The sequence below is a fragment of the Micromys minutus genome, assembly GCF_963924665.1.
Source record: "Micromys minutus genome assembly, chromosome: 6".
Taxonomy (NCBI): domain Eukaryota; kingdom Metazoa; phylum Chordata; class Mammalia; order Rodentia; family Muridae; genus Micromys; species Micromys minutus.
Window position 1 is genome coordinate 69,401,190 of NC_137975.1, and position 72,089 is coordinate 69,473,278.

A 72,089-nucleotide genomic window follows, 5' to 3' on the forward strand; every position below is an offset into this window, starting at 1 on the left:
TACTGATTTCCTAACCCGAAGTCTCAATACCTGTTGGGATTCTGTAAACCCCACCCCACAGTTATCTGGCAAGAGCCAGGTATGGTCCACCCCAGTTACCTGACAATATAAAGGGGCCGCTTGCCCCTCCTCTCTTGGCTTCTTGTCCACTTGCTTTCTCTTGTGTCCCTCTCCCTCTGCCCCTCTTGCCCCTTGTCTTAGCCAGCAGAGGAGGTGGACTAGAAGAGAGGTTGAACCCTTAGTAAAAGTAGGGTGCAAAAAAGGTTTATGCCTGGATGTGGTGGTAGTACATATTTAAAGGACTCAGCATGACATTTCACTACTTGTAACCAAGTATAATTTTCATGTTAGGTGGCACATTTATCATTCATTCCTCATTGGGAACACTAAAAATCCTGGTTACTATTTACAATTAATAGCTGTTGATTACAGCTATCCCACCGTGCTTTAGAAAACTGCTGCTTTTCCTAACTACACCTCTGTACTTACCATCCACCCTCTCCCCGATTCTGGTGATCATTTCCCCATCTTAGAGACCAACTGGATGCCAGTAGTTGTGTCTCTGACCTATCCGTCCTTCCAGTCTCCACACACCACCATCCCTGTGCAGGAATAGTCTTTCTTTCTGACCATGCTGGGGACTGGACCTAGTGCTTTGAGAACACTAGGCAAGTACAATTAATTTCTGGTTGTTTGAGTTTCTAGAACTGGGCAGAAGGGAGATAAAGGGCCCAGTAGTCCAGGACTGAGTCCTGGCCTGGCCTCTCTAGCCAATCATGGCCACCTGGTCTCTGCAGTTTACTTCTTTATGGGGGGGTCCTCTCAGAACTAAGACTTAGCACTGAAGTGAGACCACTTGAGTCTCTGGATCCTCCAACTAGTTTTCTAGTTTTTTTTTTTTTTTTTTTTAATCCAACATGCTAGATAAAATATATAGATTCCAGTTATTTCACAGTTTAACCAGTGTTGACTGGTGTCACACAGAAACTCTTACTAAAGGGGGAATTAATTGTAACAGGGCTGGAGAGATGGCTCAGCTGCTAAGAGCACTCACTGCTCTTCCAGAGGTCCTGAGTTCAACACCCAGCTACCACATGGTGGCTCACAACCATCTGTAATGGGATCAGATGCCCTATTCTGGTGTGTCTGAAGACAGAGACAGTGTACTCATAAATAAACAAATCTTAAAAAAAAAAAAAGTTTTAACAGTTCCAAGAGCTCTGGAGAAAATGGTGCGCACGCCAGCTCTGTTTGCTTTTCCTTCAACTTTCTTATTGGCTGGTTCAAACATCTTGTCCTTAAGTGTGAAGATGCTTGCAAGTTCTCAAATACTTTAGATGTTGTTTTTCCTTGGGGCTTCTAAAAACGTATTATTGTTCTTCTAACAGATTACTAATATAGATTATATGGCTTGAGGCTTCTCTTAGATTGATTTTGGGGATATAGCTCAGTAGGTAAAGTGCTTGAAGAGCATGCATGAAGAAGTCCCCAGTTTGATTCTCAGCACCTCAAACAAAACAAACACCCAGCTGGGCAGTGGTGGTGCACGCCTTTAATTCCAACACTTAAGAGGCAGAGGCAAGTGGATCTCTGTGAGTTCAAGGTTAGCCTGGTCTACAAAGTGAGTTCTAGGACAGCCAGGACTGTAATACAGAGAAACCCCATCAAATAAACAAACAAAAACCAAAACAAAACATCAAACCAAACCAATCAACTCCTCTCAAAAGCAAAAATATTAACAAATCCCCCTTGTATCCTTTCTTATGTCTAGAAAGACACCCCCTGACCTCCCCACCCCACCTCCACACTCTCCATCTGTCACCATACTTGTGATAGCTGGTAAAGTAAGAATATCATTCTATAAACATCAATTAACACCACAAACAGTTTTACAAAAGGAAGTTTATTGGTCTTTAAATGGCTCAAATTGCAAATAAATGAACCGGGTAGCGGCATCAGCCCAAGACATGTGATGCGTCTGTCAGCTGGCTTCATAGCACCTAGTACCCAGGACAGGGAAGATCTCAAAGCTAATTGCAGTGTTAGTGGTTGGAACCCTGGTTCAACAAGACTGCAATGAGTGAGCGCAGCCATGCTGGGCCTGCTGGCTGGGGTTATACAGGGAACTCTAATTTTTCACATGGCCTAGTCTGTGAAAATATTAAATCAAACCCTTCGAGGACAAACACTTATGATAAGCTGAATGTAGTATCTAGACAGCAGAGTTCCTGAATGCCCATCTCTGGTAACATCATATGCACACTTGTTTCCTGGAATGCCTGAGTGTCTCCTTGACCTTATGAAATCAGGACTGTGCAACACGGTAAACTGTTTAATCAAGTGTCTTAGCCCCACAGATGAAAAGAAAAATCTAATAGTGGTTTACTTCCCATTGAAATTATTATGTTCCTAACAGCATGCTTGAATTCTTGCAGCGGAAACATCACAGCCTGACATCTGGTCAGTGTGTGCCATACATGTTTGACTGCTTCATGTTAGGAAATATTGATACAGTATTCATTATAAACATAAAGAGACTACAAAGACTTCCTAACACCCAAACTGTAACCTCAGGAGTACACATTTAGAACTGACAGGTGGCAAGCATACTTCCTCAAGTGTGCTAGTGCAGACCACATTAGCTCTCCTGACAGACTTCCCTATGCCCTGCTCCCAGGAGATTAAACACTTAAATGTGCATTACTTGCAGAAAGCAATTACTGGGGACCAGCACTCTACACAAAAGGAGCATTCATTCAAACTTAATTGGTACTCACGCCCATAATCTAAACTCATTGTATAAATATATGCTGGCCCTTCATTTTTAACTACCTTATAGTTTATTAAAACCAAGGAAGGAGCTCTGGAACTCTCAGAACCAGAGTATGGCACACATCTTTAATTTGGTCAGACTCCTACCAGATGGACATTTCTCAGGAATCTTTCTTGTAGCTCTACACTGCCTGGCAAAATAAGACCCTCTGTTATTAGTCACACGGGCAGTGAGTGGTCCCGAGTGCTAGTGAGAACACACCCAGAATAATGTAACTGGATTTTTTTCAGTTTCTAAATTAAGGCATATTCAAAAATGTCCACGTATAAGTTCACATCTTTTTTCTAAGTTAATCACCAGGTAATTAATATGCAGATTCACAGATGAATTACTCTCAGTTTTACTATATGCAACAACCATGCCAGTAACTTCTTCTTCTTCAGGATTTGCATAACAACAGTTTAAAAAGTGGTACAGTTAACTATCATGTTCACAATTGTCATTTTTCAAGGCAGTAGAAGACCAAGACATTTTAAAATAATATAAAATTTAAGCTTTATAATAAACACCAGAGGAAATGGCCATTCCTCCCACCCCCACCCCATCTCACCTCTTGATTAACAGTTTGAGACAGACCGCCCCCCAGAACCAAGCTCACACGCTACATTCAGGACTGTGATAAATGTAAGCAGTTATGAAGTAAGTTGAGCTCTGCTTCTTGTGAAGCCACACAATTTCCTTTTTAAGTGAATCTGACCTCCAGTGCAGTTCCAATTCATGCTTTTAGTGATACACAACAATTTCCAAATGTTAAAGTAATTTCAGTCAATTGAGCCTCCAATGGCAATGCTTATAAATTATATTTATTAGTATGGTCAGGTCAGGATAAGAAAGGAGTTTGGGCTTTGATTATAAAATGCAGCATCTTTCTCTGATTCTCTTGGCTAAACTTTTCCTCTTCTTTTTTCCATTCTTTTCTTTGCTGTCTTCCATCTTTCTGGCTCGTATTTCCCTCATTAAATCAAAAAATACCTAGAAATAAGAAGGCAGAGTAAATAAAACAGCAGCAGCATGGACCCTGTGCTCCTGTGTCACAGCAGCAGCATGGACCCCGTGCTTCTGTGTCACAGCAGCAGCATGGACCCCGTGCTTCTGTGTCACAGCAGCAGCATGGACCCCGTGCTTCTGTGTCACAGCAGCACACACTGGGGCTGAAGATCTGAGAGCTCTTCCCTCGCCAGCCCAGGGCCCAGCACAAGATGGCAAATGCTCAGTTACAGAGCAGCTCTAAAGAGTCACTCCGTTGCTCACTGTGAAAGGGACTCGCACACACTCTCTGCAGGACCACACAAGTGTGGCTGCGGGAAGCCAGGCTTTCCAGGATGAGTGTTACCTCACAGAGGTAAGGATCCGTGATAGAAAATCTGAATGGGCAATAATAGTGGGAATTCATGAGCTTTTCTTCTATTTTATAAAAAGATTTCCTGACACTGTTAAGCGGTAATAATGGAAAAGTAATGAGCAAATATTCTCAGGCTGAAGCTGCTCCGCAAGAATCTATCGGATGGGTTCTTGGGTAGTAGCTGAGTTTTGACTTGGAGCAATAAATGTAAAACATAGATGAGAAAGAGAGGAAAGTATAAAATGCTAATGCCTCAACAGACAGGGCTATGGATGAGTAAAAGGGAAGTTCTGGATCAGGTGCATACGGTGCTGAAATATCACAATGGCATGGACCACAATGTTGGGATTCAAAATCTCCCAGGGACTTTGGAAGCCTCTGCTTCTAGTTCAGATGGGACTAACTCTAGCAGGAAGCCTCCTTTCTGGTACTGTATCAGACACCATGAAACCACTCAAACTAGAAAACATGGTAGGAAACATTTAAAGTTGGCATCGGCTAATTTGATGAATTAAGTTCTGTTTCAGGTGCTGACTAAAGCAAACATCAACCAGACAGCCAGCGCTCCCCCTGTAGCAGAACCAGCTTCCCTCCTGCCATCTTGTTCTCCTGGCTCCACCCTCCTTTTTTATTTTAGGACAACCCAGTGCCTATGAAATTTGGCTTTCTAATTCCATACTAATGACCAGAGAAAATACCTATTCACATAATTAAAAATAAAGTCAGACAAAACAAACCCCAGGTTTACATTTGACCTAAAATATCTGTGGCCAAAAAATAAAACTTACCCTCACCAGTATTTCCATTTTAAAGTATTTAGTGGCCCTGAGTTCATGCCAAAGACTATTAAATTGTCAAGAGAACCAAGGAGCTATTATAAAAAATAATACAAAAAGAAAGTAATGTGTATGTGTGTAGCTTAGAATGGTTGAAAGCTCTAAGAAAGCCATACAATTCAGAAATGGCGAAATAAAATAATCGAAATCTGACAGCATAACCTACTTTTCCCATGGTCAAAGATAAAGTTTGCCCCGTGAAGACATGTTACAGTTTAGGAGGCATTAATGACAAGGAAGGAGGGGCAGAGGACTGATGTTATTCTAAAGCAGACACAAGTCAAAAGGTACAGTCATTAGGCAGATAGACAGAAGGCTTCAAACTGGCAGACAACTGGGTCAATCAATCAATCAATCAATCAATCAAAGCATTGCGCAGTCTCACCAGTAATCAGGGGTCACCATGTTCTTGCAAGTTTTAAGGGCTGTTTTAGTTGGGCTGGCAAGGATGTCTGACAACAGTTTCTTATAAAGACGATGGAACAGAAGAGCACTGGTGTGGTGGGCACTTTGTCACCTCAGTGGAAAAAGAATCTATGCATTTTTCTAATATACTTTCTAACCACAGAAAGTTCGGGGAAGTACTGTTTGTAGTACAAAAACTTGTGGGTGCTGAGGAAAGATGACTCAGTAGTTAAAAGTACTTCTTCCTTTGAATAGTTGGGTTCAGTACAAGGACTCATCATGACTTAAAACAAGTCTGTTACTGGACACATACAGCTTCAGTCTTTTGCACCTCTTAAGTACTGTTTCAAGGACTACCATTGTAAATATATTTATGTGTGCATGATTTTTCTAGAAAATAACATTTTATTTTAGTACTTTTGAGTTTTTTAGCTTTAATCTTCTGCAACTCCTCTCAGTCTTCCCTACCTCTCTACCCACCCAACTTTATTCTTTCTCTCTGAAAAAAAAAATGAGAGCAAACACACAAAGACAAAGTAATACCAAAAGCCCAAAAACAAAGCAAAAATCACACAGGATTCTACTGAGCCAGTCAGTCCTGCACTAAGCCCTGTGCTGGTGTAGTTAACTCAGCAGTGACAGCACACTGGAGAGACAGTTCTCTCTGTCCTACCCACCAATCACAAATAACCTCCTGGTTAGGGTGGGACTTGGTGCCACTTCCCCTTGTCTACACCAGGACAAAATATACTTTTAGAATCTCAGGTGCTGAGTTTCAGTTTTGAGAGATAATCACCACATTGCCCTTCTATAAATATGAGGCTTTTTGTACATTTCTTGCCAAGAATGTACTTTTTTCCCAATGAGATGGATAGAAAATATGGCATTATATTTTTAAACAGTACGTTTGTTTTTATAAGTAAGATTAAAGTCCTTTTTAAGTTTAAAGCCATGTACTTTTTTTTCTGGCAATGCATGTGGACTGCATTCTTGCTGGACTGCTCTGTCCTCACTACCCTGTGAGAGCTCTCGACACCGCTAACAGCAGCATGGCTCGTCTCTCCGCTCTTCCCTTTCCCTAGTTCCAGTCACTCTCAGTGTGTTGACAAGTTCCTTAGGACAATTAGGAAGAAAGACAAGCCTATGTTTTTAAAACTCCCTCACATTGAATATTAAAATATATTTTATAAGAACCTTAAAAATAGGGCTGGAGAGATGGCTCAGAGTTAGGAGCACTGACTGCTCTTCCAGAGGTCCTAAGTTCAAATCCCAGCAACCACATGGTGGCTCACAGCCATCTGTAATGGGATCTGATGCCCTCTTCTGGTGTGTCTGATGACAGCTACAGTGTACTCATACATAAAATAAATAAATCTTTAAAAAACAAACAAAAATAAACTTTAAAAATATTTAACATACAGAAAACCGGTACAGTATATGGAACAGAAATATTATAGGCCTCACTGTGTCCAAGTACTAAGTCTGACCACATTACTAAAAAATTTAATGACAACACCTTCATAATATCTATTACAAATGAACAGAAAGAACTCTGATTTTTTTTTAACCTCATGTTTTTTGCCTCAATATTTTCTTTTCTTTTTCTTTCTTTTTTTCTTTCCCTGTGTGTGGTGTGTGTGTTTCTTCTTAAGACATGTTCTCACTGAGACTGTGTAGTTTAGGCTGGCCTTGACCACACAGACAGCTGCCTGCCTCTGCCTCCAGTGTCGGGATTAAAGGTGAATGCTACTATGGCTGACCAGCCCTATGCTCCCTGAATCAGTATTATGGACCTCTAAGAATAAGCAGACTGGTCTACAAAAATGTGAGGCCGTCTAGAACAATGCGAACTTTCAAGAAATATGTATTACTACTCTAGAAAAAATGAAGTAAAAACCCTAGTGGTGATCCTTACAGCTGTGTGCTTGTTACGGTCAGGGACAACTGGATAAACAGTGGGTTTAAGGGCTCCTCTGGATAATCACGGCACAGGGTGACCAGAGACTACCTCACTGGGAATCTCCAAGCAGCAGAGCCATCTCAGCCCTGAAGATAATCTCCCCTAACCCTGGAAAGGGTTCTATCCAGAAGGCACCCTCCCTCAGGACTTACACGCCAGTAGGTAGGCATCAGTCAGAGCAAGCACATGCATGTTCTTTGACAGGATACAATCCCATTCAACATGACGGCACGAAGTGGGATGAGGATGCTGCTGATGAGTTTAAAAAGCTACGTTCTTCTCTAGTGTCTTAGAGAAGCCCAAGACAAGGTGAATTTCTACTGTCTTCCTCAAACATTTAGAGATGATACACTCAATCTCTGTCAGGGATGGTGAAATGGCTCTGTGGTAAAGGTGTTTGCCACCAAGCCTAAGGGCCTGGGATTAATTCCCGGTGGGAGGAGAGAACAAACTGCTTTGTGCTGTCCTATGACTTCCACAAGGGTGCTATGGTTCCCTCCTACCCTCAATAAATAAAAGCAAACTTTAAAAAAATCACTATACATTAAATTTTAGTTTGGATCCTAGAGTCTAAATAAAGTAGGGCACCAGGGCCTTCACATACAAGGTACAGTCCCAGTGCCAACACTTTACCTTGTCAACGTTGGCGCGCGTTTTAGCAGATGTCTCCACATAGTTAACGTTCCACTGGTCAGCTCTGTTTTTTGCCTCTTCTACAGAAACCTGCCTTTTATCTTCTAAATCTGACTTGTTACCAACCAGGAGAAACGGGACATTCTCATCTTCTTTTACTCTTAGAATCTGCTCCCTAGAGAAGTAAAAGCAAGAAAGAAAGTATTAACACAATGTCTATACATTAAAAGTCACAAAACAGGGACTGAAGCAATGGTTCAGCTGTTTAGAGCACATGCCACTCTTGTGGAGGATCCAGGCTCAGTTTCCGGCACTCACATGGTGGTTCACAAGCATTCCTAACTCCAGCTCCACGGGATCGGATGCCCTCTTCTGACTCTGTGGGTACCAGGCACACTTATGGCACACATAGCTACATGTAGGCCAAGCAAGACTCATACACATTAAATAAGTCTAAAAACAACCCCACAGAGTAACAACTAGCCATCTGCAATCAGAGTTTATTTACAAGCATGTTACTAGACAGCACCAAGTTCATCTGTTACCTGCCAACAACTAAGTTAGATACATATCCCCTGACTAAGAATGGAAAACTACAGCAAAGGAGAGAACCCAAGCACGGCAATAGCAGAAAAGCTGTAAGGACACACCCCAACACAGGAGACACGGCTTTCCTTGGTGGCAATGTAAGTGTGGGCACATTTCATGCACTAGTAACTTCCTATATCACTTACTACCAGATCTAAACCGATACCCTTAGATATGTTTTTATTGATTTTAGTGTTTTCTTTTCAGTGTGGGACAGAACCTATAGCCTCACAGATGCTACACAATCTTCTCATACGAGTCCCATTCTCAGTCTGACACTCCCAAGTTGTACAAAGCATCTTTTTTTTTTTTCCTGCTCCAGGCACTCATTCAGCACTTAGCTTCCTGACGCTCCAATAGGCTGTGTGTGTGTGGACGCTCACACTATCCTTATGTTGATGACGGCCTTGGAAAATTAGAGGAATATTATCGAGTTGTTTCTTTGAGATTATTTTTAGAATTAAACTGAGATTATGGAAGATGCTTTCAGAGACACACAGCACTATTCTTACTACATTCCAAAGGTCCCTCCCATACAGGACAGAGATTTCTGAAGGTAGTTCTTGTATACAAAGATGTTGTATGTTACCAGGCGTCTGCTATTGTAAAGTGCTATGACTCTGCTTCTCTGCCTCACGGCCTCGTACATAGAGGGTTGACAATGCAGTGCCCTCACCGTTCCTACAGCTGTGTGCTACAGGCCATCACACTGTGGCAGGTGCTCTTATCACTGCTGCAGCAAATGTCTACTACTTAGTTTATTATTTTCAGGTCATAAGATGGGGTTCCAGGCCTGTGCACTGTGACAGAGTTACACCACTGAGCTATGCCCTCACTCCCTTTCATTCTGAGAGGTTTCAGTACGTTGCCAGTGTGGCCTGGCCTTGAACTTGTGATCTTTCTGCCTCAGTATCACAGGGAACCTGAGTTACAGGTATCTGAAACCCTGTTTGGCTTTTCCCATTTCAAAATGAAGAAACATGGCTGGCTGAACGGCTCAGGTAGTAAAGGTTCCTGTGGTTAAGCCTGACGACGTGAGCTCATTCTCTGGGACCCCTGTGCTAGAAGACAATGGATCCCCACAACGTGTCCTCTGACTTCCACACTTGTCCTGTGGCATATGCAATACACTAAATAAACAACAAACGAATAAATGGAATTAAATGTAAAGTAAGAAACAAAAATAAATGCCTTAGATTATCTTGCTATCAGACATGCCACACCTTTGAAACTATTAAGAGATGCAGAAATTATAGGAACACAAACATTTTCAGTTGAGAGAAAATAAAGACATGAATAGATTCTTGGAGTAGCAGGTCAGCAAAATATTCCTGATTAGTTTGTACTGCTCCACTCTGGAATACTTGTTACCACTCACATTCTCTTTAAAACGTGTACCAACAACTCGCCATTCTTGTTACTTAATTTAGGATATGTTTGTGGAGAGAATTTTGGCCCATCACAGTTTGTTTCCAGGGCTGGTAACACCAAAATCTCTCCAACTCATTTTTTCTTGTGAGAGGCACAGTCACTGGCTCCAGGCTGCGCCTTTACTCCACAGCAAAGATGCCTTTGTGCCACCTCCCAATGTCGGGCTGACCATCCTGTGTGGGGTTCAGATTTAGACATTACTATAAAAATTTTAAAATATGTAAATCCTTAAAAATCTGGCCCAATTTTATTTTGGAAGTAAGGAAAGGGAGCTCCAAAAAGTTTAGAGTTCTACAAAAAGTTCACAGTTCTCAAGTCCAGTGTAGATTAGCCACATGTAGTGTTATGTGATCATAAATGATGCATGTGGGTTCTTAAGAAAAAATATGTAAATTCAGTAAAGTATGGTAAGTGTGGAGCTAGAGAGATGGCTCAGAGGTCACAGCACTTGCTGTTTTTCCAGAGAGCCAGGGCTCCATTCCCACACACTTGGTAGCTAACAACTAGAACTTCAGCTTTAGGGGATCCACTACCCTCTCTGGCTTCTGTGGTGCACAGACAGAGACATACAACCAGGCAAAACATCCATACACATCTAAAAAAGTGGTGTGGTAAGTGTGATGGTAGTGGTGTGCAAGCACATCTGAGAATATGGGGAAGCAATAAATAGTCTGCCTTGGTGACAGATGAGCAGGAAGGGGAGCGCTGGAAGTCTTTAGGAATAGCACCGGTGCTAACTAACCAGTCAGACTGTCTCCAGCTGACTTTCCTGGTGCTGCTGAGTCACTGGGGCTGCTCTTTATGGGAAGGAAACCGTACTGGAGATACATAGAATAGCAGCAAATCACCCAGACTTCCCAGTCAACCATAGCTATGGCAACAAAATTATTCCATTACCAACAGCAAGGCCTGTTTCATAATAATCCCTTTGGTATTTTTCTGGAGGAAGGAAAGGGCATGTATTAGCACTTAGGTAATTTTCTATGTTTGCAGTTTACAAGTTTCCAGGATCTGTTGTCCACTATGTAGTATCACATGTAAAATTCTTTTACAGAAACCAACAGATTTAACCTTATAAATCAGTTCATCTTGTGCATTTTTTCAACTACATGCTTTTGTGGAGGGAAGACTGTTCTCTTAGATTCTTTAAGAGTTCCTGAGTTTCAAGTATACAAGTGCTCAAACACTTAAATATCCTCTTTTCTTCCAGGGTCATCTTTTTTATGATGTTCTCCCAATGCCTTCCCTTTCTGGATCTTCTATAATGATCCGTTCCTACTTTACCTTCCATGTAAAGGGTTTGCACATGACTTACATATACAAGTAGGCTGTGCAAACCCTTAGTAGAGGGTGTATTATATGCTTCTTTTGTGCCTTGCACAAAGAACTCCTCTATCACAGATACAAAACTCTGTACGGAAACAACATCTTGGATGATGAACAAAGTACTTTAAAGATTACTCCAGACTGTTCATGCAGATAGCTCTCAGATAGAGAGTGATGTCATCTCCTCTAAGACAAATCTATGCCAAACTCTCTGTAGAACAAACTCAGATATGCTAATATATAGTAATTCATTTTTTAAGTTTAGTCTGTAATATTATTTGTATTTTTAAAAATTCTAGGCACCTATATTATAAGGAGAATGGCAATGTCTTTGACCATGACCCAAGTGCTGAGAAATTGTCTACTACAGAAAAGATGTGGAGCAACACTGTGGTCCCTATACTACACAGTAGTAGAAATGCTTTACTCTGAAACACTTTAATAAAACATAAAGGTCTCTGGGTAGTTGAAACTACAATGAGACCAGCACTTGGGCAACTATGAGACCTAAATGAATATGTATACATATATCCACAGGGGCCAGAGTCACACACTGATATTGAAGTGGAAAGACACTATTCAAGACAGTAATGGTTAACAAGAAGCTCCAGTTATCTGCCTGTTTCTGGAAAGAACTGTTGTGTACACATGAGATTAGGCTCAGGCATACCTGAAGTCAGCTGTAGCTGCAAAGGACTCCATCTCTGTGATGGAGAAGACGCACAGGAATCCCTCCCCACTTCGGAAGTAGTTGTCTCTAATTGCAGCGTAGTCCTCCTGCCCTGCTGTATCTAAGATGTCGATCTGCACTTCCTCCCCGTCCAGCACTACCTTCTTCCTGTAGCTGTCTGCTTTGGTAGGTTCATAGTCCTCCACAAACTACAAAACAGACAAAAAGCAACATCCAGTTTTTAAAATTATTGTTACTTTTAAAAAAATCCTATTTTGAAATAACTACTTTTTACCTGTTTTCACCAAACAGTAAAAACTGTATTAGTTTTCATTTTAGATTACTGGTCAGCTTCTTTATCTGCAAAAAGACTGGGTTGTAGTTTTTACTTTTAGGCTCTTTATAGCTTGAAATTAGTCCATTTTCAATCTAAAAATACCATACATATAAAAATTACACACATATTTTTATCAAATTGAGAGTCCCATTCTAGTTGACTTTAAATAAATGAGATTTTGGTTCCAAAACTGGAGATAACTTACAAGCCAATAGTTAGATAAATACCACTATACCTTTCTCCAAAGGGTGACAAGTCAGTACAAGGTAGAGACAACTCTCTAGAAACCTTAACCTTTCAGACCCCAGAAGATCCAACCTTACAACAGTGCCATCCTCATTCCATCATTGTGTGCACGGGTCTCTGCTGTACACACACACACAGTGTAGGTTAATCAATATTTTCATGATTTCCTTATGTTTACATAGTTACTGGACTCTGACAGCAGAGGCCCTGAACTACTACTTACTCAGTTCTAGACACACCAAGTCTAGAATAGCAAGTAGTTCATGGTAGACTAGTGGTTCTCAATCTTCCTTTAACACAGTTCCTCATGTTGTGCTGACCCCCAACCATACCATTATTTTTTGTTGCTATTTCATAACTGTGATTTTGCTACTGTTATGAACTGTAATATAAATACCTGTGTTTTCTGATGGTCACAGACAACCCACAGGTTGAGAATCACTGTGGTAGACAAGTCACAATAATTATTTAAAACATAATGTTTTAGTAACTGTAAGATTATCCAACATTCTACCATTACTTTTGTACTTAACCATCCACTGAAAGTTAAAAACTGATAGAAGCTGGAGAGATGGCTCAGCAGTTAAGAGCACTGACTGCTCTTCCAGAGGACTCAGGTTCAGTTCCCAGCACCCACATGGCAGCTCACAACTGCCTGTAGCTCCAATTCCAGGAGATCTGACAGCTTTATAGACATACTTTAGGCAAAATAAATTTAAATCATTGCAACATTGAGAACCCCACCATTTTGTGGGTATGAAACCAATGCCTGGTTCTGAGCAGATTTTGCTGAGGCCTAGGACCAGTATCACTTCTGTCTGTGAAACAGTATGGGAAATATCTTTGCAGATCTCTTTAAGGGCCTTTTTTGGAAAACAACAAAAAAACAAAGCAGTCTCAGGATGGGCCTGGATGTTGCAGGAATGACAAGAATTCTATATAAACGGAAGCATGGTGAAGCAATAATCACCTTTCTCTTACCACTAGTTTCAGGGTAGTGATTGCCCAGAACAAGAGCATCAGCTTCACCATGTGGGGTATGGGCAGCCAGAAAAAGATCCCATCACCGGTGAAATGCCTGAGGCTTGATCTTCATAGTGGACAGCAATGACAGAGGGTGTGTGAATGAGGCTCCCGAGGAGCTTATGAGGATGCCGGCTGAGGTTGAACTCCAGGATGCTATTCTGGGGTTTACACAGGCAGATACCAACTGGACCTCTCCAGTGCCACAATGCAGCTAAAACCACACACAAGCTGGGGCTGCACTCACTATGCAACAGGAACCAGTATGTTCAGATCACTGGTATGTTCAGACACCAATGGGGCTGGTTCTATAGAGGATTAGGCTGGCAGTCTAATCAGTCTGGAAGCAGAAGTGAACTAGACCCTTCCCCAGTTCAGTTCCTTTTCTCTGCCCTCAGCTTTCCTCTCATGCTGCAACTGTGACTCCTCAGACCTAGGTGTATGAACTAGCTGTTTTTGTGTCAACTTGAAACAAGCTGGAGTTATCACAGAAAAAGGAGCCTCAGTTGAGGAAATGCCTCCAGGAGATCCAGCTGTAAGGCATTTTCTCCACTAGTGATCAAGGTTGGAGGGCCCAGTCTACTGTGGATGGTGCCATTTCTGGACTGGTAGACCTGGGTTCTATAAGAAGGCAGGCTGAGCAAGCCAGTAAGTAACATCCCTTCATGGCCTCTGCAGCAGCTCCTGCTTCCTGACCTGCTTGAGTTGAAGTCCTGACTTCCTTTGGTGATGGACAGCAATGTGGAAGTGTAAGCTGAATAAACCCTTTCCTCCCCAACTTGCTTCTTGGTCATGATGTTTATGCAGAAATAGAAACCCTTACTAAGACAGTAGGAGCTGTAATATACAGGCTACAGCCAAGTTTTTATTTAATGTATACGACTTCTGTTTTACCTAGACAGTTTCTGGTGCCCCTGTGCAATATTACTTAGCCTTTTAATTCTGAAAAGTGAATCAACTCTCTGTTAGTACTGAGGAGGAATCTGGGTGTCAGAGCATCTGACTCCCAGAGCCATCGGGCTGTAGATCAGTGTCAGGATCCATTTGGTGGTTAGTTTTCAACCCAAACTCAATGCATTAAAAAAGAAAAAAAAAAAAAAAAAAAAAAAAAAAAAAAGCAAGATGAGAAACTTCATCATACAGAAGGCACATGCACAGTAGCGACCTCCACACTATCCCACTAGACTGGCTATTACCCTGTGGGAACAAGCTACTATCGGCTGCATGACTACAGGTGAGACCCTGTGATACGATTGCCTTTGGGTCAGCTGTATTCCACAGCTTGTTTAAACTTGTGGTCACACAGTCACCTAGTGGTAGGCTGATAGCTACGGGGTCCAGGGCCTGACCTTGTCTTTGGCAGGTGGCAGCCCATTCCCACCTTGCTCTTGGGCTCACTTGGACATGCTAGCAGCAGATCAAGAGGAGCCGATGCACATTGGGAGGGTAGGTCCACTCCAGCCCCACACCCGTGAGCATGCCTATTTCCATGTTTGAAACAGTTGTCTTCCTCAGTCTGCAAGGGTCTGACCTGCCATCCAAAGATGACCTCTATTTTTTCCTTTTTTTTAGTTCGTAATTACTAACAACCATTAGTACACTTGTTCTCAGTTGTCACTCGACAAGCACTGTAATTACAGCTACTGGAGGAAAGTCTCTCACCTGCTTAAATAACGTTAAAACATGAATGTTTTTAGTTTGGCTTCCTTAGGGGCAGGAAAGGGACTAACAATGGGCATGGTGGTTCAGGCCTACAATCTTACTATGTGGGAAGCTGAGGCAGACAAACTGCCCTGAGTTTTTCAAGCCAGTTTAGACTTGTGAGTGAGATCCCTTCTCAAATCCCAACCCAAAAAAGGGAGGGAAGGGCCAATACAAAGGTTAGTCTGAGAGAAGACTAGATAAGGAATAAACAGTATAGAATATGCAAATGAACAAAGAGATCAGTATTGGAGGATACTCTGTCCAAGCTCAACCTTTATTCAAGTGAAGTTGGGCACTTACCTCATCATACATGAACTGCAGAGTCAGAGCAGACTTGCCCACACCACCACTGCCCACCATGATGACTTTGTGTAAGGCCAAAGAATTCTGACCCTTGGGCTTGTTTGCAGCCATCCTGTTTCCCAGAGTCTTCAGAGGATTAAGAAGAATCTAAGACAAATAAAACAGGGAGGGCTCAGTATTCAAGACACTAGCTCTCATTCTGCAGTGACTTTAAATAGTCACCAGAGCACACACTCTTAGAAGGAGAATCATCCATCAAAGAATGCCACAGCAATGAGACAAGCTGGTGATTCAAGGGCATTTTGCTTCTAACAGATTCTATAATGAGTTCTGACCAAATGTAAGAATTCCCAGGGCAACCACATGCTGATAATAGGGGGATTTATTACACTGGAATATTGAGAACAGGCTAAAGGATCATTTGTTTTTATGTTAATTCATATGCTCAATGCTTGAAGAAACGTTCCTCCTAATTTCAGTAGGAGACTGCCATTTGCATTAAGGACATCTTTAGAAATATTTGCTGTAAGTGAAGCAACCTCATCCGACAACCTTTAACACACTTACAAATAGGATTCCAGCAGTGCATAATTCAACAACCATGCTATGGGGACATTGGTGGGTTTTGAACTAATCAATATAACTTGACTGGTTTAATGTAGTGTGTGCCCTGATGTTCCTTAGAACATTCATCTGTTTTAATATATTAAGGCTTTCAAAGTGGAGTCCAGACTCGTACAGATGCTGCAGTGGTAGTGGCTACACAGTTGCCTTTGGCCAGGGTGCCTGGTAGGCTTTAGGGGAAACATGCTGCAAAGTCACAGCAAAGACAGCTCATGGGGAGGCTTCAGCAAGGACTCTGGTTAGTCAATCAAGGGGTTATGACTCCGCCCTTAGTATCTCGTCCACATTTTCTAACAGCAGCTCTGCTTAGCAGCAGTTCATAGACCTGTCCCTGTCTGCCTGCCTCCCTGTGCCGTGTTCCAGCTCAGCTCAACCAAACCTTCACTGGTTTCATTCTGTAAAGGGTCTTCACTGACTTCCACCTTTGCCATCAGGTTTCCTGTTTACCCAGCTTTCTCTTCTCAGTTTTGGGGTCCCAGTCTTACCTAAAACACTCAATATAAATTGTGCTTTCATTTTCTCTGCGTACCCAAGTAGCAACTGATACTTTCCTTTAAAAACCCTCATCATATCTTAAAATTGTCTGAGTGTGTAGTTGTTTACTATAGGGGTTCTCACATATTACCATGTGTGAGAAATGTGCCAGAGGTCACTTGATTCCAGGGTCACCATGTCTATTAGGTCATTGTTATCACATAAGAGCGACTGTGCCATGTGTACAAATGAGTGCTAATATACAATGTCTGGATGCAGGCAAGCCCATGCCACACTAGACACGTAAAGGATCAAAACTGGGTTACCAGGTTGCTTTGGGCCCAGCAGGGAAACACAGCAGAAAATATGTAGTAAACCAAAGATATGAAGCTCAGTGGTCGTCAGGAAGTGAAGACAGAAAGGACAGGGATGGGGATTTCAATATTCCTGTCAAGGACATGCCCCAAATGACCTAACCTCCTTTTACTAGATCTCACCTCCTGAATATTCTGACATTGCCCAGTAGTACCACAAGTTAGCAATGAAGCTATCAATGTCTAAGATCCAAACTATAATAACCAATCCAGATACTGTTTTATATGGTATATATCTAAAGTCACTGTACTGGCTGGTTTTGTGTCAACTTGGCACAAACTGGAGTTATCACAGAGAAAGGAGCCTCCTTTGAGGAAATGACTCCAGGAGATGCAGCTGTAAGGCATTTTTTCCACTAGTGATCAAGGTTGGAGGGCCCAGTCTACTGTGGATGGTGCCATTTCTGGACCGTAGACCTGGGTTCTATAAGAAGGCAGGCTGAGCAAGTCAGGGGAAGCAAGCCAGTAAGTGACATCCCTCCATGGCCTCTGCATCAGCTCCTGCTTCCTGACCTGCTTGAGTTCAAGTCCCGATCCCCATTGGTGATGAACAGCAGTGTGGAAGTGTAAGCTGAATAAACCCTTTCCTCCCCAACTTGCTTCTTGGTCATGATGTTTGTGAAGGAATAGAAACCCTGACTGAGAATCATTTTCTATCAGATCATTAGATATACATTAAAAAAAAAAAAAAAAAAAAAAAAAAAAAAAAAAAAAAAAAAAAAGAAAAAAGAAAAAGAAAAGGAAAATAAAAATAAAATAAAAGAAAAAAAATTCCACTAGGCCTAAGTACAATGAAATAAAAAAGGATGGTGTGCTGCGGGGGTCATAATGGGACGATCTGTTTAACAGAGTCTAGACAGATGTTTCTGAGAGCTGAAGTTCATGAAAGCTGCAAACATGTTCTAAGGGCAGAACATTTCAGACATTGGGAATCCAGGGCACAGACATAAACATGAAGGTGGCATGCTCTAAGGACTGGAAAAACGGCTGGTGCAGACATCTGGTAAGAAACCAGGAAGTGGCATTGACAGAGACAGGCTCACAAGAGGCGCTGAGAGTCACAGGAAAGTGCTTGGATCTCACTATAAGTGCACCAAGAAAACTGTAGAAGTCCTAAGCAGGAGCGTCATTTCATTTGGGTTTTTAAGAAGATTACCAAGATTGTACGTGGAGAACTGATGGCACAGTCTAAGAGCTGAAAGAGTTGCAAACACTTGGTGGGACATGTGTTTAATCCAGTACTGGGAAATGAAGGCAGGAGGATGCTTGGCTACGCTAGAGCTCAAGGTTAGCCTCAACTACAGGGGACCCTCTATCATCCCCATTCACTCCTCCCCAAACTAAAAGACTTGAAAATACAGGGGCTGATCTTAGCTTTCTACACACAGGGCAGAAGAGAGTCATGGGCTGCAATGGCAGCAGCAGACACTAGCAGTGCTGCCTCAGCCTCCTAACTATTCTCTGAAGGCGGTGCTATTATGCCAGAGACAGCACTTCCTGAGCACTCACTGCACTGTCCACAGTACCTCAGCCTAGTTCATTTATGGGCAACCCTAGAGAGTGTGTACACCTTTAACTTCTAACAGGTGAGTTACAAGAGTTGCAAAGGTGACGTGCTCCAAACCTGGCCTTTGTAGCCCATTTACAAGAACAAGTGACAGGCATGTTGGTTTGACCAGGTGGAGGAAAACAAGACAAACTTCTAAGTTTTTGGCATAAACATCTGAATGTGTGTTGATACTATTACCAAAAATGGAGCAAGCCTAGGAAGGCATAGGTCTGGGAAAGAAATCTCAAGCACTACTTGGGTATGCCATCTAACTCAGGTTTTAAAATACGGAATTAGAGGTCAGTACAGAGTTCAAGGTGAGTGTAAAAACAGACATAAATTTAAATAACACTTTTCAGATAGTATTTAAAGTCACGAAACTGAACAAGCTCTCTCAGGGAAAAGATGGAAATAGAGATGAGAAGGCAAGAAAGATAGGAGTCCTGAGATAACTCAACAGGCTCAGAGATGCAATGAAACAACAGGCAAACAGAGACTAGAGATGTGGCAAGCTGGTACAGTCCTAGTGGGTACGGGAAGATGCAATATCAAGGAGGGGAGAATGGGTAAGTTGAGAAAAAGTACAGAAATTGATTTTTACTTTGAAGATGGAAAAATGGAGACCTAGTGTTACCAGGAACAAAGTATGTCATTTAGTTGCCTTTAGTATTGGCAAAGTACGGTAATCACCAAAACAGGAAAAACAGGACAATGCAGAAAAGGGCCAACTCTAGTATCTACGTCTTCTAATGGGACCCAGAACATGATAGGAACAGAGGCATCTCTTCCAATGTAATGTGAGGTAAGGCCAAGAAAGAAAGTACAAACTAGGACCACACTCGGATGGACTTAGTCATTTCCTCGGCTGATTGTTTCTATATTTCTTCAGTGGAATCCGATCATACAAGATTACACAAGATAGTGAGAATAATGCAAACAATTAGTTTGGCTAATTCATCAATAGGATAGGATAGGATAGGATAAAATAGGATATGCAGAAATAGATCTAAATATATATATATAGTGTGATCCTGTGCAACAAAGGTAGCAAGTTGCATTCAATGAATGATCTCAGGACTAGAGAAACAGTTAAGTTTATTACACTACATAGCCAAAGACTGAGACGAATCGGACAAAGATACAGAAGTACTTTTACAATCTTAGTATGGAAAAGTAAAAATATAAAACTGTGGTAGGTATATATTAACTCATTTTTACAGATGAAAGACACATTTCAGGCCATGGCAGAAGATGCTACAGACCCAGCACTTAGGACCTGAAGTAGGAGGACTACGACCTTAAGACCAACCTGGACTACATAACAAGACCCCGTCTTACCATCCTAGTAACAGTAATAGTTATAACAGTTTCCCCATGTAAGCGCTACTGTAGGCAAGATCAAGGTAGGAAACTGGAAAATGAAATATAATGGTTCTAAAAAGATTTAAGAAAAATGCAACTAAAACTAAATTGGAATATCGTTTTACTCATCAGATACATTTCCACCAGCCCCCCCCAAAGTTCAAAAAAATTTAGTTCCTTTGACCTATTTTTATATGGTCAACAAATTAAAAGTGTTATTTTTTGAAGGGTTGTCAACAATCCAAATCATGAATCTGCAACAGAGAATAAAGCCTGGAAATCTAAAATAGTATTGGCATTTTACAGAAAATACTTGTTTATCTGAAAGCAGGCTACTCTGTGTCTTTTTAGGTTCATCCTGGACCCAAACAGCAGGTTTGTGTAGGCTCAGGAACAGATATGGATTCAGTAAGAAAACCTGCCTCCATCTCAGACCTGGGGGCTTTACCTACAAGCCTGTCTGCCACAGTTGCTCTAGATGTAAGACACCCTGCTCCATTGTCTGGCCTCTGGCCTTGGTTGGGTTCCGTTAAGATACCCCAAAGCCACCTAGCCACCCACCTTGCCTTGTAAATAGTTTGGTAAGCTAAAACTCACACTAAAAGACAACAACAAGCTCAAATCCAGATGTTCAGTCTCCACTGTAAAAACACAATAAACAAAGACAACATGCCCTACTTCCATCACCACTTTCAAAGTAATGTCCCCTGTCTTAGATGAAAGATGAAATTTTAGACATGGAATTTAAAAGAACAATTATAAACATGTTCATCTATAAACAATAAAGAGATCAAGTGTGATGGTTTGTATATGCTCAGCCCAGGGAATGGTACTATTAGGAGATGTGGCCTTGTTGGTATAGTCCAAGTTCAAGTTCAGCCTAGAACAGAGCAAGTTCTAGGTAAAGAAAAACTTAAACCAAGGTTTGGTGGACCACACCTTTAATCCCAGTGCTTAGTAGACAGGCATACAGATCTCTGAATTCAATGTCAGTCTACAGAGCAAGTTCCAGGACAGCTAAGCTTAGGCAGTGAAGGAGTTGGGAAACAGAAAGGTAGTGATAATGTAATAGAACAAGAGGCCAGGTTCCAGCTCCTGCAAGCAGTTTTGGTCATGTGGCTTTGGCTTTAGAGTGAAAAAATAGATGGGACTATTGGGACAATTGATGCTGGTTAACTGGAGCTAAGAAATTAGTAGTGATTAAGAAGAAACCAACATCACTGAGGTGAAATCTTCTGGGAAGTGTTTTCTGAGAGCACGAAGAAGCTGTGTTCCAGAGACAGCCAAGGTTGTACCTCATGCTGCAGCTGTACTTGGTAATATGTAAAAGTCACCCGGGTGGTCTGGTTTTGAAGGCATGAAGGGGTCATGAAGAACAGCTGGAGCTTGGCACTGTGAGAGGCCGTGGAAGGCCACTGGTGAAAGTGCACCTCAGTTGCAGTTGATGGCCCAGGACTGAAGGGGTCATGCAAAGGAGTTGAGGCTTGGCACCATGAAGAGAGTCCAAGAGAGGCTATTAGTGAAGCCTAGTTGCAGCAAAAAACAAAACAAAACAAAACAAAAACAAAACAAACAAACAAACAAACAAACAAAAAAAAAAACCCAGTGTATTGGAGATGCCAGTACCATGGGATGATCACCAGGAACAGCAGCAGCAGTGGAGTGAATCAACCAGAGCCTAGAGTGCTATAGAAAACAGAGATGGAGAAGTGATGTCAGCCCTTTGGAGGAGCCCAGAAGACCATGTGTGGATCCCAGACATTGAAACAAAAAGCTATAACATTGAGGTTGCCTTGGAGAGCCCAAGATGTTTGAGATGCCAGAGCTGTGGCCTATCTGCTGAAGAAAGATGCTAATGGGGAGTGGAACCAGCCCAAGAGAAAGTAGTTTGTTGCAGTCAACACAGATAAAAAGGAGTTGGAGATCTGAAGACCGCTTTGACATCAGATATGGAGACGAAGAGAATGGAGTTTGTCCTCCTGGTTTCCTGTCTTGCCTTAGGGGTTCCAGTTATGTGACTGGATGAATCTCAGAAGAGACTATGAACTCTGGACTTTTAACATTGTTCAGACTGCTATAGACTATGGCGACTTTGGAAGTAGGACTAAATGTATTCTGCATTATTCTATATTTAGGTATGGCCCCCACAGACTCATAAGTCTGGACAAACCTAAGGGGGCTAAGGGAGTAGAATGTGATGGTTTGTACATGCCTGGGCCCGGAATGGCACTATTAGGAGGTGTAGTCTTGTTGGAGTAGGTGTGTCACTATGGGTGTGCTCAGTCTTCCACTAGCAGCCTTCAGATGTCGAACTTTCAGCTCTGCCTGCACCATATCTGCCTGGATGCTGCCCTGTTCCTGCCTGAGGATAACAGACTGAGCCTCTGAACCTGTAATCCAGCCCCAATTAAATGTTGTCCTTATAAAAGTTGCTTTGGTCAAGGTTTCTGTTCACAGCAGTAAAACCCTAACTAAGACAACAAGTAAATGGCCAAGTGAAATAATGGATATATATGTGCAGTTCAAAAAGAGAAACACTAAGGAAAACTCAAGATGAATTGAAAATTAACTATAATAAAAAATCAGTGGAATGCCTTGGCAACAGAATAGATCACATAGAAGACAGAATATTAATTTAGGGCTTTAGGAGATACAGAAACTAAATCATTCAATCAAAGAAAACGATAAATTAAAAAAACCTCCAACAGAATATGGGTGAATTCTGAGATGATACCCATCCAGGCAGAAGTGGCTTACAGAACACAGATGCAAAAATCTTCAATAAAATTCCAGCAAACATGATTCAAAATCTCATTAAAAGATAATTTATCATGATCTATTTACCTTCATTTCAGAGATGTATCCATGTAAATTCATAAATGTGACATAGCATTTAAAGGTACTCAAAGACAGACATCACATGATTATTAATATATATATATATTTAATTATTAATATATATATAATTATATATATATTTTATATATATATAAAAGTCCTCACTAAAAATCTAACAATCTCTTTCTGATCAAAGCCACAGATAGCCTACAGATGGAGGGAGCACACCTCAATATAATAAATCTATGACAAACCTATAGCGAACACATACTAAATGAAGAGGCACTTCTGCTCAGACCCCAAATAAGAAAATGGTGTCTACTTTCTTCACTCACATACAGTACTGTTTCTGTTAGGTAGGGCAGTAACTTAAAAGAAATAATAAAGGAGATAAAAATTAAAAGTGAAGAATTCAAAGTATCCCTGATTGTAGATTCTATGATTCTATACAGCAAAGACACCAGAGAACAACCCTTAAATGGTAGCAAACACCTTCACCAAAGTGGCACTACGTATGAATGTTATGGGAATGACCAACTGCTTTCTGATTAGACTTAGAGCGAGCTCCACAAGATGGAACTCATGCCTGGCACCAGTACCGGGGTAAGAACCTGTGGATACATAGATTAGGCTCTAAGAGAGACCCTATTACTATTATTTTACTAAATGGACATACTATTAAACTTACTTCTTATGAGTTGTTATACACATAAATTAGTCTCTCTATCTCAGCAGACAATCTGCTTTTAGCAGCAGAGATAAACACAGAGACCCACAAGTCGTCAACACAGAGAGAACAAGACTGTGTAGTGCTCAGATCAAGGCAGACAAAACCTCAGCATAGAGGAGAGATGTGATCTCAAGTCCAAGTTTACCCCAGAAGCTGTTGGCAGACAAAGAATCAGTTTCTCCCCAGGGCTGTGGCCCATGAGAGGCTATCCATGTTCTAGGATATGGCCTCACACCCATAAACATATTGGCAGAGCTCAGTGAACTCAGGGTTTTTTGTTGCTGTTTAAAGAACACGTGAAGTTGGGGAGGAATCCGAACAGGGAAGTGGGAGGTGGCTTGATGAGAACACATTATCGGAGCTGGAATGAGAGCACTTGCTGGAAGCTCAGCAGTCGAAAGTACTCGCTGCTCTCAGAGACCTGGGTTCAGCTACCCACACCAACGTGGTAGCTCACAGCCATCTGATACCCCATTTTCAGATCTGATATCCTCTATGGGAACCAGGCACACACATGGGCAAAATACTCGTATTCATTTAAATGAATAAATCTCTTTAAAAAATTGTATTTCTGCATGTATAAAAGACAATAGAAGATGGAAAACAATTGGTTCTGGGTATGAGCAGAAGTGTGCAGTGTTAGTCTAGGCTTTTTTTTTTTTACTGTGATATCAAAATTTAAAACTTCAATAAAAAATAATTGATTTAACCATGTTTCAATGAGCCCACTTAAAAAAAATTAGTAGGATGCCTGAGGTCCTCTCATTCCTCAACTCCAAAACAGACAAACAGCTACCGGAACCATATCCCGAGAGTAGTGAACTGGTCAACTGAACAAGATTTATATCCAGTATCAAACCAGACATATATTCATATACTTTAAACTTTATTTGTCTGTATGTAAATATATATGGTGTGTGTGCGTGTGTTGTTGCACTTGTGTGAGGTCAGGTGATAATTTTGTGGATTCCATTCTCTCGGTCTGTCAACCTTTACAAGGGTTCAGAGAATTATAGGTAAACAGATTTGCATGGTAAGGACCTTTTCCTACTCAAGTTCTTTACCGCAATATCCTTGCCCCTCAAACTGTACTTTAAAAGTATATTGGGAAAAGGCTGGTTAGTATACAGTGATTAGAAAATGAAATATTGCTACTACTATTATTAAGAAAAGGTCTCCTGGAACACAGCCCCAGATGGGATGTCTCTATGAAGGTCCCCCACCCCCACCTTTACGGCTCAGGGATTCAAGGGGGATGGAGGACAAGGGAACAAGGTCTTCCAAATGAACATGAGCAGCACTCACATGAACTCACACAGGAGGCAGCAAGCACAGGCCTGCACCAGGTCCTCTGCGCACATATCATGGCTGCCTCTTTAGTGTTTTATGAAACTGTGGGTCTCTAATTCCTGTGCCTTCTCCTCTGCTCATTTCCTTCCGTTTGTTTTGTCCAAATCCCATGATTGTTTTTGTTAATCTTACTATATTTTATTTTGTTGTATTTTATTATTAACCCCTAGAAGCCTGTTTGTTTGCTAATGATAGGGAAAGGGAATGGATCTAGATGGTGGGAAGGAGCTGGGTGGAGCGGAGGGGGCGGAGCTATATTCAGGATATATTTATTATGTGAGGGGGGGAATCTATTTTCAATAAGGGGGGAGGTCTCACTTTGTGGTGCAAACTGGCCTGGAACTTACAATTCTCCTCCCTCAGTCTTTTAAGTACTGAAATTACAAGCATGCCAAGTCATGCCTAGCTATACATGAAAAATTTTAAAATAAGCATCTCAGTATAGCTTCTGGTTTACAAACATTGAGAGTCTACCTTTTAAGGCAGAGTCAGTGTTCTCTTTATATAGTGGCTTGAGATTTTTTTTTTTTTTTTGAGTTAAGACTTCATATAATCATATTTTTCCTCATAACCAAAACCCACACCAATATACATTTATTTTGAATGTCAGGTACTGCCTTAAGGACATACTGATTAGACAATGCTTTCAAAATTACCTCCTGAAATAATTTCTAGAAACCAAGAATTAAAAACTGACTCTCCAGCCATGAAGCTCCTCTTCCTGCACCGAATCCTGCCCTTTTACAGATCACCTGCTGAACCACTACTCTGAGGAGCTATGGCCAAACGGTCAGTTCTTTTTAAGGAACAACGAGGAAGAACAAGAGGAGGGAAGTCAGGGAGGGGACATAAAATAGCAAACTTCAAATTCTGCTCCCTACACGTACTACTCTGTTTATCCAGTCCGGTCAGCATCTTAGCAGCACTGTAAGGTGCACATGTATCTAACGTGTCACCAAAGACTCATTTCTAGTCCTAGCATTGTTGGTACCTGAGGCACAGACGAGCTCTCCAGCAACCTGGCTCTTTCTCAACACATTTTCATGATTTTAAACATAGAGGGAAGGGCTGGAGAGATGGCTCAGAAGTTGAGAGCAGTTGTTGTTTTTGCAGAGGACCCAGGTTCCATCTGTAGCACCCACATGGAAGGTTACAGCCATTCCTAACTCCAGTTGCAGGAAATCTAATGCCTTCTTATGTCTTCTCAGAGGCACTAGGCGCATATGTATACAAGGCACTTATAGGCATAAATGCAAAAGCAAAACATACACAAAAAATCTAAAATCATGCTATTAAAAAAATTACAGCTGGGTGGTGGTGGTACACACTCTTAATCATAACACTGGGCAGGCAGAGGCAGGCAAATATCTCTGTGAGTTTGAGGCCAGTCCGGTCTACAGAGTGAGTTTCTGTATAGCCAGAGTATAGAAAAACCTCATCTCCAAAATTAAAAGGAAACAAACAAACAAACAAAACAACAGACCAAAAAAATTCATATAGTCAGCACAAGACAAAAGGGCATTAGATAAAATTTGTATTCTCAAGTAAGAAAGACACATGACCACTGCCCTTTTGGGTCTAAGTTACTTTATTTCATACAGTATGTTCTAGTCTAACTTTTAGGTTCACTGAAAGACCCTCTCTCAAAGTAATGAGATTTTAATAAGCTGCTTTATTTTTTACCTAGAAAAATACATACTGTAACCTGAAGAATCACAGAAGGTAGCATGGAGAAGCCAAACCCTGCAGTTTTGATATGAGGAAACAGAGGCACCAGAAGACTCAGGTCAATTACTGCAAGAGGTCCCAGAGAGTTGTGGTAGAGCAGTGGTTCTCAACTTTCCTCATGTTGTGCTGACCCCCAACCATAAAGTTACTTTGTTGCTAGTTCATAACTGTAATTTTCTTACTGTTATGAGTCATCAGGTAAATATCTGACTAAGAACTACTGTGGTAGAATTAGACCCAGAATGAACCCAGGAGTCAAGGAAGGCTGACATGGCTGGCTTACTATAAACTACAAGACCTAGTTTAATTTGAAGCAGTACTGACCAGACTGTGACTTAACAGTTTCTTACCAGCAGGGATTTAGAGCACACCTTGGCAGCAGTGGGAGCTTTAAGACAAAGGCTAGTTTCAGGAGGTACTGCATTCCATCCTCAGAGACTGGCCACAGCTCTTAAGGCACCTCTCTTCCCCGGTTTTGATCATCAATCAGTACCTGCCTCATAACTAACCCCATGTGAGTCAGGCTTGACTCTAAGGGCTTGAAAAGAAGATAATAAAAGATTAAAGCTCTTTCCATGCTATTTTATGAGAGTTCAACCCGAGAAACTACAAGCAAGAACAGATGAAGCCTGGTTTTGTTCAATTCATGTATAATAAATTCTTAAGCCTAAATATAGTTACTCTCATAAACCGAAGGAATATTCAGAACTAAGAAAGATCAAGTAATGCTGAATTTTGGACAGGACATAACTATAATGGAGTATGGGGCTAAATAAGACAAGAGAATAACAATTTTGACTTTGACCTTCAAAAATGTCTACAGACTAAGGACGATGAATACTGCCTGCACTGAACGAAAAGTAAAAAAGTGAATCTTAACCACAGGTTAAGATGATAATTCCTTAGCATTGCCTTTCACTACTCTTTTCTTTTTTCACTCCCCACCTCTAAAATGCTGTGTGTTAACCCCGATGATTACTGCAAAGGAAATATTTGAGGACAATTTGGGAACATTTGGGTCAACTGTCAAAATGGATTTGCAGACAGCTAAATACTGGTATCAAAAATAAGCTCTGTTAGGACTGACATGACTTGGACTATCTAATTTACAATACAGTACGTTCTGAATCTTATTCCTAGATGGGAAAAGAAAGCCTTACTTATCAAAACTTGGCCTACCCACTGCGGCTCCATGTATACTTCGGACTTTACTTGCACTGAAATACACTGTATTGAAAGGAAACTGTCCACAGTCACACATTTGGACATTATAATCCCTTCATTCCCCTATATAGCTTTCCATCATAGACCTGGTTTTCTGTAACAGATTAGTGAAGGATTTTCCAGAGTTACATAAAAAGGAAATTATGTAAAATATACTGCTTTCCTGTTTTAAATTGATTTCTTAGAAATTAAAAAAGCTAACGAAGAAAATTAATTGCTTGCCTGGCAAACATGGATATGCAGGAACAAACAAAATTGTAAAAACCACATATATTCATGGGACAATAGAGATTGCTATGTTTGCTGCTTGTACCAACAGTTCATTTCCTTCTACTGTAAGTAGTACTGTGCAGTGTGCATACACTGCAATGCCTTAACCATTCACTTTCTGATGACATCTCTATTGTTTATAGCTTTCAGTATCTGTTAATAAAGGGACAAAGGGCAATGAAACAAAGACAAGCTTTTCAAATGTGATGCTGACATCCGATTGTAAAAATTAACATATGACCATAGCACATAAACAAGTAACTCTAAGTGGGCCATTTTAATACAAAAACTAAACCCCCATATCTAGAAGAAAGCATAGGAGGAGGCATGTGCTCTGACTCAGGTAATGACTTCTTATTAACACCAAAAGCAAAATCGAGAAAGATCAAATGGATGAAGTCACTTTCATCAAATTGTAAACTCTGCTCTTGAAAATACAATTAAGAAAGTAAAAAAGATAAGCTATGGAATGGGAGATGGTTTTACAACTAGAAAAAATTACTGAGGAAAAGACAAGAAATGTGCAGATTGTGCCTTACTGGCAAAATCTTTCTAGTTTATTACTGTGAAAACTGGAATGAACTGCCTGTAAGCACTCATCAAAGAATTAAACAGCAAAAATGGGGCAGAAGACAGAACTGAATGATTTTCTCATTCTATTCCCACATCTTAGTGATTCCCAAGATGACCACTTTAATGCACATTTGCTATTAATCAATGATAAACATAGCAATTATTGTGGTCCACACAACTCAATCAAAATCTTCTTAGTTAAAATATTAAACAGCAAGTAAATGTTTGCTGTTTAAGCCTGGGGACCTGAGTTTGAATCTCCATCAACTATAGAAGTCAGGCAGGGATGTCACATGTAACCCTAGCATTTGGAGAAGGACAGATGGAAAAAAGACATATTCACTTTACTTGGGTAAAGTGAATGGACCTAATGGTAGGGAGGCTATTTAAACAGAATTGATTGGCACAGCTCCCCTCCTCCTGCTTGCTTTCCAGGTGGTTAATTCCTGAGTGGTTTCCCAGCATTCTAGAGCAGATTTCTACAGTGCTTCTTATGATTTCAGGATTTCCTGGCACAGAGCTGTTTGAGTTCATCTAACACACTTTCTGTAAAGGAAACTATGCACACACATGCATTTGGACAGGAAACAATCCTAGGAAACTGCCTTAAAGAATAGCTTATTAATAATAACACTGAGTTGTATCCCAGGAGGAACAAGAACCCTACTTGAATTCTTCATTAAGAGTCTGGGATGTAGCTCGGCACTAAAGTGATTGCCTAGCACATGTAAGGCTCTGGGTAAACTGACAATGCCATCTTCCCCATTCCCCACTCTGGCCCTGACAGACCCTAACTGGAGGGCTAGAGAGAAGTAGAACCAGCAAGTTAAGGCCCATGAGTCACACTGCTCCCAGGCTGTACCTGTGTATGGAGGACACATGAAGCGTGGACGCTGTCTGTGATAGCTTTCATAAGGCTGTTCCCCAAAATGCCCTCCCAATAAGTCAGAATTGTTAAAGATGATTCTCCAAAGTTAAGCCAATTTCATGCAATTTCCTTAATGAATTAATACAAGCATATCAATTTTATACACAGCCTGACTACAATGGAACTCTATTTTCTGATATGACAATCATTAGTTCAGTTTCTACAAAGCCTTTCTTCTTATACATGTAATTGAAAACTTAGAAGTTTAAGAATTAGAAGTTTAAGGTGGTCTGAAAGGCTCTCACAAGTTCAGGTCTGAATACTTGGTCCCCAGTTGGTGGACTGTTTAGGAAGGATTAGAAGGTGTGGGCTTGAAAGCGTGACCCTGGGGTCAGGCTCTGAAATTTCAAGACTCTTGCCATTCCCAAAGCACCCTCTGCCTCCTGTTTTCAGATCCAGATGTGAGGTCAGCTGTCCCTGCCTACATGCTTTTGCTCAGTCATCACGGACTCTAACCCTTTGAAATTTTAAGCCATTAAACATGTTTTCTCTTTTGTCGTCATTATGTTTTTTTTTCCCCCTTGTGACAGCAATAGAAAAGTAAATAAAACAGAAATTGGTACCAGGAAGTGGGTACTGCTGTGACAGACTTGACCATGTGCTTTCCTTAGACATATACTAAGACTTTTGAGACTTTGGCCTAGAAAAGTAGTTAAATGCTTAATGGGCCATCAGAGTAGAAGCTCGGAAGACAGTAGTGCCAAGAGCAAAATGGACTGTAGAGGCTCAGCTTAGGTTTCAGAAGGGAATAATATTAACTGAACTAGAAACCATTTTTGTGATAGTCTGACAACTATCTGATATGCCTTTGGCCCCCTTCTTAGTAATCTGCCTGAGGCCGAATTGAAAAGTAATAGACTAATTTCTTTGGCAGAGGAGATTTCAAGACAACCTAATACTGTCACATGGTCATTACTCTTAAGCAGGTCTACAATAAAAGAGCAAGTGGGGCAAGAGGAAATACAAAACATAAGAGAAAGTTAATGCTGGAGTCAAGGCTTGTGCTAAAAAAGGTAAGGATTGGGGTGAGGCTTTATGTGCACTGGAATAAAGGGAGGGGGTGGTGGCATCAGGACAAGAACCCCTCCCCAAGCTAAGCTTCCAAGTTGTGAAAAGGACTACTAAACAACAAACCAAAGCTGCTGCAAATGTGATTCAAGGGGGCCAAGCTCCATTCCAATCAGGCAGCAGAATTTAAGTGTTGTCCACATTGCTCTGGCTTTGGTCATGCAGACCCAGGAGAAAGAAAGAGAGATGTAGAATCTTCCTCTGTGGTTAAGGAGAGCTGAGGCTGCATGTGTGGAAGGGAAGCCACTGCATGTAGGCCCTGAAAGACTATTATGGGAAGCTAAGAAAGTGAAGCCCAGATTATGATAGAGGTGTTAGAACTGTGGTACGTCTGCCAAGGAGAGCTGCACACAGGGAGTAGAACCAGTTTGAGAGATGTATATTGCAGGCAGTAAAGCCAGAGGCACTGAGCCATCTAAGCTCTGACCTCAGACACGGAGCGACAGGATTTAGAATTTGCTCTCCTGTGTCTTGGTTTTACTTTCTTCCAGTATTTCCTTACTGCACTCCCCTCCCCCATTACCATTCCATTTAGGAACACTAATGCATATTCTGAGTCACTGTATGCTGAAAGTATGTAATTTCCTTTTTTATTTTTAAAAGCAGTTACAGTTAAAAAACTGCCTAGAGCCTCAGAAAAGGTTTTGGGTTTTTGAAGTAGGACTGAATGCATTTTGCATTATAATATGGCCAGAAGCCTTGGGAACCAGGGAATAGAGTGTGGTTTGAATGAGAATGTTGTCCATTGGCTCATATGATTGAATACTTGGTCCCCAGTTGCTAGACTGTTTAGAAAGGATTAGGAGGCCTTGATGGACTCTCTATTATAAGTTGCCTTCTTGGTCATAGTGTTTGTCATAGCAACAGAAAACTAACTAATACAGAAGTGTGAAAATAGCATTTATGTAAGAACTTTATTTTTAACATATAAATACAAACAAGAATATCAGCAAAATAAAATTTCAGTAATAACTTGACTACTTATACATTTAAAATGTTTAATTTTCAGGACATTTGGGTTATCTGGATACCAGTTTTCTACCATGATTTTATTCATAAAATCAGAGGAAAAAGAAAACCACTTGGTGAAAATTTTAAATAAGTTCAAGCATTTATGACTATAATATAACCAAACTGTCACAAATAACTACTCTGGGCATCTAGTTGGTTGTGTGGCAATGCTGAGAGAACACAGCCTGAAGAATTTTATTAGCATTCAACCTCAGCAACAGCCCCTAAGAAAGCTCCCAGGGAAGGTTGTGCTAAGGCTGGTATGTGTGACAAATACAATACATGAGAGGAAGGCATATCATAAAGAACAAAGGTTTCTGTTCTCTCAGTTTTATTTGGGGCAAACCATGTTTTGAGTAGTTTTATGGAGAGTCCCAGTCTCCTGTAAACAGCAATATAAACTAAAAAGCAGAATCTCTAGACCTGGCCAAATCTCAGTTAATTGCTGCCTGATGAATGCTGAGTTAGAACCGTATAGCTAAGCATGTTTTAGACTCCTGATTCACACAAGGGGTAAAAGAAATAAATGTTCACTGTTCCAAGCAGCAAAGGTTAGGTGGTTTGCGATACAGCAAGATATGACTATACAGCTAGCTTACAATTTTGGAGGTTGTTATGACTTAGATTAAAACGTCCTTTAACACCTCATATCCTGAAGGTTGACCTCTAAAGCTACAGCCTCAGGCCTGGGAGGTAACTGAACTGGAGCTCCAATCTCACTGGTGTATTATCCACCATGGAGTCATAGCTATATAGACTCCTGGGAGGAGGTGACAGAAACCTGAGACAAAGTCTAGTTCCTCTTTGCTCTCCCCACCCCCTTCCTTTGCTGGCCCAGAGGACCCAGTGGCTGGCTCTATTTTGCTGTGTACTTCATGTCATGATGCTCAGCTTCATAAGGGCCTGGAAACAATTTTTTTTCCTTTTATATTGACTTGATTTTTTTCAGTATTTTGTCATGTAGATAGAAAGTTAATAGACTTTTCAGGAACCCACCTTAGGAAATGTGCCTAGGTTGCAAGCCAGTCTGCTCTAAATTCAAGGTTCTGATTTCTTATGTTTTGACCAAAACAAAACAAATACTTGAATACTTTCCTGAAAAAAAAAATCAATTCCCTTATTTGGATTCTGCTTCTTTGACTCCCAACCAGTATTTCAACCTTTCTTCAACTATTCTAAATCTAGAGTCAGCAAGCTTTCTAGCAAATACTTAAAGCTTTGTAGCATCTACTCAACTCTGCCACTGGGACTGACAACACCTAAGTGGAAAAGTATGGCTATATTCCAATAAAACTTTTATTCTAAAATCTGGCAGTGGGGTGCATTTGGCTCTTTGCCCCTTTTATCAATGATCTTGGTAATCCTGATGCTTCCCCTTAGACAGCAGATCCCATTCACTGCAGCTTATTAAACAAACAGCACTCCACAAAACTGTCTTCTTACCATTCATCAATTTGTTCTTCTCTCTGAGATGGATCCATCCCTTCATCTTATTTTGTTTTTTGTTTTTGTATTTTTTATTCATGTGTACGTATGTGCATGTCTGTATTTAAGCGCGCTCTCTCTCTCTCTCTCTCTCTCTCTCTGTGTGTGTGTGTGTGTGTGTGTGTGTGTGTGTGTGTGTGTGTGTATGAGAGAGAGAGAGAGAGAGAGAGAGAGAGAGAGAGAGAGAGAGAGAGAGAGAGAGAGAGAGAGAGAGAGAGAGTGAGCTCTCTGGTGTGGCTGCTAGGAACTGTATTCTGGTTCTCTGGAAGAGCAGTGAGCTCTTTTAACCACCAAGCCATCTTGCTAGCCTCTCATAAAACATTAAAAAACAATTTGATTTCCAGAGCATTATAACCCAGTTTCCCCCAAAGGTTTCTATTTACCTTTTTTACTTACTTACCTCACTGTAAGTGTTGGTTTAGCTGAACCTCCTTTTTCTATCTATATTTAGCTGACTAGGACCTTACTCATTCTTGTGCTACTTGTGTAACAACACAAATCTAAGACTGGGGAGTTATAAAGCAAAGGAGTTTACTTTGAGGCTGTAAGCCTAATATCAAGATGCCACAGGCTTGCTGCTTAGAGAAGCCTGTTCTTTGTTTTAAGATGGTACCTGCAAGATGATAAACCCTGTCCTCATACAGTGGAAGTGCAGTTTCCTCTAGTCCTTTTATAAATACATATATCCCATTGGTTCTAGGTTCTGCCCTCATAGCCCAATCTCCCCAAAGTTCCACCTAATGCCACTTTGATTGTAGACTGAACATTGAAGGTGACAAACATCCAAACCACTAGACATACATAAGGAAAGTTATTTATACTTCAAACTCATTTCTTCCCTAATGCCAGATTCACATTCATTTTTCCTACTCGATACTGGAGCTCCTCTCCTCCCTTTACATGTATCCCAGGGACCGAACTTAATAGTGAGGCTTGTGTGGCAAGTGCCTTTAACTCTCTAAGCATCTCATCCTTCTAGCAGTGACTTTAAAGACAGCATCTATAAAGATATATGCATAGGAAAGTTTAAGTCTGACTTACTGGGAAAATGTTCTGATATACTTAGGAATCACACTAGCGGGTAAGATGGCAAAACAAAGCCTATTTAAGGGCTTAAAAACTTCCTCAGTCTTCACATATAACACAGGTAAGAAGGGAGAAGCTATTTATTTATTTATTTATTTATTTGCCACATAAATAGGACCCTGAAGTCATGTAGAGTGCTAGAACAAAACATCATATAGAATGACTTATAAACAATAAACACTCGTTTCTCTTAACTCTTAAGACTTTGGAAGCCCAATATCAGGGTGCTAGACCTGTTTGGTTTACAGACAGCTCTATGCTCAACATACTTTCACATAATATAAGGGTAAAGGATTTCTTTGGGAGCCATACAAATCCCATTCTTGAGGATTCTACCTTCATGACCTAATACCTTCCCAAAACTCTACTTTCTAAACCTATCAGCTTGGAAGTTAGGAGATCAATATATGAATATTAGAGATACATAAACATGTAATCCATTGCAAATATGCCCAAGGTCACACAGCTAACAAATGTCTAAGTTGAAATTAAAATATGTAGCTAGAAATATCCTTAACCTACACCAATGCAAGTTTTCCTTCTAGGAAATAATAAATTAGAATGGTCACAGACACAGACACTAAGGAATTCTTTGATCAGAAATAACCAAGTAGATTCTAACAAGTTTACAAAAATCATCTTGAGTCATTACAAAGAATATTCACAGAGCAAGACTCATAAGAACAGAGGCAATACAAATCTCCCCTGGAAGGAACTGTCTCAAACAGAAATGCTTGGAGTTCTCAATGCATACTGATAGCCCTGCTTGTTTTTAAAGGAAATGGGCTAAAATCTCAGAAAGCATGCTCAGTGTCTTCTAATATTTTATAGTATTCATCAAAATGTTTGCAATGCAAGAACCAGACAAATGTAAACAAGACTCATAAGACTGTACAAGAAATTATGTATCTTGATTCAAAATTCAATATTGAGGTGATAGAACCCGTCTGTTTCCAACTTCAACTGTGAGATAGTCACATGCTTGAACTGACTGAAACGCCCACTCTTTCTCCTAGATTCCACATTTCAGTTAGCAATGCACTGCGTCATGCTGAGGTGGCCAATCCCAAACACGAAGTCACTCTTGCTGTTCCTCACTAGCTCTTCATAAGTCATCTCATGCCTCAGCTGGGGTTACTCTAAGGATGTTGTTATCCAAGGACAATCTGTTTTAAAGATGTTTCACTCAATGTGTTTGATGGCAGGATACCTCAGTTCCTTACCACTGGGTTACTTCAAGGCCATCATGGTGTGACAGCTGGCTCCCTCCAGACTGGGTTATCTAAGAAGGCAAACCAGAAGCTTCACTGTTTTTAAGCCTTTGAACTTACACTGTAATATTATTTCTCAGTAGTCTTTTGGCTTCACAGGTTTGCCATTATTTATTTTGAAAGGGAACACAAAGGATTTGACTATCAAGAAGCAAAGATATTTGGTGGACATCTTGGAGATAACTATCACAAACAACTTTACTAGAAAACTAGAAAGCATGCTGAGAAACCCAAATAATAATTTAGATTGTTAATGATTAGAGTATAGTGATGGTTAACCTTGCCAATTTAACTGTCTCCAGGCATACTGGAGAGAGATTATGTAGACTAGGCTGCCTTTGGGAATGCCCAGGAGGGACTACCTAGATCTGGTTGATTAAGGTGGAAAGGTCCACCTTAACTGAGGGAGGTCAATGACACAATTCTCTTGAATTAAAAAGGTGAATTTGAGTTGAGCACCAGCACTCTTCTCCCTTGGCTTCCTGACTGTAGATACAATATGACCAGCTGCTTCACACTCCTGCTTCCCATGATGAACTGCTCCCTTGAAGGGTGAGCCCAAAAAAACCCTCCCTTCCTATCTGTTTTGTCAAGGAACTTTATCACAGAAATGATACAAGTAACAAAGACAAACACTCATTCTGTAGACATGCCATCCCCCCCCCCCCCCAGTTTATCTAAAGAATCAGTGTGGAAACTGGTCTGAAAACACTAAAGTTCTAAGCGCCCAAGACAGTACTGAAGAAAAGTGAAGAGTGCAGGGTGGAGAAACTAATCTGGTTCTGTTTTGTCATCCATCTGATTTGCACTGTGGTGCCACAGTTTCCTCCACCACAAGGCTGCAGCTTTGAGACTGCACACTCTGTGTAGGATAATGTCATTATACAACAAGAAGACTCGAGCCTATCATTGGATGAGAAGGAAAGGTAGGTGGGGAAAACTCTAGGAAGGAGAGAGGAGGAAGAGGAAGCAGGAGAGTCAAGAGGAGGCAACATGGAAGCAGACGTAGATGTTTCTCTCAGGGCATCTCTATACGGATAAGGTTGTAACGAATATTTTATAAGGGATGGAATTGTACAGGACCATTTGACTTATCTAGGTGGCAAATTATATTATACCAACTGAATCAGAGTATTTTGGTGTGTTCTTCGATATGGCGACTTAATCATGTTCAAAGTGGGGGGACACACAAAGTCTGCCACGAAGTTGGGATGTGTGTGCAAAGCCTGGCAACAATGCGCCAAGGGAAAGTGAGTGAAACACCCTGGGGCAGTTGTGGACCGTCCGGGACAGAAGCAGCTGGGCAGGCGGAGTGGATTGCGCCTGGGTCAAAAGAAGCCGGGGCCTGTGAGTACTTAGAGGTGGTTTAGAGCCACTAAAGTAAAGATACCCGAAGTGCCATGTGGCACTACGGTTGCTGGCACTAGCTCGGGATAAAAGGCTATCACATATTTTACCACAACACTCTGTATAACAGATGCATACCTGCTGACTTCAAATGTTATAGAAAGAACAACCAATAGAATCTTAAAAAAAAAAAAAAAAAAAAAAAAAAAAAAAAAACAGAGCGATGGTCCAGCAGTGGTCCAAGGGCCCAGGACTGGTGAGGAGTCATTCTGACTGACCCGGGTGCAGAAAGATCTCTGCGGAGAGAGCTCTCTGCCGAACGCTCAAAAAAGTGCAGTCCCCCGGTTCCCCCTCCCCGCCTGTGACCCAGCTTTGGGCTGTTCCCAGCCAGACCACATTGAGTGCAGGGCGCGCACTAGGACCGTCCACCACCAGGAGCAGCAGTGAGCCAGAGGTGGTCCAGCAGTGATCCAGGGACACCAGAGGCTTTCCTACTAGCCTGGGTGCAGAGAGATCTCTGCAGAGCGCGCTAAAAGAGCGGTTCACCAGAGCCCAGCATCAACACAAGACTGACAAGATGGCAAGAGGAAAGGGAAAGAACGTACCCAAGGGAAATCAAGAAAACCTGGCAACACCAGTACCCAGCTCTCCCATCACAGCAAACAGCGGAATATCAAACACTCCAGAAAAAGAAGATGCAGACCTGAAATCATACCTCAAGATGATGATAGAGATCCTTAAAAAAGAATGGGAGGAAAAGCATAAAGAATTAGAAGCTTTTAAAGAAGAAACAAACAAAAAACAAAAAACAAAAAAAAAAAAAAACACTCAAAAAACTCAAAGAACGAGAGGTAAACAGATCCAAAGAGATGAAGGGATGAAAGAAGGAATTTAAAATGAAAATAGACACAAAAAAGAAAACATTAAAAGAGACAACCCTAGAGACAGAAAACCTAAAAAAGAAATCAGGAGTCACAGATGCAAGCATTTCCAATAGACTACAAGAGATGGAAGAGAGAATCTCGGGGGCCGAAGACAACATTGAAAACATAGGCAAAACAGTCAGAGAAGATGCAAAAACCAAAAAGCTCCTAACCTAAAATGTCCAGGAGATCCAGGACACAATGAGAAGACCAAACCTAAGGATAATAGGAATAGAGGAGGGCGAAGAATATCAACTAAGAGGCACAGTAAATATCTTCAACAAAATCATAGAAGAAAACTTCCCTACCCTTAAGAATGAGATGACCATTAGCATAAAACAAGCCTACCGAACTCCAAATAGATTGGACCAGAAAAGAAATTCCTCCCGACACATAACAGTCAAAACGCCAAGTGCCCAAAGCAAAGAAAAAATATTAAAAGCAGTAAGGGAGAAAGGCCAGGTGACATATAAAGGCAGACCAATCAGAATCACACCCAATTTCTCAACAGAGACGATGAAAGCTCAAAGAGCCTGGACAGACATCATGCAAACTCTAAAAGAGTACAAGTGCCAGCCCAAGCTGCTATACCCAGAAAAACTCTCAATCACCATAGATGGAGAGACTAAGATATTCCAAGACAAAACTAAATTTACACAATATCTGGGAACAAACCCAGCACTACAATGAATTATAGGGGGGAAACCCAATACAACGAGGGGAACTATATCCTAACAAGAAAACTCCAAAGCAAGAAAACCAAAAGAAGAAAGACATACAGGCACAATTCAACCTCCAAAAGCAAAAATAGCAGGAAACAGCAACCACTATTCCTTGATATCTGTTAACATAAATGAACTCAATTCCCCAATAAAAAGACATAGGCTATCAGACTGGATACATAAACAAAACCCAGCAATTTGCTCCATACAGGAAACTCATCTCAGAGACAAAGAAGACACTATCTCAGAGTAAAAGGTTGGGAAAAAAACCTTCCAAGCAAATGGCCCCAAGAAGCAAGCTGGAGTGGCCATTCTAATATCGAATGAAGTAGATTTTCAACCAAAAGTTATCAAAAAAGATAAGGAAGGACATTTTTTACTCATTACAGGGGAAATTTGTCAGGAGGAACTCTCAATCCTTAACATATATGCTCCAAATAAAAAAGCACCGATATTCATAAAAGAAACCCTACTAAAGCTCAAAAAATACATTGTGCCCCACACAATAATAGTGGGAGACCTCAATACCCCACTCTCACCAATGGACAGAACATGGAAACAGAAACTGAACAAGGACACTGCAAAACTAGCAGAGACTATGAACCAACTGGAATTAATAGATATCTATAGAACATATCATCCTAAAACAAAAGAATACAACTTCTTCTCAGCACCTCACGTCACCTTCTCAAAAATTGACCACATAATTGGACACAGAACCAGCCTCAATCGATACAAGAAGATCAAAATACTCCCATGCATCCTTTCCGATCACCATGGTCTAAGGCTGGTCTATAATAACAACAAAGACGACAAAAAGCCCATATACACATGGAAACTAAACAATGCTCTATTAAACAATAGCAGGGTCAAAGAAGAAATAAAGAAAGAAATTAAGGATTTTCTAGAATTCAATGAAAATGAAAACAAAACATTGCCAAACCTATAGTATGCAATGAAAGCAGTACTAAAAGGAAAACTCATAGCTCTGAGTGCTTCCAAAAAGAAACTGGAGAGAGCAACTTGACAACACAGCTGAAAGCTCTAGAACAAAAGGAAGCAGATACACCCAAGAGGAGTAGACGGCAAGAAATAATCAAGCTTAGGGCAGAAATAGACCAAATAGAAACAAAAAGAACCATTGAAAGAATCAACAAAACCGAGAGCTGGTTCTTTGAGAAAAAAAAAAACAAGATTGATAAACCGTTAGCCAGACTAACTAAAGGGCAAAGAGAGAGTATCAAAATTAACAAAGTCAGAAAGGAAAGTGGAGAAATAACAACTGAAACTGAGGAAATTCAAGAAATCATCAGATCCTATTACAAAAGCCTATATTCAACAAAACTAGAAAACATGGAGGAAATGGATGAATTCCTAGACAGATACAAGATACTAAAGTTAAATCAGGACCAGGTACACCAACTAAATAATCCCATAACACCTAAAGAAATAGAGGCAGATATCAAAAGCCTCCCAACCAAAACAAAGCCCAGGTCCAGATGGGTTCAGTGCAGAATTTTATCAGACATTTATTGACGACATAATACCAATCAATACTCTCCAAACTATTCCACAAGATAGAATCAGATGGAATACTACCTAACTCAATTTTTGAGGCTACAATAACCCTCGTTCCTAAACCACACAAAGACCCTACAAAGAAAGAGAACTTCAGACCAATCTCACTTATGAACATTGATGCAAAAATACTCAACAAAATCCTTGCAAACCGAATCCAAGAACACATCAAAACAATCATTCACCATAGTCAAGTAGGCTTCATCCCTGGGATGCAGGGATGGTTTAACATACAGAAATCCATCAATGTAATCCACCATATAAACAAACTCAAAGAAAAAAACCACATGGTTGTCTCAATAGATGCTGAGAAAGCATTTGACACATTTCAGCACCCCTTTATGTTAAACATCTTGGAAAGAACAGGAATCTAAGGCCCATACCTAAACATAATAAAAGCAATATACAGCAAACCAACAGCCAACATCAAACTGAACGGTAGGAAACTTGAAGCAATCCCACTAAAATCAGGGACTAGACAAGGCTGCCCACTCTCCCCCTACCTATTCAACATAGTACAGGAAGTCCTGGCCGGAGCAATTAGACAGCAAAAGGAAATCAAAGGGATACAAATTGGAAAGGAAGAAGTAAAAACATCACTCTTTGCAGATGACATGATAGTGTATTTAGGCGACCCCACAAATTCCACCAGAGAACTCCTACAGCTGATAAACAAGTTCAGCAAAGTGGCTGGATACAAAATTAACTCAAACAAATCAGTAGCCTTCCTATATTCAACGGACAAACATGTGGAGAAAGAAATTAGGGAAAAGATACCCTTCACAATAGTCAGAAAAACTATGAAATACCTTGGTGTGACTCTAAGCAAGTGAAGGACCTGTATGACAAGAACTTCAAACCTCTAAAAAAGGAAATTGAGGAAGATCTCAGAAGATGGAAAGATCTCCCATGCTCATGGATTGGAAGGATCAACATTTTAAAAATGGCCATCTTATCAAAAGCAATCTACAGATTCAATGCAATCCCCATCAAAATTCCAACCCAGTTCTTCATTGAGTTGGAAAGAGCAATGTGCAATTTCATCTGGAATAAAAAAAGACCTAGAATAGTGAAATCCATCCTCAACAACAAGAAAACATCTGCGGGAATCACTATCCCTGACCTCAAGCTATATTACAAGGCAATTGTGCTGAAAACTGCATGGTACTGGTACAGAGATAGGCACGTGGATCAATGGAATAGAATTGAAGATCCAGAAATGAGCCCTCACATATATGATCACCTGATTTTTGACAAAGGAGCTGTAAACATTTAATGGAAAAAGGACAGCCTATTCGACAAATGGTGTTGGTCCAACTGGCACTCAGCATGCAGAAGAATGAAAATAGACCCTTTCTTATCTCCTTGTATAAAGCTCAAGTGCAAGTGGATCAAAGACCTCCACATTAAACCAGGTACACTGAAATTATTAGATGAGAAAGTAGGGAAAACCTTAGAACTCATAGGCACAGGAGAAAATTTCCTGAACAAAACACCAATGGCTCGAGCTCTAAGGTCAAAGATTGACAAATGGGACTTAATGAGATTGCAAAGTTTCTGTAATGGCTAAAGACACTGTCAAGAAAACAAAACGGCAGCCAACAGAGTGGGAAAAGATATTTGCTAACCCCACATCATATAGAGGCCTAATATCCAAGGTATACAAAGAACTCAAAAAGCTAGACACCAGAGAATCAAACAACCCTATTAAAAAATGGGGTACAGACTTAAAGAAAAAGTTCTCAATCGAGGAATATCGAATGGCTGAGAAACATCTAAGGAAGTGCTCAACATCCTTAGCCATCAGGGAAATGCAAATCAAAACAACCCTGAGATTCCACCTCACACCAGTCAGATTGGCCAAGATCCAAAACTCAGATGACAACAGATGCTGGCGAGGATGTGGAGAAAGAGGAACACTTCTCCACTGTTGGTGGGGTTGTAAACTGATACAACCACTCTGGGTATCAGTCTGGCGGTTCCTCAGAAAAATGGACATAGTACTACCTGAAGACCCAGTTATTCCACTTCTGGGCATTTACCCCAGAGACACTCCAACTTACAACAAAGATACATGCACCACAATGTTCATTGCAACTCTATTTATAATAGCCAGAAGCTGGAAAGAACCCAGATGTCATTCAGTAGATGAATGGATACAAAAATTGTGGTACATTTACACAATGGAGTACTACTCAGCTATTAGAAACAATGACTTAATGAAATTCTTAAGAAAATGGATGCATCTAGAGAATATCATCCTGAGTGAGATAAACCAGTCACAAAAGAACAGATATAATATTCAGTCACTGATAATGGGATACTAACCCCAGAAAGCTCTGAACACCCCAGAAACAACTCACAGACTGTGTCAATTTCAAGGAAAAAAAAAGAATATATTTTAATAGAACTGTATCACATCCTTCTTTCCTCCCTACAGCCCCTCCTAGTTTCTCTCCCATCCCCTCAAACTAATACCCTCTTTTCCTATATTATTGTTACATATATACATATGTGTATGTATATGTACCCACAAATACTTAATTACAACCTTAAAAATGTATTCGTATACTTCTATGCAAAAATGTACATTTATCTTTGTTTTTTAAAATAAAGCTTTTCAATAAAAAAAACAAGTAAAACAAACAAAAAAACAAAAAACTCAGTTGCTGTCATTTTTCTTTCTTGTTTCATTTATCAAGCCATAACTGCTGATTCATCCCAGTTTGGGTATGAAGAAAATGATTAGTAACAACTTTCATCTCAACACATGGTCACATGACTAGCTTATAAAAGGAAATACCCTTTCTGAACCCTTGCACCTTCACTTCCCACACCTTGACAAAGCCAAGTTTTAATTACTAATATAACAAAAAATGGTCACAAAAAACTACTGTTTATTCATTGCCTAATAATTGTAATATAAGCAACAGTATTTTCCATGTATATGTTTGTATTCTAAATCCTAATGATGTTAATGTTACAATTATGATTGCACCATTTAAGGTTCAAAATTCATCAAAAGTTTGGTTACATTAATTTATTAATATAATGAAACAACAGCAAGTAATTTATGAGCAGAATGTGGATCTTTTACATTTTGTACAATTTTTTTCATGGGATGCCATATATTCTAATAATACATAATGTAGAAAGTTTTAATAAAAAGTTATTAAAATCTCATTAAAAGTAAGGGATAACTTCACTAATAATGTGACAAAGATTAATTCTGGCATTTTAAACAATAAAAAATTTTGGTTAAAAACCAAATTGTTAATATTTGTATCAAAAAATTAAATATGTAAGAAAATTAGCTGGGCCTCAAAGCCATAAGGTGCAGTGTTCTACTGACAATTCACAACAAAGTAGTAATGAACCCAGTAGGACATGTGAGGAGGATGGAACACTGCTCTGACGTAAGACTTATGTGAAAGGCTGACAGGTTCAGAGACAGAAGGTGAACTCTTACATCTTTAAAATAGTAGAGGAGTTAGGCCAGAATGTGCTATAACACAAGGATAAACCTTAGAAATTAAGCTATGGTTCTAAGATGAGAAACTACCTCTCTGAGCAAATGCCTACTATCTACTGCCTTCTTAATGTACATCCAGAAATCCAAGAGTCATGAGACTTTCTCAATACCAGAAGCAGTCCTCAGGTAAGAAGGCAAGCTCTGGTTTGTATTTAAACACCATTTAAGCTGATACACAAAAACCACAAACATTATACATATAAGTGGGGTATCATGCCATATCTCTTCTTCTATTCATTGTATAATGTTTATATTAGATAATTCATAAATTAATCTCATTTAAGGTATCTTTACAATGGAAATGTTCAAGGTCTTTTCTTCTGCTGTTGGGTTTGGTGTGGAAGCTGAGAAAATTCACTCCAAAAACAGAAGCTTTAAAATGAAAGCTTTGTTTTCTGAGAGCTTCAGGGAAGTGGCCAGTTCATGATCTGAATGGCGTCCCTGAAAGGAGATTGTACAATGTTTTTAAAGGATGAGAAAACTTTGTTGAAATGTACGTTGCCTAGAGGAATGCCACTATGAAATAGCACACTGACGACAGGCAAAAGAGATTATGCACTCAGAATTTCATGTCTCACAAATTCCTCCTTTTCGGGAGGAGAGGACGGTATTCAAGACAGGGTTTCTCTGTGTAGCCTTGAATGTCTTGGAACTAGCTCTGCAATCCAGGCTGGCCTTGAACTCATAAAGATCTGCCTGACTCTGCCTCCCAAGTGCTGGGATTACAGGCATGTGCCACCACTACCACCCAAGCAAACAGATTCCTCAATTTAACAGCAACTTGACATATTATGATTTTCCCTGAGCATCAAATGAATAACAACCTGTTCCACTGAAGTTCTGCAATTTATACTTTGGATGCTGAAAGAAAATACTTCTGGATAAAAAAAATAAAGAGACAGACAGATAGACAGACAGTCAGACTTTACATCTTAATGATGAAGTCTTAAACTTCAGTGACTTTCTACCATATGGTGTGTGTTTGGACAAATAAATGAAAACACTGAATCTGAAACTGCCTGGTCAGGGCCCAACCACAGAAGATAATCTACAGATTCTAGGGCTCTAAAACTTAAACATTGAATAGGTGAATGTTAATTACAATATTTTTTAAAACTAGGATGGATACAAGCTAAAGAAATAAACTAGTGGATCATGTGGCAAGCACTAGTTTTATTATAAACAAAAACAACAACAAAACCTACCAGGCTCTGGTAGCTGAGTATGGCACTGACACGGTAAACAGTGCTACTCTCAAGTCTGTTACCAGACTACAGGTCACAAGTCCTTAGTGTGTAATCCAGAAAGCCAAAGAACAAAGAGAGGCCTCAGGATAATGCTTCAGCAGAAAACAGGACACAGTTTTAACAGCCAACATACCCATATGAGCCATATCCCGCAGCATCATTGTAAATATTTAACTATGGCTAGTGGCTGGATGTGTGTGTTAGCAGGTACAAAAAACATACCCGAGCTGTTTTGCTGTTTTTCTGAAGCAATCAAGAGACAGAATCAGGGCCAGCTCTCCATCTACCTCCTTTCTACCGAGAGAGAGAATAAACCTCTCTGAGTGAATTCTAGACTGCAGCAAAGATATCCACACGTATGTCTTACTTCATTCGTTTCTTCCCACTTTCTTGTCCCTGAAAGCCTAAACATGCTTTTGTTTTCTGTCGGGAGGAGAGTTTGTTCTCCACAAATATGTTCTTCTTTGTGAAGCCACTACTCTGTGCTACTCTCCACTGAGCTTTCTCTCATGTCACATACATTAATAGACTTGTTTCTTTCCTTACAATTGTCTTTTGTTAGAGAACGCACGACAGTGAAGCACAAAGATGCTTGTTTCTCTCGCAGGTGGACATTCACACTAGGTAACCTGTAAAGTTTCTTCCTTTTACATGTTAAAAATAAATCTTGGAAGGGAGTATATGGAAGAAGTACAAATCCACATTCTATCCAAAGTCTCCTGTTCAACTACACAAACAACTAGTTGTATTACTATTCAGGATTTAGATATGAAATACTTCACGTGAGGAAAAAGTCTGATTTTACGCAGGAAAATGAGCTACATCAACAGTCCTCATCACTGTGGCCATACCTATCACATAGCCAGCCATGAACACGAACTGGGAATGCCTGCCTTTAAAAAAACATTTCAGAGATGACTCATGTAGCATACGGGCACTGACACAGCTTGAGAACCCCTTCAGTGGATGTGGAAGGGTAGCAAACTAATTATGAAAGATTGATTTCAGCAATCTATAGGAATTCAGGGACTCCAAGACAACTGGCTATAAGCCCTATTCAGAGAACTAAAGAGAGCAGATAAAAGAATGGCTAGAAGAAGCGGGGCTGACCATTACTATGTCATTTCACTGTTAATATGATTACCTTCACCTTCTTGAGAGGTGGTAAATGGTGGGACGTTTTATCTTAAACCATTCACAGCAAATGAGAAAACATTATGTATTACTCATGGTTAACATCATTACAGAGTGCCAGCACTCTTCAACTAAAATGTTTACTAATGATACATATGTAATAAAAGGCTAGTGTGTGTGTGTGTGTGTGTGTGTGTGTGTATCTAAAATCTAATAAATAGAATACAAAATTCAATAATAAGATATCTAAAAGAAATAGGAGAAAAGACTGGATTAGTCATGTCACTAAAGAAGTTATATGAATGGCCTCTATGTACGCACAGAGATGCTCAACACTATGCCATTAGAGACATGCAAATTAAATCACAGGAAGACCTGGGCTATAGCTCACTCTGAAGAGGGCTTGTCTTGCAAGCACAGAGTCCTGGGTTCAGTCTTCAGTACCAAAGTGGTCATGAAAATAAGTAATGCCAGCACCTGGGAGGTGGAGACACAACACACCACATAAATGGAATTCACCACCTCGGGGTATCATTTTACACCCATTAGAATAGTCATATAATATGGCAACAAAACAAACCCTAACAATGGCTGGTAAACACGCTCTTATGGCTTAGCCCTCACACTGGAGCCCTCAACCAAAAGGCACACTGGAGACCCACGGCTCCAGCTGCATATGCAGCAGAGGATAGCACTGTCTGGGATCAATGGGAGAAGAGGCCTTGGTCCAGTGAAGTGTGTTGTATGATTCAGTATTTGTGTTCTGTTCAGGAAAAGCAAAGGGAAAATTCCTAGAAAAAATATAAAATAATCATTGCCTAGTCCTGGAAGAGGAACTAACTTGGGCATATAGAATCTCATCAAGATTCGGACTAGGGGTGGAGCCTCGGGTGGCAAAGCACTTCTCACAGTATGAGGACCAGAGTCTGACCCCAAGAAATGTACAAATGCCAAACATTATGGTGGGCATCTGTAATTCCAGAGAAGGAAGGTGAAGACAGGAGGGCCACTGGGGCTCCCAGGCCAATTAGAGACACTGTATCAAAGGAGTTCCTGAGGGTAACACTTGAGAACCTCACACATAGGGACTCATTCCCATGCACGTACATATAAAAAGCACACACACATAAAAAAGAACCTTACCAAAGTTTGAAAACTATGTTTCAAAATGTTTTAATACTATGTTATAGCAATGGTTTCACAATTCAGGAGTTACAAGAAATCATATAAACTTTAAGTGGATCAATGTTATATCATGTAAGTTATATCTCATAAAAGTTGATGGACCAGGACTATAGTTCATTGAAAAACATGAAGGACTAACAACATAACTGGTAGAGAAATATCGAACCCTGACTAGATCCTAAGACAAGGGAAAAACAGCTATTAAAACATTAAGAGACAACTGAGAAATATTAATTTGGACTAGATATTAGACAGTATTGTGGAGGCATTACTTTCTGAGGCTTTAGAATATGGTAGTTATGTAGAAAATTGCCTTTATGCTCAAAAAATGCAAGCAAAAGAGCACAGAGATTATTTTCTCCATTTACTTTTAAACAGTTAATCTGATTTACTCAACATGTAAACAAGAAGCTCTTAACTTCTGAAAGAAAAATAAATGCAGCAAAAGAGAAACCAGGGTTGGCAGGTAGTATACCTCCCAGCAGGCATGAGGCCCTGGGTTCAAACCCATGTACCACACTGAATAGATACGATGAATGAATAAATTTACAAATGATAATCAGTGGATGATGAATACAGGTGTGGGTTCGTATGTATCCAATGTACAGTTCTTCCAACATTTCTACAGGAGTAAAAGGCTCCAAATTAAGACATCCCGAATGGAACTCTCACTTGTTTAATTTATTTTTATTTTGCTTTTTAGTTTTTGGAGACAGAGGCACACTATGTCGCTCCGGCTGGTAGTCAATCGGCTTTCAGTCCTCTTGTTTCAACATCTTGAGTATTAATTTTACAAACATAGTGACCACACCTGGCTTCTCATTTGATCTCTATTAAATTTGTCTCCCTCCCTTCCTTCCTTCCATCCACCTATCACTTATCTATCTATCTATCTATCTATCTATCTATCTATCTATCTATCTATCTATCTATCTACCTACCTACCTACCTACCTACCTACCTACCTACCTATCTATCTATCTATCTATCATCTACTTCCATATTTACTGTGTGTGTGTGAGATGAATACTTTAACTCCTTCACCTTGGACATTTTATCTTGTTACTTGCTATTCTACAAATTATAAAAATATATTTTAACAATTTAAAGTTTTAATAGTGGCACCAGAGATGGCTGTGTAGTTAAGGGGGTTGATTGCTTTTCCAAAGGACTCAAGTTCAGTCCTAACACTGTGGCAAATAGCTCACAGCCACCTGTAACTCAAGTTCCAGGGGGATACAACACCCTCTTTGGACTACTTGGGCACTCACACATACACTGCAGGTAAGTACACATGCAGGGCATGTGGGACTGAACTACCAGATGGGCATAAGAACTGATGAAGTGGGGTATGCTCAACTTCCAGAATCTGAGAGATCTGAGATTGTAGGAGTGGAGCTGGCCCCTCCCAGCCTCTAATGCCTACTCTGAGACCACCAACTGAGAGGACCACAGCCACTCAGTCAAGTAGCATAGCTCCTGGAGTTCTTCTCCATGCTAAAGAAGTATCTAGATAGCCTTAGCCTTCAGCCAGTGACCTTCCCTTCCTGCATATTCTTACTCCTTTCCCCCACAAAAAATATATAACCCATGGTTTACCCCAAATAAAGTCTATGTGTCCACATCCACCTCCAACTAAGCAATATGAACAAGCAAGGATCATCTCAGACAGCTGCTTCATTAAAGATCACCTTCAGAAAGGCCATCCAGAGACTGCCCCACCTGGGGATCCAGCCCATATTCAGCCACCAAACCCAAACAATATTGCTTATGCCAAAAAGTGCATGCGGACAGGAGCCTGGTATAGCTGTCTCCTGAGAGGCTCTGCCAGAGCATACCAAATACAGAGGCAGATGCTCACAGCCAATCATAGAACTGAGAACGAGGTCTTTAATGGAGGAGTTAGAGAAAGAATTGAAGGAGTTGAAGGGATTTGCAACCCTATAAGAACAACAATACCAACCAACCAGAGCTCCCAGAGATTAAACTACTATCCACAGAGTACAACACACGAACAGACCCATGACTCCAGCTGCACATGTAGCAAAGGATGGCCTTGTTGGGCATCAATGGGAGGAGAAGCCCTTGGTTCTGCCAAGGCTTGATTCCCCAGTGTAGAGGAATGTCAGGGCAGGGAGGCAGGAGGGAGTGGGTGGGTGAACACCCTCATAGAAGCTCGAGGGTGGGCGGAAGGGATGATGGGATGGGGGATATGGAGGGGAACCTGGGAAAGAAGATATCATTCTAAATGTAAATAAAATATATTCAATAAAATCATAAAAGAAAAAGATCACCTTCAAAAAGAGGAAGAACCTGGGACCTAAAATGAACCCAGTACCACATATATAGACACATACATATATTAATACATATTACAGTTTCAATAGTATAAAACTCATCAAAGATGCTAATGTAAAACATAAGTCTTGGTAGTGAACTAAAAAGGAAATTTACTTAGAAGTTCAAAAGCCACATTTGTAATTCGTATAATAAAGCATTCTCAGCCTTTTACCTTACGCTAAGACAAATAAAAAAATATGCTAAAATATAGATTATTTTATACACACAAAACTGCTTAGACAAAGTATCCTAGCAGATAAAAGAATATAGAAATTATACCTATTACAAAGGCTACAAGCAAAAGATGGACGATAAAGCGTTTGTACATATGGAATAAAATTGGAAAGACACACTGCTAGTTCTTCCATATCTTCAACAAAAGAAACAGGAACCTTAGGGGCTACTTTGGCCATTCCTCAAAATGTTAACGTTAAGACAGCAGATACATTTCAGTGTTAAGACATTAACATAAGCCCCCAAGCATAAGCACTCAAATATCAATCAATTAACAAGTAAAGTATGGCATGGCCACACAATGGATTATTCAGCCATACAAAAATGAAATATTCATATATGCTATAATGCAGTGAACCCCGAAAATCAAAGGTACAAAAGACCACCTATGGAATCCTAACCATTCAGAATGTGTACAGACATGAAGTATAGCAGCCAAGGGATGCAAGGCGGGATAAATCTGCAAAGACAGCTAGCAAATCGAACTGCTTTCTTCTGAGGCAATGCTCTAGAATGAGTGGTAAAAGGAGAACAGCTCTTTGACTATACTAATATGACATTTTAAAAAGAAAGACTTCATGGGAGTTGAACTACATTTCAATAATGTTTTTTTTAAAAAGAATTCACTGCAGAAAGAGGGGGAAAAAGCACAAGTCAAAGAAAAGCAAAGCAAATGACCAGTACATATACAAAATTCAAGCCACTTTAGCACGACAAATATAGGCTTTAAAACAACAAATACAGGATTGAATTTTATTGAACTGAAATAAAAAAACAAGAATAAGAAGAGATCAGTTTTTCACTTACTTGGGACTAAGCAAACAACAAATAAAAGTAGCAAGTAATAAATAATACATAAGGTAAGGATAGAGTGAATTATCCTAACTGCAGCATACATAGACCCGGGAGACCTGAGACTAGTGGGGCCGTGGGAAAGGCTGCAATTATCTAAGCACTAAGAGATCAGGGCTAATGTCCCAGAAACCTAAAGCCTCAGAAGACAGAGATTTTCTTTCACAGACTAAATGCCTTAGGCAAAAAGGATGAGTGGAGCCAAGAGGTGATGCATGCCTGCATTTCTAGCACAGCAGAGGCAGGGGACCACAACTTCCAGGCCAGAGGTTCTTGAAAAACAAAAGGGCCATCCACTTCAAAAAAGAAAAAAGAAAAAAAAAAAAAAAAGAAAGAAAGAAAGAAAGAAAGAAGGGAAGAAGAAAGAAAATGAGAAGGCAAAGTAAAAAGAGACAGATTTCTCTGGCTAGAAAGCAGTGGAGAGAAAGATAAAAAGGAAAAAGAAAAAATTTACTCCAAACTCTGTTCTAGGACAGCAACATGTGTCAAAGAGTGACATCTGAGGGTCTTCAACCCTGTCAAGTCAAATCCAGGCCAGTGAGGCAGTAAGAAAATGGCTACACAGGTCATCGGAGAACAGGCACAGCAAGGCATGGACCAAGATGTTTGCCAAGATGCTTTCAACACAGAGCACTAAGAGATCATTAACACCCAGACAGCAAAGATACACAGGCCAGTGCAGGGACATCTAGGGATACGCTCTGCAATCTAAGGTCCAAGAAAATAACTGCCTACCACCCAGCACCCCTGGGACAGGAAAGATTTAAACTAAAATGGGACATGGACTGAACACTCACACATGGACTTACATAATCTTGAAATTGTAAGAATCTATGTATCTCAGTGACAGAGCACCTACCTGGCATATACAAGGTCTTAGGTTCGATCCCAATTAGCAAACAGACGTTTATTCTGATGAGGCATAGTGGTGTATACCCGTAATCCCAGTATTTGTGAGGTGGTGGCAGGGTCAGAAGTTCAAGGTCATCCTTAACTACATAACAATACCAAGAACATGTCTTCTGTAGGAATTGTACAGAAGTGAAATAACTCTCTTCAGGCCTTGGAAGACTGAGCATTGGTGTGTACTGCCTATTATTACAGCTATACAACATTCCAGGCAGACAACTGGGCCTGCATAAAAAAACTGAAAAAAGATTAACCTCAAAGCCAAATGATGCAAGTCCTTGGATAATCCCGTCTAGAACTACCCCATACCTGTTACTCTAGGTTATCCCTAGATACACTCATCAGATTACACATCAGCTTTGCTATATGCCCTAGAGAACCAATGATGCAAACCAGAGCCACAGCAGGATAAAGGGAGCTTCAGCTCAGGAGGCTGAGAAAAGGTAACATGAAGTCTTAAAGAATACCAGAGAGAAGCTAGAAGAAAGCAGGATCCATCTGTAATGGGGAAACCACCAAGCAATCCTAGCCTTGCTCACCATTTTATTCTGTTGTTCCCCCACCCCTTCAAAACCCAACCTTGATGACATCTCAACATAGTCTCTAGTTAAGTCTCTCTTAAAGAGAGTAGAGAACTGTAATCTTTAAAAGGCATATCCATAACTAAATTAATATCCTGTTACAAAGTAAGCATCTGTATACAAACTTACTCTAGAGAGACTAGCTAAAGTAATGAGACTAGTTAGCACACATAACACAGAGAAGAAGGAAGAAACTATATTTATGTGTGATGTGACAGTATCTGGAAAACGTAAGAGAAAACAGTGTAAAGTAACTTAGAATCCTGCAAGGTATCAGGAAAACAAGCAGAAATCAACAGTATTTATTTGCATAAATAATAACTGGTTTGAAGATATATCTAAAAACAGATAAAATATAACTAAATAATAATACAACAAAAGTTGTATCAAAAAGTTAGTTCTCAAAGACACAAAAATAAGAAAATAAAGACATTGCTTGTTCTTCATTAATGTTAAAATGTCTCAAGGCCATCAAATGTCAACTGCTCCTAAGTAAACCCATAAATGTAATGCAATTCCAGTAAGAAAACCAAGAGTCAGGTATACTGATGCTAAAATTCACAAGGGAAAAAATATAGCAGAAGAGAAAAAAAAATTGGTAAGGAGAAACTGCTGCAATGGGGGCTCCCCAGTCAGATAGCACACCACACCTCAGTGCGACATAAATCTCTATGACTAGGGTGTTGGTACTGACACAGCACTGTCTGAAAAGACAACAGAATAGAACATATCCATTTCCATGCAGCGTGGGTCAGATGAACAAATATTGGTTTTCATAAATGGCACTGAAAAGTTGTATCAGTAGTTGAAAGTGGTAAATTAGATTCATTTATGACACCATATACAGAAATATGTTCCATGTGGAACTAAACGTGAGAAATGAAACTGTGTAAGTACAAATCTCTCTACAATCTATGGGCATAGGAAAGCTTTGTATGGTTAGAACATCAGATGAAATAAGTTTAAGATGACTACATTTAATTAAGCAAACAAAGACTTTTCATGGCAAAACCAACATAACCAACACCAAGGGATAACTAAGTATTTTAATATATGCCAAAATTAAAAGGTAATCTTCTCAAATAAAAAATAAGGAAAAAATAATGTAAAAATCAGGATAATAGCAATAAAAATGGTTCTTAAGCATATTTTAAAGTGTTCAACTCACTTATAATAAGGGAATAAAAAGGAAAACTATACTGAGTCAGTCATGGTGGCATACACCTGGAACTCAGTCCTCAGGAGAGTACAATAAACGTGAAATAAGCCAACATCATCTCTCCACGGTGTAATGCGAACTGGGATAGAAGTCACAGAAACACAGAAGTCTCCCCTTGACCCCCAACCTAAGGCAGAGTCTCACTGTTTACTCCAACTTACTGTCATCCTGCCTCAGCTATTACAACTCTCAGAATGTGTAGAAGGTATGCCCACCTTACATTCTGCCTAGTCTTGAAGATTTCTCTTTCTTTTAACATACAGGTTCAGAAAAAACAAACAAACAAACAAACAACAACAAAACAAAAACCCCTAGCTACACATAGACATAATTCTTGGAAAAAGTGATACCCAATGAGAGCCTGGAGGACGAGCAGTTTACTAGACGGGGGATGGGGAGAAGAGTGGTCAGAACTCCAGGAAGGGGTAATGGGATCACTCAAGAAAACACCAGGATTCTGGGTCACAGCACTGCTGGAACTGTGCTCACGGAAAGGGATGAGGCCAGTGAGTGAGTTTAGGTAAGTAGTCTTTCTGGAAGGTTCTATGTACCAGATTAAGGATAATGTTCAACATGAGCCACGGAGGATTTCAACCAGTGGGGTTTGATGAACGTTTTAAATATGAGGAAAAGTTCACTAGAAGGCCAACTATGGGCTAGGCAGAGTCTCAGTAATCAGAATAAACCTAGACAGTACTCACAAGTCACTGAGCAGCCTCCATATTCAATGAGTACCACCATAGCTATCTGACTGTGTTAAAAAATGACAAGAGATCTTATGTATGGCTTAGATGACTACCATCAGAATCTTTGTGGGATTTCATCTTTTTACATAACATCTTTAAACCAAGATCATAACCTCTGGCTGGACTATCCATAATCATAGGCAGGAAGGAGCTTTGTTATTTGCAACGAAAGCCTCTCCCTTTCCATCTTTTAAACAAAGTGATAACATGTCCTCCATCCATTACTTTTTAAGCCCATAAGTAGTATTTTTTTTAAATACATACTTGCAGGGAAAAAGGCAACCATACACATAAGAACAGAATTCCGCAACTCTTTGTTTTTTTAAACAGTCTTCCTACTGGCCTACATTGATCCTACCTACATTAGTGGAAGAAAGAAGGAGACAAATACGACTTCAAATAGGGCCAGCTCTAACAGGTGCTGCAGTAGTAAAAACCCATCAAAGATCCTGTTCTGAGTTCCTAGTATTCTACCAGGACACCTACAAGACCAGTGTTTGACCAGTTTTCATCTTGGCACACAACAGACTGCATGTAGGGGAACAGCTTCATTGTGTTTGCAAGCGCCCTGGAAATGCAGATGCCTGCAGCTTCCAGTTGAAGCCCCTTGGCTAGTCGCTGGCGACTCCAGGCCACACTTCAGGACTGAGAGTGATAAGCACAGTACCTTTTCTGGGAGCTCAGGTCAGTCAGAACCACTTTCCCCTTGTGGTTCTGTGGGATTATCTGCAATTTTCAGTGAGCTTGGAAATTGTTACTGTACTGTTAACTCCTAGCTCTACTAATGCTAGCTTGTGATCTGGGCCTCTGGCCAAATCACTTAATATTGGGGAAGACCACCCATCTTGCAGAGCTACTGTGGAGATAAATAATATAATGGTACTGGTGTCATCAGAATCCTCAGCACCGCGCTTGATGGACAATCAATATATAAGAAATATTACTATCAAGATGGTTGCTGAATTAAAGACAGGAACTCTAACTTCTATATAGTAATGTTACAAAACCAAAGGCTTCTCTCCCCTTAATCTAAGAATTATAGTATTTTATAAAACAATGGAAACTGTCTCCTACTTCTTCAAGATCATTGTCTCTTCCCTAGTTACCATTCACAGCTTCCAGTATTTGTAAAATGATTCCTCTTTCACTCATTTATAAAGGAATACAAGAACCTATGAGTTTGGCAGACCCATATACAAGAAGTAATATTGGTACATTTATTTGTACTCTGTGAAAATTCTGCTTAGAAAGCCAGGGCAGGGCCACCATGTACTAGAAGACAAAGATATGTGCAGCTTGTTCATGCTTGGACATCCCTAAACTGAGAATGCAGCCAACTATAGACCTAAACATTCCCTGAAAAGTGGTGAGCATTCTTTCCTATAATTCTTTCCTATTATTAGTTTCCCCCACCCTGAATGCCCTGGGGAAAGAGCTGTAATGAAATACTACTTCAAAATAAATGTTGAATTTGCACACTCAGCAGAGAGAAGCCTGTGGATCTCCAAACATAAAAGTGCTTGCTGATCAAAGAGGCCAAGGTCACATCAGGGTGTCAGAGATTTCATGTCTCTGTGAATTAACTCATGAATTCCTCTTTTTTTATTAAGATTGGGTTCAGTTATCGACTCCAAGCACATACTTGCTATCTTCTGCCAGATAATCTCTTCCTTCTAACTCTGGATGTACTCTAGAAGTAAATACGAAACAATGCAATAGAAATGATTATGCCACCTAATCACAACCCCTAAATAATTTTTAACTTTTCCTGGGACAGTTGTGAAAATGAAATTCTTCCTGAGTTGTTCTTAATCTTCTGGAGAACAAAAAAGACAAATCGAAATTTTTATATGCTCCAAGAACCTCAAAGCAACAAAACAATGCTCTTAAAATTGTTTGGGGGCCTTGCTAAAGACGGAATCTAGTCCCCTTTGCTTCTAGGCAACTTCTTGTCACTGAGCTACATCCCCAGCTAAAATTAACTGCACACATTATCATGCATTCGTTCAGTGAAAAAGTGTGGGGAGTTCTTGACATGGCAACAGAGAGGAAGATGAAAAGGCTCCTCCTCTGAAAAAAGAAATTTAAGCTGTAGAAACATCTTAAGGGTCACAAGAGTCATTTACAAGAATATTATACCAACAGATACAAACAGCACGGGATAATAGGATACTCTGAGACGTATTAACAAGCATAAGCCAAAAGGAATGCCTTCTACACTGTGAGTAATACATTTGTTACCCAATTTTGGGAACGTGATTAAAGCTGTAATTTCTTTACATGAAAAGAATTTACAGAAATAAAGGTTCTCCCAGCACACATACCCATACTGTTTGTAAATTGGGTGCTTTCCGGCCTGACAGGTAGGGCGTGGCACCAGAGTTCTCACAGTAGCTCAAAGACACTTGGATGAGCTCTCCCAAGTCCAGACATTCTGGTTTCCAAGCAAAGGTCGGTTAATTCTTCAGTTCCTCCCAAGTCCCCCAACAACACAACCACCTCAGCGCCACCACGCCCGCCCACTCAAACACACATATGCCCAGCTAAAGCACACAAATCGTGTCTTCTACTCCTTGACATCTTTCAGGAACCAAACGCGGAAGATACCTCCATCACACAATACCTACATTCCCTTCCTCATCCAGAGGCTAAACCTGTACAAGAAGAGCCTATGAGCTGGACGTAAAGCAGCTAAAGACTTTAGTCTGAAAAAGTCATTCCTTTAACTGGAACCAAAGACGGGCAGAGAAGCTCCAAAATCAGCTGCTCTGTACTGGAAAGGAGTGGATTGAAAGCGAGGGAGGTCAGGGGTGGGAGTGCGGCGCAGGGGACTGCGGCGGCGGCGGCCCCAGGTTGCGGGCACCGCCCGGCCACAGCCCGGGGAGCCAACGGCGCGATGCAGGTGACCTTCCGGAGACGCCGCCCGCTGTCAGGGCGCAGTCGGGTCCCAGCCCAGGCGACAGGCGGGACGTGCAATCTCGGCGGCCCCGGGCCTGGCCCGTCGGACACACCCCCGCCGCGGTCCGGCCTCCCCGGCCGGCGAGCGCTCACCTGCACCGCGAGCCGCTCGCCCCGCGGGCTCTTGGGCCTCCGCTGCACCGATCCGACCGCGCTCGGAGTTCCGCGCGGGGCGCGGCAGGAGGAGTCGGGAGGGCGGCGGCGGCCTGGGCGGCGGCGGAGGAGGAGGAGGACTCCGGCGCTCCGCTCTAGGGAGACCCACCCTCCTCCCGGCCGCTCTGCAGCAGCCGCCGCAGATCACTTCCGGGTCGCGGGGGAGCGGGGCGGGGCGCCAGCCGGCACTTCCTGTCCGCGGGGCCGAATACTCCACGGTGGCCGCGAACAAAGGCTCCTTGGGCGCAGGGGAGGCGCAGTGGTATTGCCTCCTGGTGGATCCATGGCGAGCCACGGGGTTCTCGAGGCTCAGTCACCTCCCAAGGCCGGGCCGGGGTTCCCGTATCGTGTGTTTTCGCCTCCCCAGGACAGTGGGGCTCCGGGAGAAAGAAGGGGAGGGGGAGGCCGCCATCTTGCTTCTGGAGGCTGCTAGGTTCTCTGGCAAGTGCTTTCCAGCGTGTAGCTTGCTACGTGGTTTGTCGTAGATAAGTCCTAGAAGGTGGATTGGTCGCCTGTTCTGGCTGGAGGGTCTCGGTAGCTGGCCGAGTAGAGAACTGACCTCTGCATATGGTATTCGGGTTCCTTTGGGAGGAGTAAGTCCCTTTGGACACTAGATAGGGCACTGAGATGAGACGATGGCTCCGTGACACGCTGATTTAATGTTTTAAATTAGTAGTTGTTTTCTTTAAATCTACCCACAAGTTCGAAATAGTTTGCCTAGCGTCGTGTTAGCTGCCACACATTCTTCCCTGGACTTTAAAATTCTCATTTCCTTTGGCCCCAAATTAAGAACCCAATGACTTGGCATGACTACTTAAAAGAGTGACTGTCCACTTAGTCAAGTTTGCAGTCAGGGAACCAGATAGTTGCATTTGAAAATATGACTGGAGGGAAGGCTTGATGACTTTACTATCTGTGGGTTAGAATTCTAAACCTAAGTAAGATCGTTTGCTAGTATAAAAAGAAGTTGGTAAATCCGGATCTAAATAAAAGGAGTCCCCGCAGAGCAGGGATCAGTGGTTCAAGGTGAAGGCTGAACTTAACTGTCTTAAAAGGGCTGATGAGAAAGATGAGTGCAGAAGGAGGCAGGAGTCAAGTCATGGCTGGTTTTTTTTTTTTTTTTTTTTGTGTTGTCTATTAAATTCTGGAAGTAGAATGGTTAAATACATTAAAACTTAAGCTGTTTGTAAATGGAGGACGGATTAATGGAGGTGTTAGGCAGTATAGCAAGCAGAGAGGAGGCGGTGAACTATTGCATGAAGAGGAAGGAGAAAGATCTTTGTTTAATGCTTAAATGTTTAAATGCTGTATTAATACACCTCACTATCCGTAGCCGTTCAAATATTATTCAAATACCTAATGGTCTACATGAAAATATGAATGACTAACCGATGTGTGGAGGGTCTCCACAAGAGGCAGGAGGAACTGAAATCCAAAACACAGATTGAAAAATGGCCTCTCACTAAAAAGGAAAGAAGGCCTAAACAATGAATATGGCAAATAAGTTAACCTCATTATATCCAGTAGCGTGCATCCTTCATTTTTTGAGTGAATTCTTTAAAAACTATGCAGTATGTTATAAAAAAGAAAGCAACACATTTTATTCAAGTGTCCTATTTATTAATATTATCTTTCCTGACTCCCAAGACTCAAACTACCTGCACATTAGGGACATTTGGGGACTTTCCTTCTGTTCTAAGGTACAGGGTCTGACATACATTAATCACACTGTGACCTTTTCCCCCTACCGTGACTGAGCTGACACAGCTGCTTCCTCTGATTGTTCTATCCAGGTTGTATACACACTTTCTCCGCTCTATCCTTATTTCTTTACTTCTCTGGGCAAAGCCAGTCTGTTTACAAAACAGCTCACTGTTGTCATTTAAGTCAGATGAGAACTCTGCATGGGGACAGGAAAGTATGCTGGTGACATACATTTCTGTACAAGAACAGCTAGGAGCTGACACTAAGATGTGACAGTACCCTTGGAAAACAATGTAAAGTTGAACAAAGCTAAAGTGGATCTCAACTTTGATATTCACAGATGCTATTCAAAGGCCATTTTCATACTATGTCAAAGTGTATCAAAGAGCACTTTAAACAGTAATTTGGGTTCATTTCCAGTGATAAAATGCATAATTTTATTTATAACTAGCATAAAAATTTGTTCAGTATTAAAAGACTGAAAAATTTTGGAGGGAATTAAACAGAATTGAGTGTATCTATTATTTAAGGGAAATAACTTCATTTGGAAGATCATTACAATCAGATTATTGTTTCTAAGTCATAAAATGATAAAAGGATAATGTAAAATACTTTATTACTGTAACTATATGTTAAAAATATAAAATACGAGTTCCAAAATTTTATTAACATTTCTCATAAAAACAAAACAACAAAAACCCCAGGACACTAGGTATGGCAGTAAATGCTCTAATTCCAGCTCTGGGGAGTTGGAAACAGATCAAAGCCATCCTTGGCTACTCAGTGAGTTCAAGGCTGTTCTGGACTGCATGAGAACCTGTACACACACTCATAATCATCTCAATTCAAATCAGCATATTAAAAATTTCATCTATGTAAATCGAAGATTCTATAACATAAAGGAATATTACCATTTTATACAACTTTTCTACACAGAAAATGTTAATATCTGATGAAATTTTACCTGATTTAGCCCAGAGCAAAGTAACTTCTAGAATAAGACAAAATTTATATTTGTTTTTTTTTAATCCTTACTGCAGTCTAGCTATGGTTCTGGGGATTTTACAGATGTTATTGCATTAAATTTTAAAAATCTACAACAGAATTTGCAGAGAGAGAGAGAGAGAGAGAGAGAGAGAGAGAGAGAGAGAGATTTGCAAGAAAAAAAAATTGTTTCACCTCTCCATTCAGCATTATCATACAATCACGAAGAAGGCAGCCAATCCTGGTAAGTGTAATTTATCTGAGACTCATGAGGCTTGGCCATTTATTGACTCTACTTAGTGCTCTGTATAATCTCAGATTTTATTGGAACCAGAGCTCCCCAAACCTACTTGTTCCTCAGAATCTGAGGGAGCAAATGCCTTCTAGTTTATTCAACGTATTTTAATTGGTAGAAATGAAGGAGTCCAAATTTCTAACTGATGTGCAGTTGCATTGGCAATCACTGAATAGTCTTCCTATTTCTAACTGTATAGAAAGTCTGATAATGTGTGTCCACAAGGGTAAGGTCTCAAGTTGTCAGAACTCTGTTCTCACTAGTGTAGCCACATGAGTGAGGCCATCTAGAAGACCCATGCCTAGGTAGATACATTCATATTGACATCATACAAGTGATATCTATCCTTAGCCCCTACTCAAGCTTACCTATCTTCAAGGCTTGATACCAACTAACTTAAAGTATAAAACAACAAACCACCTGTTCTTGATTTTGTTGTTGTTTTTTGTTGTTAGCTTGACAGAAGTTAGTCATCCAGGGAGGAACCTTAATTGAGAAAAAGCTTCCACCAAATTGTCCTGTGGGCAAGCCTGAGGGGTGTTTCTTGAGAAGTGACTCCTGTGGTGGGACTAACTCATTGTGGTTGATGCCAGCCCTGGGTAGGTCATCTAGAGTTGTATAAGAAAGCTGGGCAATCCATGGGAAACAAGCCACTAAGCGTCATTGTCCCAAGGCCTTTGCTTGAGTTCCTGCCTTAACTGACTTCCTACCCAGATTCCCTATGCAGTGGACTGTGGAAAGTGAGAGAATGCTCCCTGTAGGTTTACATATTTGCAGGCTCAGTCCCCAATTGACGACCTGCTTGGAAGGATTAGAATTCAAGTCCTTGTTGGAGGAGATGTGACACTAGGGAAGGTTTCAGAAAAGCCCACACTGGAGCTTCCTTAGTCTTGTATCTTTATCTTACCCTGCCTAAGCTATGGGAACGGGCCGCACTACCAACCCACACACAGCTTCCCTTGGATCCATGGATAAAAGACACACACACACAGTTGTTCCTTTTCAACTTGCCTTTGGACAGAATTGCTGGGCACTACTATCTCCCTCCTGGAAAAGCATGTTCTTAACAATATTCCTATCTCCGCACCTCCCACCTGCCCTAAACCTTAGTTGCTAAGATACATCTAGTTCTTGCTAAACATCCTTGACCACCCACCTGTAGGAGCAGCCACAAGCCCCTGCTCCTCCCAAGACCTCACACAGCAACTTGGTTCATCTCTCAGCAAAGCATGGTGAACCTTTCTCCTCCTTTGTGTCTGCCTCTTTTTCCCCAGGGACCCATTTTGGTGCTTTTTATTAACGATATTTCTCAGTACTTAGAAAGTATACCATGAGTACCATGAAGAATACAAAGTTATGTAAAACAGACAAAGCCAAAAACATACAATTGCAATCTTAAGTTTAAAAATGTTAGTTTTGCAGAATTTTAGAGGTTCTGCAAGCATTCAGTAATAACGCAATTGATAGTCTCCGAGGCATTAGTTGGATTTTCCAGGCATTGGTAGCCTGGAAAGTTCCTGGAAAGCCCTGGTCCTTAGTCAATAGTAACAGTGGAAATGTGTGGTTGTGGATTTTTTTATGTATTAAGTTTTTTTGTCCTTGATTTTGGGAATTTCATATGTTTAATTTGCAATAAAATATATATCACGTTCTCCACCTCCATCTCCTTTCATACCCCCCAACCAACCTCCTCCAAATTTCATGTCTCTTTTAATAAGTTACTAATCTTAATTAGTGCTGCTTCTATGTACACAGGTGTGTGGGTTGTCTACTAGAACATCGGAATCCTATCAGTTGGCCATATTTTTTTAAAAAAAGAAAGATTCTCTATGTCTCAGAAACTGTTGGCCATCAATAGCTCCTCAGTAACACAAGGAGCTTGGAGATCATCTAAACAAGAGTTTTGGCTGCCTTGATCTCATGCCAGTCTCATGACTGTCATTTCAGCTTCTGTAGCTCATTGGAAAAGTCCCATGCTTTGCACCTATGTATTCTGGAGGTGACATTCTCCAACCGTGTTAGGTACTTCTGTTGAAACTTACTTGGTTGTATTTTGAAATTAGCTCATTAACTAATGGGATTTTATAAGGCTATGTCACATGTCCTTTGTTTTGATTAATGGACCCATTTTCCCATCTCATGCCCCATCCCTTCTTAATCCTTCACCCGTTTTCTCATTTTATATGAATTCTGTTCCCCCTCCAGTTACTTTTTAAAGCTGTATTGTGAGGCTTTTATAGGTCACTGGTAAGCTTGAGGTTCACATATGCATTACCTACCTAATGTCTCTTGGGTGTTTTAAAGGCAATCAACTCAAATTCAGCATGTTCAGACTGAATCACCAAACTTAGGTGTGAAACTTTTCTTTGTATTTTTATTTAATATCCACTCAACTCCCAGCTCTTCCCCACTGCTGTGTTTCAAAGCCATTCATTCCACTGTTTCTGTAGTCATTTTCTAAGTTCAACTATAATCACCTCCCTATTATTACTGCTGTATAAAATCCAATCTTAGCCATGCAACCATTGGAGTCTGGGGGAAAATATGATCTTACAATTCCCAGATAGCTGGAGGTGTCTTTCTTCCTAGGGAGGGCAAGAACTGCATGTTTTGTGTACTTCTATGAATACCATGTTGGTCCAGCACTGATTTTTGTCTAAGATCAATAAACTACAGGAGAATATTTGAAAGGTAAGTTTCCTCTATGTTAAAATAAGCTGAAGTGAGGGGAAAACTTCAAAACACCAGTGGTTTTAACCTCATGTAAGTGATACATGCATGATTTGCTGGGTTTGTTCTTCACAACTAGAAACTCTGCCATTAGAGGCACCACAGTGCCTACAGACAGAGGACCTTTTAAATGTTCCTCTGATTTTGAAGTAGCATACTTCCATTCATGTACTGTTCTTGTTCAGAGTGAGTGAGCAGGTGGTTACCTGTCCATAGGGGTAGGGAAACAAATGTTTGTATGTAGCCCAGTGAGAGTCTTCCCAGGGCATCTTAATATGGTCACTTCTAGTTGCATATGACACAAATCCAGCTCAGTCTTGCTTAAAGGGTGTTGAGGAAAATATCCCTTGATTTAAAAAGAGAACAGTGAGAATAGCTCATAAAATCGAAGTAATGGTATCAGTGAAAATGCAGGGATGCATCTAGACCTCTCTTTCTGTAGGTTTGCTTCAGCCTCTTTCACAGAAGGACTGGCTGCCCTTAGTGCCCCTGATTTTTCCAAGCCTCACACTCATTGGCTTTTATTTTGCCAGGGAAGGCTAAATTTTTGTCATCCTTTTTCCAGTTTTCTTAATAAATCTGGGTCATAGGAGTTAGGTATACATTTCCAGACCACCAGTTTGTGAACCAGGTAATACAGTCAAGAGAACAAATTTTATCACCCACCCCTCAAAAATGGATGTTGTGATACTAATTTTGTGTGTCAGTGTGGCTAGTCTAGCCAGTTCATAATAAAACTCTAATCTAGATGTTTCTGTGAAGGTTATTTATGTGTAGTTGCTGTTTATAATCGGCAGTTCAAGTAGATGAGATGCCTTCAATAGTAGGGACAGATGTTGGCAATAGGCAATTTTATGTAAATCATTCCACAAAGTATACCTTCAGTTTTATAAAGATTACAAAGGAGTTGTGTCCTATAATTATGCAAAAATGTTGGATATTTTGACTATTTTAGTACTATTCTGGTATTTTGTGTGTGATGTATTGAGTTTGGGGGATTTTGTTGTTGTTTTGTGGGGGCTTTTTGTTGTTTTGGGGTTTTTTTGGTTTTTTTGTTTTGTTTTGTTTTTGTCCCTAAACCTAGATAGAAAATCTTGGGCACAACCTCATGTGTATGCATGAGTCTTAACAGCTAAGATGTAGACTGTATCCCACCATCTGCTAGGTTTCATCTCAGCGAACTCACCAGGGTAGAGTTGATTTGAGCAGAATGGAAGAACCCATTTTATTTTTCCCTTCTATTTTTCAAGGAGCCACAGGCTAATCACTGTCAAAGGGAAGGAGCTCAGTGTTCCGTGCTCTCTTTGTGTTTGCATGAGACTTCCAGCGATGAGGGGAATTTTAGCTATAAGTGGGTGTTTAATGTACTAGTACTCTTCTTCTTGCCAAACATTTGTAAAATAGGAGTTAAAATCTAAATCCAAATGTCTCTGTGGTTTTGAAATACATATTTAAAAATATAATCTATGTATCCCACTCTTCTACTTCCGACTTCCGATAAAATTTTCTCTTTGGGGGCTTGCAGTGGGCATAGGGGTAGAGGAAGAACTCACAAAGGAAAAAATAAAGCAATAAATTGATATTATAGTGAGGTTTTAAATTTTTAGATTTGCGAAATGGTATAGTTAAGTTTAAGAAGGATTTTGCCATGACTGCTAGCCTCCTGTCAGTTTCCCATTGAAAAGAGCATGATGGTCCTGAACGAATGACAAAGATGAAGTGACACTAAACTCCAGTCAGCCTTCTTCTGCCGCCACCGAGCAGGGCAACAGATCCTTTCTACCTGTGCTGTGCCCAATCTAGTCTAAAATAACAACAATAATGGATTCTGTTGATCTCTAAATGCAAAATGAATAATATAGAAGAACTCAAGACATGGTTTACTTTGAGAGAAATTGTTAGCCTATATGTTAGGTTTCTCCCAAGAAACAGGACCAGTTTTATATGACTGTACATGTTGGGGAGGAAGAAAAAGAGAGAGAGAGATTCGTATGGTAATGAGACCTCCAGGAAGCTAACTGAAGGAACAGGATACAGCTCTAGTCTGATATTGTCCAGTCTAAATATGGAGTAAGTTCAAGTCTTTGGGTTTGAGGTTTTGATAAAGGATTTCATATAGCAAGGGCTGTCCTTGAAATGCTTCTTCTGCTCCACGTTGTAGTGTTAACCAGCTTTACTTTTAAGGTTTTGAACTAGTAGTCTGTTCCAGTAAGAGCCAATATTTTATAGAAGGCCAAAGTCAAGAAGAGAAAAAAAATGTGGAAAAGATGGGCCACAGCAGAAGGTATCTTCTTCTGCCTACCCCCATTCCCGAATAATGACACAGAGGCCATATTTATTTATAAGCTTATGGCCTTATAGACAGACATTGTTTCCTACTAGCTCATAACTCAATAATCCCTTCATACTAATGTGAGTTCTGCCACATGGCTGGTTAGTTACCTTTCCTTCCTTCCCATCCTGCTTCTTCCATGTCCAGCTGGCTGAGTCTCCCGCCACCACTCTTTCCTTCCCAGAGTTCCTTTCTTTCTCCAGAAGTCCCACCTTACTACTCTGCCTTTTGGCCATAGGGTTTTTATTTTAACCAATCAAAAGGTGCCTTCGACAGGCAAGGAAGACAGAGACACATCTCCATACAGTGTACAAAAACATCACCAACAAGAAGGGTGAGAGGTTAACTGGAGATGAAACAAAATTTATTATATACATGTATTGAATTATCAAAGAATTGTTAAGCTTTAAAGGGAAGGAGAAGGGAAAGGGAGAGGAGGGGAGAGAGGAACAGGGAGAGAGGTGGGGGTGGGGGGATAGATCCAGCTTTTCAGGTCCAGAAAGAGGTGTTTCCTCTTTCTTGAGGAAGGTTAGCCTTTTTTTTATTCTGGTAATTGGAAGAGCCACACCTCATGATGGAAGTCAGTCTGCTTTACTCCTGACCCAAATGCTAATGCTATGAATAAACAGCCCCAAACACACATACATGCAGTATCTATATATAACACACCTATTAATACGACAATCCTAAAACAGGGTTTTTTGAGATTCAATGACAGTGGTGGCCACACTGCACACCCAGTAATCCCAGGTTTCTTAGGAACGAATTCCCCTTGTGGTTCAGGTAACAATGGTAGGTCTGAATACTCCATGGTCTATGCTAAAGAGTTTCAGAATGAGGGCATATTTTCCTGGCATGTGATAGGTTTAATGGTAAAGGTATGGTAAAAATCTGTCCCATTAGACAAGAAAATCTGCTAGAGTTCTGTTTAGGGAAGACTTCCTTATCAAAAGAGAAACCAATAAAAGGCCTCTGGATGTTCTGTGGATTTGCCGTTAGGTACTTTTATAGCCGTTTTTATTTTTTATTTTTTTTTTAGGCTTCATTAATATTTATTTTAAAGTTCACTTTTTATTGTAACAAATATAAAGTTCATTGATGTCTTATAAATTTCCAAAAATGCTTTAAGTACAAAAACAATACATTAGTAAATGAGAGATACATAGTAATATTTGGTATGTACTTAACACAGTCGGCATGCACAACTGATGTCAGGAAAGCTCGTGCATTATTGGAAGTGAGGGGGTGAGGCAGGACCGCTGTGCTGCTGATTATAAACTCATTGCTTCCGTCAGCTTCCTCTCTTCAGGGATACCATTTACCTGTAGTCTGCTGTTGAGGAATCTGAGTCTGCTGTGGCAAGTTCTGCTGTGTCTGCATCAAGGGCATGTTGGTGCTGTCGTAGTTGTCCGTGTGCATAGGAGGTATGATCTCCCCAGTCACAGCGTGAAACACAGGGAGTGTAGACAGGGGCCATGCGATCTCTCTGTTTTTGGACATGTCTCGAAGCTTCTTGGTAGATTTCTGATGGAGCTGTGATGGACAAGTTGGATATCTGGGGTTTGCATGTTTCTATTTTCCATTCCTTACCGTTGGCAGCACACGATATAAGCGAGCATTAGGAAAAGCACCAGTGCTACTGCCGAGGGCACAGCCAGCATGATGGGGAAATCTGTGTAATAGTCTCGGCTTTTCAGAGAATCCGAAGGGGGCCTGTACTCCCCGCCATCAGGCAGGATGCCCTCACCACAAACCACTTCCTGATAGGTAGACACTTGCTTTGTTTTATCAACCTTATTGTGTTCTGTCCTTTCCTTCCACCACGCTGGCTCCCTAGTGTCTGCTGGTATAGCCGTTTTTATATCAGCTGAAAATGTTAAGTGAACATATGAGAAAACCAAAGTCCTTTGTGTTAACTGTCCTTCCATATCTTCTGCTCTTTTTCTATGATCCCTGTGGTATGAGATAATGACTCCTTTGTTGTTTCAGACAAGTGATCACAAGGTATTTATTACTGACCAAGGCATAATATAAATACACAAGTTTTGTCCTTTCAGATTTCAAAATTAGCTTCATCCTTATCTTACAACTGGTAGGAAATCCAGCATTTTTTTTTCATTGTTTCTGGATGATTTCTCCAAAACCATTTTGCTGATACTGAACTCTTGAGCCTTAGGCTGGTCTAGTCATGGGAGATTTCTTTCCTTCAATTAAAACCCTCCTGTGTTAGATATAGAAAGTCTTTGTGTGTGTGAGTATAACTTCACTAAAGACAACAGGTAGATTTGCATAATAATAGTAGTAAGCCCCCCACTGTGCCTATGACCTCCATAGTCCTCACTAAGGTGCCAGTGCACCGGTCTTGCCTGTCCGGTTGGTATTGTAGCTCACAGGGTTCACAGCTGAGGAAGACTGCTGACTGTTCTCCCTTAGCAGCCTGCAGTTTTCGTAGCACTCACTATGAAAGTTAGTCAATACGGAAGAAGCTTCCAGCTCAGTTCCAGCTGCATTTGTCTATGCCCTAATCCCAAAATATGTCGTGCCATCATGAGGTCTCACCATCTAGCTATGGTAGACAACAAAGAGTAAAGCCAATAGTCTGTGTTATTTTGGTGGCCTCATGGAAACTATCCCACCAAGCACCGGGATTTTAACTTAATAACATGACTTCTGGGGGCAGCATCATCCACTCATGTAGTCTACATCCATTAAAACTCTTGTTTTAATTACATTTTAAATTTTATTACACACTAGTTGGTCCACATGACTTCACACATCTTTAGTTTTGGTTGTCCCTCCCCAATCTCTTCCTCTTCTCCATCACTGTACCTCCATTTCTGCTTAAGCTTTTCTACCCTCCTTGTTCTTATCTCTACTTTCTTGTCACAAATGTTCTACTGTTTCCCAAGCAGAGGAAATTTCAGGCAGCTCAGCCTATAGAATGATTATGACTCACTGTTAAAACCAACCACCAAATGTTAAAACTAACATTGACACCAGTGTTCAGCCCAATGGCTTCCGGAGTCCAGGTGCTCCTACACCCAAATCCCTTCTCTGTACTGACCGTGACTTGATTCTCTTTTTGCAATAGAAAGGCTCAGTAATATTTCATAGAAGCACCAGAAACTGCCTCATTGGAAACAAACTATTTACATTAAATAAAAACCTGGCTACAAGCTGCGTCTGCGCATGTACAGCACGGTGCGATGCACACTGTGACCAACCCATGGAGACAGCTTCTGGGACCACAGAGTCGCACGTTTGCCACATGAGAGGAAAGCAGAGGCCAGAGAGGAGGAAGTGAGGGGGGGTTGGAGAGAGGTCTGGTTCACTTCCGGTTCCGGAGCTGATTAGACAGCCAGTCTAGTCCTTCTTAGAGCCCATCCCGGCTGGTGGCACAGGTGGCCTGAATGTACCAGTTCCTGTGGTGTAGAGAGTGCAGCCCCACCTTGTCTGTGAGTTTAGCTGGGTTCTTGGTATTGGGGAGGTCCTGACTGTTAGCAAACACCAAGAGAACGGCATCCTGGAACTCATCTTCAGTTAGCATCCTCAAGAGTTCTTCACAGGCCTTGTTCACATGCTTTCTGTCATTGGGAATCACTATGAAGATCAAGGTTTGGCAAGTGTTCTGGAAGTAGTGGTGTTACAGTGGCTGGATCCGCCCACATCCCACACGTTGAAGCTGATATCCTTGTATTCAACTGTCTCCATGTTGAAACCAATGGTGGGAATGGTGGTCACAATTTCATCCCGTTTGTATAGAGTTGTTGCCTTCCCTGCAGTTTTCAAGCCTGCCATGAGCATCTATCTTTCGTTCTTTCTTTTTTTCTTTCTTTCCTCTCTCTCTCTCCTTCCTTTTTTTTTTTTTTTTTTTTTTTTTTTTTTGTTGTTGTTGTTGTAAAAAGACTGGTGAAGAGGTTTGCAAAGATATTCCCCATGCTTGTGAACAGCTGGAAGCGATACTGGCCAGAGACCTCCCCTCCTGTCGCTCCCAGCCAGGCGTTCGTTTTGCTCCCACAGGATGGCGGCCCTTTAAGTCACTCTTGTCTGGTATATTTTTTAACTCACACACATATAGAAGTTTGGCTTATTAGCCTTGTAAACATGTTAAAAGTGATTACAGAAAAATCAATAAATGGAAGTGTCTGTTACTGTCTCTGCCTGTTTGTCTATTTAGGAACACACTACTCTCTCTGGTCAGAAGGAGCAGTTCTTCCCATACCCAGGTAAATGGAAGAGGCCTTGGCTCTGAAATTGGTTATGTTCCTGGTTTCCTCTTGCCTTGAGGCCAGGCACTTGACCTGTTCCTGAACTGCAGAATATGATGATGATACATTTTATAATCCAACCACCTTAGAGGAAGAGGCAGGAGGGCCACAATTCAAGGTCAGACTAGATTACAAAGTACGACCTCGTCTCAACAAAACAAAATGAAATTAAAAATTGAGAACATTTTGTTTTTTCATTTACCTTAGTTCTACGCATTTACCCTTGTACTTATATAAAATACCATCAGCTGAAGGTTCTCTTCAGAGCACACTCAATCCATCAAAGAATTACAGCATTTGGAGATAATGCTACTAATTTGCCTTATCAGACTGCCAGGCTGGAATAATAAAACGCCATAAACAGAATGGCTTTAAGCAGCAGAAATTTATCATTTCATCGTTCTACAAGCTACAAGTACGAGCTCACAGTGTCATTGAGGGTTTTCTATTTATTTATTTTTCACGTTTATGTGTATGGAATTGTGAGAACACAAGTGTCACGGCACCAGGTGGGACTTGTTTCTCTCCTTCCACAACATGGGTTTGAGGAATTAAAGTCGGATCATTAGGCTTTGTGGCAAGTTCATTCTTAGCAAATGAGTTACTGAGTTTTGTCCTTCTGGCACTGAATAAAATCTCTCTTCTAGATTCTGGATTTATGGAAATCTATGGTGCTCCTCGGACTACAGAGGAAACATCTCAGTATTAGTCATCCTCCTCCCATGTGGTCATGGGCTAAGGGATCATTCTATTTCAGTATGGCTTTATCTTAATTATATCAACAGTATTACCACATTATGAAATATCAGACGTGAAGAATTCAGCATATGAATTTGGGGATGATATAATTCACTGCATGCCATTTACAGTTAAAATTACACTTTATGCGAGTGATTGTTTTATTTCACCAACAAATGTTTGCATATATATATATATTATCACAAACATGATGATAGCCATTGAGAGTACAGCAACAAATGAAATATAGTTCTTGCTCTAAGGAAAGTCCTTATGGGTTTCCTTATAGGAAAACCTATTTTATAGGTTTGTGTCTCTTCGTTTACAGCTCATAACTCCTAAGGAAGAAAAACTTGGAGGAGCTTAAATGAGTATGGATTACATGGCAGAATAATTAAAAATAGTAACTATGCTCAGTATTTGTTGAACATCATTCTAGCATTGTGATGGTTGTCTATGCTTGGACAGGGAGTGGCACTATCAGGAGGTGCGGCCTTGTTGGAGTAGATGTGTCACTGTGAGCTAGACCCTCACCCTTGCTGCTTGGAAGTCAAGTCTTCCGATAGCATCCTTCAGATGATGTTGAACTCTCAGATTCACATGCACGATGCCTACCTGCATGCTGCCATGCTCTTACCTTAGTGATAATGGACTGAGCCTACAAGCCAGCCCCAGTTAAATGGTGTCCTTATAAAAGTTGCCTTAGTCATGGTGTCCACAGCAGTAAAATCCGAACTATGACAAGCATCATCACATTTGTGATACATTTTATTTTTAAAACAACACCCCATCTACACATGAAGAAAGCAAGATTCTATGAAGCCTAGCTAGGGGCAGAGTGAGACTCTAAATGCAGCATGGTTTGCCTCTGAACAAGCTTCTCCATGCTACACAATCACTTTCTCCCTTTCTCCCTACGAACTGGGTTTACTCCACAGAGGATGCTGCTTCTGGGGCTGTATCTTGGTGACAGAGCAGTTGCCCAGCCTTGGGTTCAATCCCAAGTCAATGTGTTGATAGGTCACAGTCTCTTTACTGGGAGAGTGACTGGAAACCAGTTGTTTTATTTGTCTAGGATGGAAATGTTTAGGTCTTTTGAGGAAAACTTTTCGAAGTGTGGAGGGATGCCACTGGCCTCACCCTGACACTGGATTGTTTTCCTTCCTGAAAAGCAGTTCATTCAATCTCTTCCTGCTTCAAAAAGTAGTTCTTACTTGAAGCTTTAAACAAAAGCATTACTTAGCAGTTTTTGCTCTGGATTGCAGTGTGTAAAAAGAACTCTGAGCAGCCAACAAGCCGCTACAGCAGGGGAAACACGTCAGCTGACAACAGCTCAGTAAGGCCACCTCTGCATGGAGACATGGAGTGAAGGAGCCTAGGTGAGCTGCTTCTTGGAGTTCCTTCTCCAGAAGCAACCTTGGGATTACTTAAACAAGCTCCCGGACACACATTTCTGTCTTTCTCTCTAATAAAGGACAGGGTTCTGGAAAGAAAAAAATTTCGTTTGACTTTTTTTGTGGAGAACAAAAGACAGCTCTGGCAATGTCCTGGGTTGTTTGAAGGTTCCTACGGAACCTCTTCAGCCAAGAACTCCATTAGAAAATGACCTATTACAGAGACATCTTTTGAAAGTCTGGAAATCAATTGCCATTGGAAGCACAAACTAAAAAAAAAAAAAAAAAAAAAAAAACTCAGTTTTAACAACATAGACACATAGATGCTCCCTGAACCTTTCCCTTTAAGTCTTTATAGACATAACTTGTTCATTTAATCTGGTGATGTTGTTCCTCTTTCTC

General features: G+C 40.6%; 1 protein-coding gene and 1 pseudogene across 2 annotated transcripts; both read right to left on the reverse strand.

Annotated features, from left to right (window-relative positions):
• Positions 1-1,887: 1,887 nt before the first annotated feature.
• RALA (RAS like proto-oncogene A) lies at positions 1,888-57,371 on the reverse strand. Its single transcript, XM_080917712.1, has 5 exons — positions 57,183-57,371; positions 15,635-15,784; positions 12,025-12,233; positions 8,010-8,184; positions 1,888-3,805 (listed from the first exon to the last, which is right to left on the reverse strand). Exons 2-5 carry the CDS (start codon positions 15,746-15,748, stop codon positions 3,683-3,685), a joined length of 621 nt encoding a protein of 206 aa, XP_080773838.1. The 5' UTR covers positions 15,749-15,784; positions 57,183-57,371; the 3' UTR covers positions 1,888-3,682.
• An 11,244-nt stretch (positions 57,372-68,615) lies between these two features.
• LOC308422033 (ADP-ribosylation factor 1-like) lies at positions 68,616-69,225 on the reverse strand (annotated as a pseudogene). Its single transcript has one exon. The product of its transcript is annotated as an ADP-ribosylation factor 1-like (transcript).
• Between the last annotated feature and the right edge of the window lie 2,864 nt (positions 69,226-72,089).

Coding starts and splice junctions, on each gene's coding strand:
- RALA (XM_080917712.1), bottom strand. CDS start 15,748: ATGGCTGCAAACAAGCCCAAGGGTCAGAATTCTTTGGCCTTACACAAA. Junction 8,185..12,024: donor GCAGCTACAGCTGACTTCAG/GTATGCCTGAGC, acceptor TTACTTCTCTAG/GGAGCAGATTCTAAGAGTAA. Junction 3,806..8,009: donor CGCGCGCCAACGTTGACAAG/GTAAAGTGTTGG, acceptor TCTTATTTCTAG/GTATTTTTTGATTTAATGAG.